At 40.1% G+C, this 57,933-nt stretch overlaps 1 protein-coding gene and 1 pseudogene across 2 annotated transcripts in view; one reads left to right on the top strand and one right to left on the bottom strand.

Moving 5' to 3' along the window:
• St8sia1 (ST8 alpha-N-acetyl-neuraminide alpha-2,8-sialyltransferase 1) overlaps window positions 1-1,321 on the bottom strand; it is a 137,834-nt gene extending 136,513 nt beyond the window's left edge. The window contains exon 1 of one of the 2 annotated variants that reach the window (XM_020185159.2): window positions 465-1,321. In XM_020185159.2, the coding sequence (XP_020040748.2) occupies window positions 465-700 (236 nt within the window). In that variant the 5' untranslated portion in view covers window positions 701-1,321. The remainder of the gene's footprint in view (window positions 1-464) is intronic. The other variant, XM_074075886.1, reaches the window with a different exon arrangement.
• A 43,617-nt stretch (window positions 1,322-44,938) lies between these two features.
• Window positions 44,939-56,972, top strand: LOC109700117 (suppressor of cytokine signaling 5-like; annotated as a pseudogene).
• Window positions 56,973-57,933: the final 961 nt, after the last annotated feature.

Raw genomic sequence — 57,933 nt, 5'->3', positions numbered from 1 at the left:
CGAGATTTGCCATCACTCCCTCACGGATGATTTGTGTCACCAAACGCTCACCTAGCGTCTCTTGCCTACTTATAGCTTTCTTTAGCTTCAAACGTCTGCAGAACCCAAGAAATAAATTCTCATTAAGTACAAGGGACTAAGTTATCCTGGATCGTCCTGCCCACCACTTATGGGCAAATTGCTAAATACAATTCAGGCTGGGGAAGGAAGGAGTAGTCTTCTCATGCGCAAAGCAGGTTCCTGCACTTCTCTTGGGGGGAAGAGGTGGGGAAGCGACCGCAAGTGGAGCTCCAGGGTGGAGATGGCATGAAGGGGAGTCGGACAAGAATGCTTGGATGAGAGGGAAGGCTCTGGGAGACGTCCTGGCCTGACAGACTCTGTCGCCTGTACGCGGGGAGGTTAGGACACTAGAGGGGAGATCCGGGTTGGTGAGGGGGGTATGTGGAAGGGGGACGCAGAAGTACCTGAAGAGTGTGGAGGCCGTCTGGTTCCTCCTCCACGCGGTGCCCTGTTGCAACACCCCCTGCACGATCTCCTTCTCGTTCGGCAGCCTGTAGACCGGGAAGATGTAGAGCCAACACAGGACCACCACGCACAGGGCACTGGCTCCCACGGGCAGGCGGGTGCGCGGGAACTTCCACGCCAGGACTGCCATGGCCCCTCTGGACGTATGTCGCCGGGCCTGCCCACAGGGGCTCATCGCCGTCCCGGCGTCCCAGGGCCGGGGGCCGAGCCTCAGTGCAACACCAGGCGAGGTGGCACCGGAGGGTCCCCGGAGTGCCGGCCCCCCATGCACACACACCTTCCTGTGTCTTGCTGGCACACGCACGCACGGGGCCCCAAAGGTCAGCACAAGGTTCTTTGCAGATGCAACTTTTCCTAGTCTTTCTTCCTAGAGGAGGTGGCTGGTGAGCAAGTCACGAGCTGGAGCCATGGTCGTTCCCCCTGCAGAAGGCGGGCGCGGGGGCTCGGGTAGCCCGGAGAACGGCGACTGCGGGTCGCAGCATCCCGCTGGCCTTGGCGAGGTCCCCGGTTCTGCTCGGCTGTGTCCCAGCCCTGGCCCGCGGTGAGCAGCCTGCCTAGAGATGCTCCCGTCCTTCGCCCTGCTCCGCCTCTCCCCGCCTCCCGCGCCGCCGGGCGCCCCCAGACGAGCGCTCCGCGCGGAGCCAAGTCCTTGGAAATTTCCACGGCGGCCCGGGACCGCTACCCGGCCCCCGGCTGCTCCGCCGGGCCCGCCGGGACTCCCGCTCCCCAGCCCTGGCGGAGCAGACCAGAAGTGGCTGTCATCTGGACGATCGGCGGCGCCGCCGCCGCCGCCGCCGCAGCCTTCCGCGGCGCCCGGAGCCGCAGCCGCGCCCGGGATTGGTGGAAACGCAGGTCCCCCGCCTCCCGCCGCCGCGACCCGGCCGAGCGCGCTAGCGCCCCTCGCTCCCGCCTGGCTCTCCTGCTAGAGCCAGACAGACAATAAAACCCAACGGCCCCTACAATATGTGCGTCTGATTACCCATCCCTGAGACGACAGAGGTGGGCGCGCACCCCGACCCTGTCACCCGCGCCTTTCTCTAGCTGGATGGTCGCGAGGAGCCAGGACGCCGGCGGAGATTAATTTCTTCCTGGGCCCCTAACCCCATTAAGCCGGTCCTGGAGCCGCAGCCCCAGCCGACACCCGTGCGCGCGTGCGCGGACACACAGACACACGCGCGCGCACTCACACCGATGTCCACGGGCGCGAGCGCGCGCGCACGGGGAGGTGCGTGCACAGCGGGGTCCTCGGCGTCGCCAGCGCCCTGCAGGGACCAGCGCCGCTGCATCCAGCCTTGCAGACAGCTGCTGCCCCAGCTCGCACACCTCGCGGCTGGGATAATGCCCCGGGGGCGCGCCCGCCTCCTGCACCTTTGAGATTAAAGGGCCGCTAATTCTTAGAGGTCCTGACTCCATCAAGTTTATCACAATCCTGACCTTGGGAAAGCGTCTCCCGCCTAGCCCCGGGAGCCTCTGTGAGCCATTTCTGCTCTCCGGGCGGAAGACACAAGCTAGGGTACCTCCTAGAGGTTGCCGGCTCTTAGGCTTAAGCATCTTGTCAAGTGCAAGGACAAAGGAGAAAGTCCGCAGCCTGGGAATCCAATCCGGTCAGCTTAGTCATCGCGGAACCCAGCTCTCAGGCCACAGTTTGCTCTGCTCATCAAGCTGCCGCGCCAAATCCGACTGCTTGGTGGCTCATGTGTTACTCTCCATGGAGAGGTGGAACTTCAGAAGTTGGTGCAAAGTTACTACCAGACACGAAGTCTGGGACAGAATGACTTAGCGTCATTCTCTTAACAGTACTAAGCCCTCTTACAACTACCTACACCTCCGCTGGCAGATATGCCCCTGAAATCTCCCTCCTGCCTAGAAACTAAGTAGACACAGGGGAAATCTTGACGTCCCCAAGCTACATCTTATTACAGTGCATCCTAGAGCAGTCTTTAAAATGAAGATAACCTAAAACCCTACAAAGTGACCCACTCCCCATCTTCCGTTCTGGAAAGGAGGGAGTGGGAGGGGCAGCTTTCCTAGTTTCTAGGGCTGCAGAGAAGTCATCTACCACTTTTGCCCATTAATTACATAAAACACACACCATCCCAATTTATCTTTTCTTCCCCAAGTCCAAAGGATAGTTGTAGAGTGAGTAACATACACTAATCAACAACCAAAATCAAGGCTTACAGCAGCTTTGAAGGAACTACAGAAATGTTTCCCCATTTGATACCATGTTTTCATGCAAATGCAGTGGGCTGTTGTCCCTTCTCTTGCTGACTCGCCCCACCTGTTAATACATTCTTACTTCCTGATTTTTCTTATCATGAAGACCAAGAAAAAAAAAATTGGCGGTATTGGGTTTGTACTCCTCCCAGCAGGTGCTCTACCACTTGACCCACTCCTCCAGCCCTTTTTGCTCTGGTTATTTTTGAGAAAGGGTCTTACCCAGGCCACCTGGACCATAGTCCTATTTTTTGTGCTTCCCTCTTAGGTGGGATAGCAGGCCCACACCACAGCATTCAGTTAATTGAGATGAGGTCTCCAGAACATTTTGGCCAGACTGGCCTCCAACTGAGATCCTCCTTATACCTTCCCCAGAGTAGATAATAGGCTGAGCCACATGTGCTGGCTTGAACACCAAATTTAATCAGGCCATTTCCTTCACCCTTCCCTGTCCCAAACAAGTCAGGTCTGTCACAGTATTGTGGTCTATGTACATGGACGTATTTTCCCCTCCTTCCATACAAATCCAGTCCATCATTCAAGGCCTAGTCAAGTGACTGCAAGTTTCTCTCCGGATAATGTTTTTCCAGACCATCCAAAACACAAGCTTGGTAGGGTAGGAACTCAATAAATATTTGTGGTATCTCCCCTATTTCCTTTGACCTCATACTCTGGATGCCTAGACAACTTACTGATTCTGATAACTGATCATGCTGCTGGAAATTACGAGCTGAGATAGGAGTCTCTGAGAAAGATTATCAGGAAGCAACGTTTATTGTGCTGGCACAGACCCAGCGGACTCATGTCCAAAGCCTGAGCCCCTAAAACAAAGGGGTCTCACCTCTATATACCCTTGCAAGCAGGTTACAGAGGCAAAAAGCAACACTCAACTCACAAATGGCTGCATGTGACTTCATTGGTTATTTCATTTTCCCGTGACTTCATTGGTTATTTCATTTTCCCAGTGCTGTGTGACCTTCATGTTTCAATTCTTTAAGTTTTCTCTCTCTGCTTTGCCATCCCCTCCCCCTGTCTCATTATCAGAACACAGCCTATCTGTTTTTCTTCTGGCCTCCCCTTTCTTGGTACATTATTCCCCCCTTTGATGCTCGGACCCACCCAGGGTCAAAGAGCACCATCTTGATTTAGGGGTTTGTGTTTTTATAACATCATTACATATGCGGCCGTTTTCCTTTCTATAATGGCCTCCATAATAGTCTTGATAGACCATAGCCTCAGAAGACATAGACATGGCAATATTAAGCATACTCCTAGGATTAGACCTATTGCCCCTATCAGATTTTTGAATCCACCTAAAGCAGAAAACCATCCTCCAAACAGGTCATTGGGATCCTATCCTCTCTAAGTCTGGACGGGGACATGGGCAAGCGTCTTCATTCTCTCTGTGATCTCTTTTATAACCTCTTTTTATCATTAATCTGTAAACAGCAGTTGTTTAGGTTACATTTTTTAACAGTTTTTAATCTGAGGTCCACCAGACTTCCAAGGTCAAGGCCTTTTTTATCTATCCTTATGTCAATTACATATCCCCATGTCCAATCAGATGGCTTAAGTACAGTGAAATTTACAGGGTTACAGGTGCCATGGGTGCAGTCATGGGCAGCTATCCCCTTATGACACAGCCTATACCTCCACATCCATCCTTATCTATGGCTGCACATGCATCAAAGAGCATTGACACTGGTTTATCAGGGCTAAACACCTGGGTGCAGCTGACAACGTTCCCAGGATTTTGGACACTCCTGATCTCTAACCATTGTTCCCTAGGGTAGTAAGTGGGGTTGAAGCAGATATGCTCTGACCCAATGACAGTGCCTGCACAAGAATAATAAGTATGGAATAGCAAAGTGACAATATTTCCTATCTGAGTAGTATGCATACATAGGTCACAGGAGGAGGGCTCTGAGGCCACGAAGGGAAACCACATCGGTAATAATAAACAGTAATGATGCATCCTTTCAAAAAGAGATAGAAGAGAGCAAATAAAAACCTTTCATTGTGAGTCCAGTCAGCGGGGGTGGTTTCTGCCAAACTTATGGCAAAGATTATGGTGAGAATTACAGCAACAGATATAAACAAGGGGTGACAATGCATCACAGTGAGATAACTGGTGTGAAAACAGTCTGGTTGTCCCACTGGAGAGTCAACTCCTCAAGCTTTTGCCATGCATTGACTAGTCAGCCTTTCAAGAGTGACTAAACTAGGTCTGTAATCCCGCCATTCTTGGTCCCCTGTTGTTTCCTGGGAAGTGGAGACCTGCCAAGGGAGGGTGCTCAGGTTCCAGAGGGTGATCCTACACGGTGAAGCTGGATCAGGGATGCACTCCCACTTGAGAGGAGTTGGCTTGACTCAACTGTGGTGGATCCAAGGAGAACTCTCTGCTACTTTAACTATGATGGGAGTAGATAAAATAACAACAAAAGGGCCCCTACAATTGGGTTTTAATGGTTGGATATTTTATTTTATTTTTTATCCAGACAGTATTTTAACTGAATAGAATTACCTTGGAAACAATGTACTGTTAGTATATATGTCCAAGAAAACTTGCTTAAAAAAGTTAAAACCACCATCTTTTTTTTTTTTCATTTTTCTTTTATTATTCATATGTGCATACAAGGATTGGTTCATTTCTCCCCACTGCCCCCACCCCCTCCCTTACCACCCACTCCGCCCCCTCCCTCTCCCCCCCTCAATACCCAGCAGAAACTATTTTGCCCTTATTTCTAATTTTGTTGTAGAGAGAGTATAAGCAGTAATAGGAAGGAACAAGAGTTTTTGCTGGTTGAGATAAGGATAGCTATACAGGGAGTTGACTTGCATTGATTTCCTGTGCGTGGGTGTTACCTTCTATGTTAATTCTTTTTGATCTACCCTTTTCTCTAGTTCCTGGTCCCCTTTTCCTATTGGCCTCAGTTGCTTTAAGGTATCTGCTTTAGTTTCTCTGCGTTAAGGGCAACAAATGCTAGCTAGTTTTTTAGGTGTCTTACCTATCCTCATCCCTCCCTTGTGTGCTCTCGCTTTTATCATGTGCTCAAAGTCCAATCCCCTTGTTGTGTTTGCCCTTGATCTAATGTCCACATATGAGGGAGAACATACGATTTTTGGTTTTTTGAGCCAGGCTAACCTCACTCAGAATGATGTTCTCCAATTCCATCCATTTACCAGCGAATGATAACATTTCGTTCTTCTTCATGGCTGCATAAAATTCCATTGTGTATAGATACCACATTTTCTTAATCCATTCGTCAGTTAAAACCACCATCTTTAAGTATCAAAGGACATGTTTGAGTCAATAAAAATAGTTATTTTGTCTCTATTTAAGTAGAAGACCCTGTCTAAAAATATGAGTTTATATCTGGAAGGGCTTTAATGTCAGATAGCCACACATGCATAAGAACCATTTCCTCAATCCTCTCAGTCTTGGTTATTTTTGAGAGTTCTGGCATCAGTGACTCCATTGGAACTTTGATGGCATTCCCCCACTTGTCTTCAAATTGCTTGTCTCTGAACAATCTCTTCTGAAGATCTGTCTTCCATCCAAGTACTAACAAGGCCCAACGCTGCTTAGCTTCTGAAAGCAGACGAGATTGGGCGTGTTCAGGGCGGTATGGCTGTAGATTGGTTGCTTTTTCCTGGATTTTGTTTGGTTGGTGGGGGGAGTGGTGTGAGCAGATCATGTGGGAGTCAGTGCCAACTAGACCCTTTTGGCCAAATTTATGCAACAAAGAGAGGCTTAGAAGGAGTGGTTCTTAGGCAGTGGGCTTCTAGACAAAGACAATACAAAACAAAATCTAACAAAAGCAGATGTCAAACAAGCTAACCTGGTTGACACATAAGTAGTTATTAAAGTCATTTTTTTTGTGGACTTGACTGTAAATGCCCCAGAAGGATCAGAACTGTAATGACAAAAACATAAAAGTCATGGTTAAAATTTTGATGGAAAATTTAGCAACTAACAGAACAGTATATCAGTACCACTAACCTTTTGTTACCATGTTTACCTAAATTTTGTATTTTAGAAGGCTTGATATACTTGAAAAACATAAATATATTTAATATATAGGAACCAGCAACAGCATCACAGCTCTATAGAAGTTATATATACATATTAGTTTAGTTGTTGCTATTGAAGTAAAACCTTAGATTTTTTTCATCAGTTTGGGGAAAGAACAGTTTTAGTAAACCCAAATAGCCCAGTCACAGACACATATAGGGTACCAACTGTATTAGAATCACCCAAGACAACAGTTGTTTAACCATGAGGTCATCTAGAAAGTTTTATATAAAGTATTAGAAAATAAAAGGCATGGAAGAGGCAGAGAGATGGCTCAAACACCAGTACAGGGTTTATTGTTTAGGTAGGAGTCCCGCAAGAGAGCTAGAGCCCACTGCCATACACGCTTGGCTACATATAGGGGGCTAGTGGAAAAGTACTAGGAAGGTCACTAAGAGATATTGTTGCTGGGCAACCAAGGAAGATAAGTTGAAGTTAGGTCACTCTCTGCCCAACTGTCCTTGGCATCTACCTGGGGAGATAAAGGTAAGCCATCTGCAAGGGGGAGGGGGTCCAGTCCTAATATCGCTGTCCTCATTGTTAACCCCAACATAAACCAACTTAAATGAACATGATTCAGTTACTGTAGTAATCAAAACCCTGACAAAAATCACCAGAGAACACAGGTACATATTTATGGGGACTAAGTGTGGAGTCAGGAAACATAGTGGCCAAGAATCATGGCTCAGATGTTGATAAGGGATCACATCTCAGATTGTTGACATTAACAGATGGCTCATGACATACAGCAGGATCCTATCAACCTGTCATCAATGGACCCCTTCCCCCAAAATAACAGGCCCAATCTGGTCATGCCAGGGTGAAAATTCCCTCTATCCAACATGTGCAAGGAGTAGGACTAACACCTCCATTCTGTTGAGTCCAATAAAAACTGGAGGTCTTGACTTTAAGTGTAGTGCTCCTTTTTGAGTTTTTCTTTTTTTTATCCTGTCTGGAGGGTGCACTTTGGCTTTACGTAAGTAAATCTGTCTTAACTCTCATATCAGTGCAGTAGTTCTCTCTGTGCTCAGCTGCTTCTTGTTTTTTGGTGTGTTTTAATAAACTCTTGTTGTCTTGCCAAATTGTGGATTAACCTGTTGCACCAAAAATTCCTGACAGTTATCTTGGTAAAACAAAAACCATTTTAAAACAATTTTTTTTGTAAATGTTATCAAGAACAATATAATATTTTAAAGATAGCCTTGTTGTTATGAGCTTAGAGAATTAAGTTTTATTTTAACATTAGTACATTAAATTTTGACCTTACAAAACCTTTAATGTAACTCTTAGATTTTAGTCAACTTAATCACTTACATAGCATATATAAGCTTCATCTTTTTATGACAACTTATTTTGTATCTTTGTGACAACTTAATACGTTCCCTCTGGGGGAGCTTGTCTTTATCCTTTTTTTTGAGACAATTTTGAGGACAAACCTTTTTATTTTTTTATATAATCTCTTTTTATCCAAAAGTATTTTTTACCTTTTATTTTTAAAAACTACATCCTTAATACTTTTTATATATTTTTATTATTTGTTGAAAATAACTCAAAAATCTTTTAACTTAGAGCCTTACATTTGTATGAAAAAAACAAGAAAGAAAGCAACCTTGAAATTATTTTTCTATAAAAGCACTTTATAGAAAGCCCATTTGTTAATAGACCCATGTACTATAAGACAGAATTAAATTCCAGATTGTATTTATGACAGAATGAACCATGTGAAGGACATTTCTTTAACAACCCAAACTCCAAGATTCCTGCTGCAGGCTGTGGCTCCCCTTTTCTTTCTTTCTTTCTTTTTTTTTTCCTTCTGGTCTAAGCTAGAGTGTTAACCCCTGAATGTCTACATTTTAGTGAGGTCTGATTGGAATAAGTTTGATAACCTATTTTCTTAAAAGTAGTGACAGAACAGAGTAATAATTTTTACATTGACTCTATAATAAGAACTGTTCTCAAGATATTTACATATTAATGTGTAAAAAGCCTAAACAGTTTATAACAGAGATCTTTAAAATAAGTACCTTGGTTGTTTTTTGCTACCTTGAGTATCATATTAACCTTATAGCAGCAGTTTAAGAACCATTTTGAAGATGCTTACACATACACACACACTGTGAGCACACATTAGATGGATGCTTAATCTGATCAGCCATTAGCAAGGGAAACATAAGCATCTCATGACTGTCTCAATAACAGACCAAGCTTACTGCACCATTCTTTTGGAACAGTTTTTTTGTTTAGTTTTTACCAGCAACAGTCAAAGTTTCCACCCTTTTAGGTTTATGCTCCCTAGAAGTAAAGGTGCTAGCAAGTTCAGTATTTCTGGCATATTTTAATAATCCTAAATTGTTTTCTATTTACTTTTAAGACATAAAAACTCAACTGAAGGAGTGTGTTAAACCTTTCATCCTTTTCTGTCTCCAAACATTTTATGACATTTTTTTCTCTTTTTCCTCTCCCTCTCCTTTCTCTCTCTCTTCACTTCATCCATGAAGACCTCATCCCAGTTTTGTTTCCATTTCTCCATTTCCCCCCTCCACATTCACAACCCTTCTGGAACATTCCTTTTCTTTCAAGTCAGACAAGATCTTATGTATCAGTGCAAGTCCATCCTTTATGTATTAATTTTTGTAAAAGCTCAGTTAGTGCTGAGCCTCAATCCTCCTTTAGGATGCCCATTTTGGGTGAAGATGTGCAAAGTGGGGCACCAAAGCTACCCATCAAGACTGAAAGACTCTGATTCCTCCTCAGCCTACCCAATAAATTGCTACCTGAACTTAAATAAACAACAGAGTCTGGTTTTTGAAGACCAGTTTTAGCCTCTTTGCTTTCCCCATTCTCCTGAGTATTAGCTGTTTTGTTTTTTTTTAATGATTACTGTGTAAACTTCATTAACCATAGTTTTATCTAGTGACCTTTACGGAGGCCATCCTACACCAAGAGCAAGCCAATCTATTTTACAAAGAAGCTTGACTTTGTTAGCAGTTAACTTAACTCCATAGTCTCCATTAAATCCCTTTTTAAAGTTATTAATCATACACTCCAAGAGAGTGTTTTTACTCTGATTTCCACCCATCTCCTCCAGTTACCAGATGGCAAGACAGACACAGAAGAGGAGGGGTTTTGGAAAAGCACTCACTTCATCCATCACCTGCTGCTCCCCTTGTGGGGACTTAGGCATCTCTTTGGCCCCAGCGAGTCCATATAAACCCTGGACCAGAGGCCCTGTTAGGGCTCACCCTTGACCTTATGAGTTCACCACAGAACCAAGGATCAGGACTCTTCACTCACTTTGCAGCTGGGCTGCGTCTCACATTTTCACATATTCTCACACGGCACGATACACAAACAGGCAGTTACTATCAGTCTGCGGGAGATGATCAAGCTCCCCTTCTTCCTCCCGAGGCAGGACCCCAGGTTCTTACTAGTACAAAGAGCAGTGCTCTTAAGTTGGCTCCTGTGCCTCAGTGGGTTCCTTTGTGCATTCAGACCCTCACCCTGACTCACTGAGGATGAATCCCCCTTTCGGATCAAGCTGTCTGTTGGCACCTGGTGGGATCTCCTCCCAGTGGTCCAGGGGATGCACCCTGGTGACAAGGGAGGTGATAAATCACCATCTTCTGTAGTCCCAGCAAGCCCCCAAGGAATGTTGTGGGAAATTATGAGCTAAGATACAAGTCTCTGAGGCAGATTAGCAGGAAGCAATGTTTATTGTGTCTGCACAGACCCAGCAGACTTGTGTCCAAAGGCTGAGCCCCCAAAACAAAGGGGTCTCACCTTATATACCCTTGCAGCTGGTTACAGAAGCAAAAAGCAAAGCTCAACCTACATATGACTGCATGTGACGTCATTGGCTATTTCATTTCCCTAGTGCTACATGACCTTCATGTTTCAATTCTGTAAGTTTTATCTCTCTGCTTTGCTATCCCCTCCCCCTGTCTCGTCATCAGAACACAGCCTGTCTGTTTCTCTTCTGGCCTCCTCTTTCTTGCTACAATCATACACTTAGGTGAACTGTGTTGAGTTGCATGCATTTTCTATAGGTAACTTTGCCTCAGCAACTGGGTACTGAGAGATTTCCTCTCACATATAAATGAAAACCCTGTGCTTCTGACCTAAACGAGGACTCCACATATTGTGTCTACATGATTGGAGGAAGAGAAGGAATTATATTTTGTATTTTCTTCATGTTTCTCCAGGTACCAACTCAGACTTGACTATGTGTATATTCAAAAGATAATTGTTGCTTGGTTGTAGGAAATGTACAGGCACAAATTTACTGGGGTCATTGATAATGCAACACTATTTAAGGAAAAGTATAAACTCCCAACTTTTAATATTTAGAATTAAATATTTTTGTTTATATGGCTTTGGGCAAATGGCTTAGGTAGGTATTCTTTTTATATTTCTGCCTGTGAGTGTGCTTAGAGGATACAAATAGGGTTTTCCCGGGGACTGAAAACATTTAAAACTCTAAGAATATTTACTAGAAAAGTATAAAGGCAGGGGTGTGGCAAAATTTCATCCACGTTATTTACTAGCTGTGTGTCTTGCTATATTACATAAACTCTGAGCTTCTGTTTTTGGCAGTACTGGGATTTGAATTCAGTGCCTCACACTTGCTAGACAGGTGCTCTACCACTTGAGCCACACCTCCAGGCACTTTTTGCTTTAGCTATATTTTAGATGTGGCCTTTTGTTTTTTCCTGGGGCTAGCCTCAGACACAATCCTCCTACCTGTGCTTAAGTAACCAAGATTACAGATGTATACTACCATCCCCAGTTTGTTTGTTGAGTCTCACAGGGTCTCTCTAGCTTACTACAGTCCTTCTATCTCTGTCTCCCCAGTAGCTGGGATGACAGAAGTGTGTACCACCACGATCAGCCCTAAACTCTGAGCGTTGCTTTTCCATCTTTAAAATAGTGATAATTACTTTATTATTATGGAACACACAACTAAATGGCAATCCACGGTGATGCATGGTTGCTATTTTACTAGTATTCCCAATCTTCTCTTGGAACAATGTAAAAGTGGGAGGAAGGATATTTAGTTTTAGCTACAAAGGACAATCACAATAGTACAAATGCTTCCTCAGTACTCTCACTATCTTATCTACCATAACCATCCACCATTTCCTAAAAGGTCCTACCACTGAAGGCTTTTGTCTCATAGAATGCTGCTGCTTGTCTTGGGAAGTAACCTATTAAACCATTAGATATGATGTGCAAAATGACCTTCTACAGTAGGCAAACTTGATGAGAGTTTTTGCAACATCAGAGCTGGAAGAGAAGCCACTCTAAGAGGCTTAGCTACTATTCACCTGAAGTCATGAAGAAGAGAGGAAAAGGAGCGCTCACTGAGACATAGGTGATGAGGGCAAAGAAGGTAGGGTGGGAAAAGACGATCAGAGGTAACAGACATAGTCGTTGACAAGCTAGATTGGGTGATAATGTGCAAAGACAAATTTTAATAGTCAGTTTCTTGTTTAAAGATTAATCAGAATTGTCAGTGATTTGAGATAATTTCTGAAAGGTTATTCTTTTCATATCTCTGCACAAGTTCAAGGAAAAGAGAGACAGAGACATAAAACTGTGCCTTTCACAACCAGTCATAATACAAAGTTATAGATTGGAAAGGCTAGGGGTGAAGTTTGTCGAAATGAATATATTTATTTACCTCCACTGTGGGAACCCTGCTGAAGGGACAGTAAAGGAGTAAATTCAGAAGCACAAAAACAAGAAGAAACGCAATTAAAGAAGTGATAACTGATCTCAGAATGGAGGAAGTGCAAATGATTGTGTGTATGCGTGTATGTGGGCACACATGGGGGTGGGGTAACATGGGGACAGGCTAATGTGTACTACAGAGCACTTGAAAAGCTCAAATGAAGGCACCCGGAGGTCTGGAGGTAATGAACTGAGCACAATAAAAGGATGGTCTGAAAGTCTTTAAAAGCAACAATGAAGCATGTAGACCTCTTCCAAACCTAGTTTAAAATAGGAGGTTAAGTCTCTAGAGACACTGACCAGCCCAGAGGAGACCATGGATTCTGAAACATGCAGGAGACCTTGGATCCATGGTCCCCTGCCTAATGCCATAAAGCCAGTAGTAGATAAGCTCTACCATACCAACAGAGCTTCATAGCCTTCTTGTAAAGCTGTATCCTTAAATATAAGTGAAGAATCAAGGATTCCTAGATACTTGAAGAGAAGCAAGTTAGGTGTGATGGTCTGAATTTGGTTTTAGACCTTTGGATATCAGGTGAGACCATCTATGCAAGGTGATGTTTGTGTCTAAAACTAATGGAATTTTTAGCATAATGTATGTTTAGAAATCATGGACCACGGTTAGTGACATGGGTGAAATTGTCTAATAGGGAGAAACACAGGGAGGACAGAAAGTGGCTAAGTGATTTAAATTCCAAACACCCAACATATAGGTGGCTGGACTGAAGAGAATAAGGGTATAAAAGTTAGAACAGGGTTGGCCCAAGAGGTAGAATGAAAACTCAGAGAGTATGGTGTCACAGAAGGCACTGAAGTATTGAAGACATGAACAATATTAACTCAAAATGGATCAAGGATCTTAATATCAGACCCCAAACTCTAAAGTTGGTACAGGAAAGAGTAGGAAATACTCTGGAATTAATAGGTATAGGCAAGAACTTTCTCAATGGAACCCCAGCAGCTCAGCAACTATTACATAGCATAGATAAATGGGACTTCATAAAACTAAAAAGCTTCTGCTCAACAAAAGAAATGTTCTCTAAACTGAAGAGAACACCCACAGAGTGGGAGAAAATATTTGCCAGCTACACATCAGACAAAGGACTGATAACCAGAATATATAGGGAACTTAAAAAACTAAATTCTCCCAAAACTAATGAACCAATAAAGAAATGGGCAAGTGAACTAAACAGAACTTTCTCAAAAGAAGAAATTCAAATGGCCAAAAAACACATGAAAAAATGCTCACCATCTCTAGCAATAAAGGAAATGCAAATTAAAACCACACTAAGATTCCACCTCACCCCTGTTAGAATAGCCATCATTAGCAACACCACTAACAACAGGTGTTGGCGAGGATGCGGGGAAAAAGGAACCCTCTAGTACAACCACTCTGGAAAAAAATTTGGAGGTTACTTAAAAAGCTAAACATTGATCTACCATATGATCCAGCAATACCACTCTTGGGGACATACCCAAAGGACTATGACACAGGTTACTCCAGAGGCACCTGCATACCCATGTTTATTGCAGCACTATTCACAATAGCCAAGTTTTGGAAACAGCTAAGATGTCCCACTACTGACGAATGGATTAAGAAAATGTGGTATTGATACACAATGGAATTTTATGCAGCCATGAAGAAGAACGAAATGTTATCATTCTCTGGTAAATGGATGGAATTGGAGAACATCATTCTGAGTGAGGTTAGCCTGGCCCAAAAGACCAAAAATTGTATATTCTCCCTCATATGCGGACATTAGATCAAGGGCAAACACAACAAGGGGATTGGACTATGAGCACATGATAAAAGCAAGAACACACAAGGGAGGTATGAGGATAGGTAAGACACCTAAAAAACCAGATACATTTGTTGCCCTCAACACAGAGAAACTAAAGCAGATAATTTAAAGCAACTGAGGCCAATAGGAGGAGGGGACCAGGAACTAGAGAAAAGGTTAGTTCAAAAAGAATTAACTTAGAAGGTAACACAGATGCACAGGAAATCAATGCAAGTCAACTCTGTATAGCTATCCTTATCTCAACTAGTAAAAACACTTGGTCCTTCCTATTATCACTTACACTCTCTTTTCAACAAAATTAGAGATAAGGGCAAAATAGTTTCTGCTGGGTAGTGAGGTGTAAGGGGGAGTAAGGGATTTAGCAGTGGGGAGGTAAGGGAGGTGGTGGGGGGAAGGGGGGAGAAATGACCCAAACATTGTACATACATATGAAAAAAATAAAAATTAAAAAATAAAAGAAAGCATTAAAATAAATAAATAAAAGGAAGAGAAGGGAAAAAAACAGGAAAAAAAAAAAGAAGACATGAACAATGATATAGTAAAAAAAAAAAAAAGGAAAAAAAAGATGCATTTCCCTTCATGAGACCCATGCTTTTAGGTGACTCAGATCAGAGCCTGGTTGGAATATCAAAGGACAATCTTGAGCATTGATATTTAATCCTTTCTAAACTAAAGCTTTAGCCAACTATACTTTGGAGAGGAAATGGCCATTTTTCTGTACATCAACAGTTCTGGGATTTTTACTAATCTCACTTTATTTATAGAAAGTATAGTTTTTAAATGGTGATACTGAGATTCGAACTTAGGGCCTCGTGCCTGCTAGCAGTTCTGGGATTTTTAAAAGGGGCTATTTTATATACATTAGAAATGGAAATGAGAGACCTAAGTCTAGCTTGGCATGAATTAACTCATTGAATCTCATGACAGCCCTGTGAGGCACTGCATACTGCTGCTCTTATTCTTCACAGGAGCAATTTGAGGCATGTGGATTAAACAATTACATCATTCTATTCTTTTCCAAGGTCTGCCTGGAAATATCTTAGGTAAACATTTTTTTTAAAATGGGTACGTTCCTTATGAAGAACCCTAAGCAACAAAACAGATAGGGCTGGAGGTACTGAGTTTCCCACATATATTCAGAGATCACTTAATAAGGCTTGTTAACTTTCTACACTGAAAACTGTATACTATTGATCCATTTTGTTTGTCTTCTTGACTTTGAGAAAATCCTAAGTCTCTAGGTTATGATCAGATACAAGATTATGAACTATAAGGCTCATTGGTGAATGCTATTCATCCTGTCAGCACGAAGTTCTGCCATATCTTTCTTTTCTTCCTTTAGTGTACAATCTTCATTGTTAGTCTACTTACTACCATTCCACTTCTGCTTGTGGTTTTCTTCTATCTCCTAGCATTCTCTTTGCCTGCAGTTCTTTAACTCATCCATCTTGGATATCTGGCATATTTATCTTTCTAAGGTATTGGGTTTTTTGTTTCTTATTTTTAGTGCTAGGGATTGAACCCAGGACCTTATGCATGCTAGGCAAGTGCTCTACCATTAGGCCACATCCCACCCCATAAGACAGTTTTAATCTCACCAGCCTGCCTTTAAACAAGCACTCCCAGTTGCTTACTCTAGGTCTGTGTACCTAGAATCCATAGGCTAGCAGCCAGGATTCCCCACTCGTTCTACTACCCATATTCTCACCTTATAGCCCCATACACAAGTTGTCTGTGTCCAAGCCATTGTGTACTGTGCCTCAGCTTTCTTGTGCTTGCATTATTCACATGAGCCCTTTTGTTTGCAATTCTGTCCCATTTTCTCTGCCTGACGAGACCTCACCTACCTTTAATATCCTATTCTTTTCAGGAAGGTTTATTTTTTCCCCAGAAGATTCCAGGCCCTGACCATCTCTCCCCTGTTGATTTCATGCCAAATTCTAGAAACCTCTTTTAACAGTGCATCACAAAATATTGCACCATGGTTTGAATTTTCATTTTGTAAAGGCCTACTATTCTGAAGGGTAGGCAATGATTCTTAATTTGTCAAAACTCAACCAATTTGTACCATGCGGAATGTAAGGACCTTTTTAATTTATGGCGCCAGGGGTGTGGTGGAGTCATCAATATACAGAAGGTGCTTTCCAGAGACATCTTGCCATAGTTTAGGCTGGCCACAGCTTTCCCACAAATGTGTCCTTCTACCCTAACTCTCCATTATCCCTGGACACCATCCTCTAAATCTATCAAGTTCTACTGTAAACAACACACTGTATTTCATGCCTTCACTCAGAAACTAGCAAGCTCCACCCTCCATAAGTTTAGTAACAATCAATGTCCATTGACATATTGCTTCATTATCTCTCCAAACCAACTGCCAAGCCTGTTCCAGTACCTCCTTATCCCACCTAACAGGTCTTTCCTATCACAAGGCCAAATGTCCAAAGGAGTTAGCACCACTTGACTGTACACACCAACTCCAGTGGCTAAGATCCAGGAAACTCTCAGCACAGGAAGAGCATGATTGGTTAGGACACAGCAAATGTTACCACTGTGCATTTGTGGTTTGGATAAAATCCAAGAATTATGTTAGCTGAAGCTATGAACTCAGGAGCAGGTTATTTTGAATAAACCATAAAACATTCCATAATTATCATTTTGAAGTTCTGGGAGTAAATTATCAGTGGTGTAGGTTGGGAAGATCCAGCCAGAATTCACCTTCTGAGACACTGTCCTGACCCCATCAACATGAGTCTGTATGTCACTCTGTGACCACATTTACCTGTGACCGAAAGGGCAGAGCAGTCCCTGACATGCAAGGCAGGCAGCCATGCAGCAGGTCAGCTCCGATCCGACCCAGGTGCCTTAACAGACTGTCATCTTGGTCCACAGAAGCGCATAATATCAGCCACAGTGCCAAATCCACAATGTATCCTCCAGGTCAATGATGGGTTTCCTCTAAAAACTCCAAAAGAATCAATACAATAAATACAACCAATGTCATGCAGCCTAATGGGACTTGGAAACCGCTGGCATTCAAGTGAGTCATCCAGAGGTAATAGCTGGAATCTCTTCTTGAAGTTCCCCAAGTATATTCTCTTTGTGAACACTGTAATGTGAGTTCAGTCCAGTTCTCCTAAGGAGAATACAAATCTGGAGGTTTTGCCTAGGCATGTGGCCTGTGACTCAGCTGAAAGTATTGTTCTCTTGCTCTGAGAAGTTCTCTTCAGAGATGAGGGGTGATGGTGCAGGAGACTAGACCCCAGACCCAAACTCCAGGGTTCCACACAGCAGGTCCAATCTCTCACCCCAATACACCAAATAAAGAAAGAGATTTGTGAAGGTCGAAGAAAGGAAATTTAATTAATGCTGTTAATTAACTCCCCTAGAAGAGGAACCCATGTTCCTCATACAGACGTTTCCTTTAGTTTTAGGTAAAGAATTGGGGGGTAGGGAAAGAGAGGTCTATCTAATTATTAAACAGTCCTGTCACAGGTGTCACAGGTGGTGGAACCTTGCTATAGTAAGAGTCATTTCTACTCTGCTGGTCCTTTCCTGGGGGGCAGTTTCCCTAGTAAAGATGTTCTCCATCAGTCCTGTCCTTCCTGGATTCCAAGTTGATTGCAAAGTGACTGCAGGAGAGAATGGCTCAAAGCGAAGGACACAGATACAAAATGGAGACAGAGATATCAAGCTTTTCTTTTGCTTTTCGTTAATTCATGGGCCCCCATAGGGAGTCAGTGCTTTTTCATAAAATAGCCTTTAAGTACCTGTTACAGTGATGCCTTTCCAGCAACCTGATCAGTTACATACTGCTAACAGTATCTCAGTGCTTGTGTTACTTTACTTCTGGATGTTCCCAAAGCAGCATTATAATATAATGTATTTGTAGGATTCAGTATTAACCTTGGGCTCAGGTGTCCCCTGGGGTTCTTGGAACATCCCCAAGGAAAAGGAGGAACTACTGCGTCACATTTCCTTTATCCATTTGTCCACTAGAAACACTTGCACCAATTCCACATCTTCAGCAACACTACAGTGAACACAGGAGAACAGACATCTTTATGAGATGGTGATTTCATCTTCTTTGGATCTGAGCACAAGAGAGGGATTACTGGATCATATGGTAGTTCTATTTTTAATTTTTATGAACTTCCATACCATACTGTTTTACATAATGATTGTACCAATCTACATTTCCACTATTTCCATATCCACTATATTTTTAAATTAAAGCTGAAATTTCTTGTCATTTTCCTGGGGTTTGGTACTACTTAATATTCATTATGAAAGTGAGTTTGGGGAAGTCTAAAAGTACTAAAGCTTCCTAATTAATAGAACCAATTAAAATAAGGCAAGGGATAAAAATGCTAACAATGCAATGCCCTCCTTTCACAGTCACTTTTATTCCAACTGTACTCTCTGATATGGGTAATACCACAGCAGGTCTTTGATTTGGGATTTTTGTTCTTTATTTTGCTTTACTTTTCACTTTCCAAACAGGTGATTCACCATAACCCTAGAAGTTACTATCTCAATATCAGCATAGCCCTGAGACCCACTATTGGTCTCGATATTTTCCTCCACTATACAGCAAGTAGCACATTGCATTGTTCAAGAATATCTAATAACTCCATCACCCAAGGCTAGTCAATCTAGACATAGCATATAACCTTAGGTACCCCAGTAGATTCAAGTCAATCTCTTTCCTTTCACCAACTTAACAAGTGTAATAAACTCAGTACCCTGCTCTCAAACATTCTTCTCATCAGTATCTTCAGATTTAAATGTATCCCATTCTAGCTGGGATGGCCCTTCAGGCAGGCAGTCGCTTGTGCTGAGTCATTTTTATCCTTCCCAGCAACTAATACTACACAAACTATGTGAACATATCTGTCTCATTTTTTTTTTCTGAATGCTTACCTCATGGGGTCTGATGTCCCCCTCCTTCACCTCCCAATGGTTTAATGTCAAGGAGATGCCTCCCAGGTTTATCATGGCACTATTCACAATATCTAAGAAATGGAGAGCTGGACACTGGTGGCTATGCCACCTCATGCTCCTAGCTACTCAGGAGGCAGAGATCAGGAGGATCACAGTTTGAAGTCAGCCCAGGCAAATAGTTCATAAGACCCTATCTGGAAAAAAAAAATCTATCACAAAGAAAAAGGACTGGTGGAGTGGCTCAAGGTGGAGGCCCTGAGTTCAAACTCCAGTACCACAAAAAAAAATGGAAGCAATCTACATGTTCATAAGTTGATGGATGGACAAAGTAAACATGGTACATACACGCAATGGAATACTATTTAGCCATAAAAGAGTGAAGTCCTGCTCTGCGTGACCACATGGATGAAACCGGTGGCCATTGCGCTAAGCAAACAAACCAGGCACAGAAGACAAACACGGAGTGATCTCATTCACCTGTGGAATCCACAAAAGTTGATCTCATAGAAGTTGAGAGTCGAATGGTGGTTAGCAGAGGCTAGGGAGAGCAGGGAGGAGGGAAGGATGGAAAAGGATGGTCAACAGGTATGAAGTTACAGTCACACGGAGCAAGAAGTTCTTTCTATTGCACAGTAGGATGACTATTAACAATGATATTTCAAAGAAAACTAGAAGAAAGGATTCTGAATGTTTTCATCACAAAGAAATGACAAATGTTTACAGAGATGTATTTGTTTATCCTGACTGGAGCACTATCTACAATACCTAGCGAAAAACATTGAATGCTAATCCATAAGTATGCAAATGTTGTGTTAATTAAATAAATTTAAGAGGTTAAAAATAAATAAAATACCACCAATAATACATATAAAGTGAAATAGGTATAAATCTAACAAGAAATATGCAATAAATATCAAATACTGATAAAAGAAACAAAAGAACACATGGAGTACACCCTGTGAGTAGATTATACTCATCAATCCTTTGAATGGCTAATCCTTCAAAAATTGATCTATAGATTTAATTGATCAAACAGAATCCCAGCAAGCTTTTGTCTAGATGTTGGCAGGCTTATTCTAAAACTTATATGGAAAGAGAAAGGAACCAAACAGCCAATGATTTTTAAAAAGAATGGCAAAGTTGGAAGAGCCACATTCCATTATCTCCAGGCTTAATAGAAAGCTACAGTAATGAAAGCTATGTGCACTGAAGAGATGGAGTATACAGCATGGTAACAAAGTGTAAGTGCACGAAAATATTCGCAAGGAGTTTTACAAAGACACGAGGCAAGCTTAATGGAGCAAAATAGCCTTTTCACAAATTGTGCTGAAACAATAAACCTTAACACACACTTCATACCCGATGCAAGAATTACCTCAAATGGCTCCTAAGACTATGAACACAACATATGAAACTTTTAGAAGAAGACATGGACACAATTTTTATGACCTCGAGCCAGACAAAAAGTCCCTAGATAGGACACCAAAATCCCAAAGCATTTTTTCAGTCTATAAAATAGATTTCATCAAATTTAAAATATTTAAATCTCTGAAAGACACTTTAAAAGAATGAAATGAACAGGCATAGACTGCAATAAAATATTTACAAACTGCATTACTCACAAAGGACTTGTATCAAGAACAAAAAAGTCTCCAAAGTCAGCAATAAGGAAATTAGCAACTCATTAAAAAATATGTAAAGGAACACAACAAGGGGATTGGACTATGAGCACATGATAAAAGCGAGAGCACACAAGGGAGGGGTGAGGATAGGTAAGACACCTAAAAAACTAGCTAGCATTTGTTGCCCTTAACGCAGAGAAACTAAAGCAGATACCTTAAAGCAACTGAGGCCAATAGGAAAAGGGGAACAGGTACTAGAGAAAAGGTTAGATCAAAAAGAATTAACCTAGAAGGTAACACACACGCACAGGAAATTAATGTGAGTCAATGCCCTGTATAGCTATCCTTATCTCAACCAGCAAAAACCCTTGTTCCTTCCTATTATTGCTTATACTCTCTCTACAACAAAATTAGAAATAAGGGCAAAATAGTTTCTGCTGGGTATTGGGGGAGGGGAGAGGGAGGGGGTGGGGGCAGGGGGGAGAAATGAACCAAGCCTTGTATGCACATATGAATAATAAAAGAAAAATGAAAAAAAATATGCAAAGGATCTCAACAAATATTTTAGCAAAAATAATGATATTGCTGAAAGCAGACACACAAATAAATGCAGAACATCACAAATCATTATGCACTATTATTTAAAACTATAGAGAGCTATCGCTAAATACATATTTAAATAGCTCAGTTAATTAGTTAAAAGCCATTAATAATGCCAAAAGCTGCAAACAAGCAAAGCAATGAAACTCTCTTCCATGACCTATGGGAAGACAAACGGTGCAGCCTCTGAGGATGGCAAGTTCTTATATAGCAAAACATTACTCACTATATGACCCAGCAGTCTCCTTCTCAGCTATTTATCCAAAAGAAAGAAAATGTATCCTCACACAAAACTCTGTACGCAGATGCTTATAGCAGCTTAATATATAATCACCAAATGTGGAAATAACCCAAATACCCTTTCACTGGTGAATGAGAAAAAAACTCTGGAACTTCCATGAAAAGGAATGTGTTTCAGCAACTTAAAGAAGAAAAACACCTAATGATTGATACCAAACAAGAAGGGATCTCAAATACATCATGCTAAGTGGGGAAAATCCATATATGCAAGAGGCTATACATACTGTGCAATTCCAAATACATGACATTATGGGAAATAAGAAGTAGAGGACATCAAATAGATTAGTGGTTACCAGAGGCTGGAACCATAAAGGCATTGATAATAGAAGGGTGTCATGAACAAAGGGTGATGAAACTGTTATGTATTTCAACCATGGCGATTATAAGATGATACATATTTCACAACTCAGAAATGTATGCAAAAGTTTATATTTTATTATATGTAAAAGAGAAATAGAAGTACATTTTAAAATAAACTGGAATCTAATCTTATTAGATGTTAGATCTGGTCTCCATGTACTTTTTATCTCCCCAGTGTGCCTTCTTAGACCTCACCATAATTCTACTATGGTGAGGGAAGGACAGCCAGCAGTCTCATCACAGAAAATTTAATTCTTCATGGATTGCTCACAAGTGCAAACTCTTGCCATACAAGCCCATAAAGAGAAATGATGAAAAGATTAAAAAATTTCATGTGGTAGAATAAAAATATAGTTGCAATTCTCTCCACCACATAGAAACTTAGTAAAACCACTGCAGGTTTCAACCTGCAGAAAATCAACCCCAAGAGAGTAGAAACAGAGAACAGAGAGGAAAGAAAAGTTCAAGGTCAGGTAAATGATCAAAATTCAGTGCAAAAAGTGAGGATACGTAGAAAAAAAAGATGCTGTAAGAGGGGATAGAGCGTGACAGAGAAACAGGGAACACGAGATTTTTCTTTCTTCTGCAGAATACATTTCCATACCTTCTTTTTGGTAAATTGAATTATGTTTCCCATACAATAAAACAAATTACTGAAAGTTTCCCTCATTGCAAAAATATTGTTGATTATTTTCCCTTAGTGCTAGCTTATAAAATACCTCTATCTCAGAAAATGAAATTGTCTAAATGTTCTTTTTATTAGTATCACTGATGCCAGTTCCCATATTCTTTAAAAGTAGGAAAACTACTTTCTCTATAGATATTAAGTTGAAAACAGCAGATAAAGATTATCATAAGGTTATCAAAAAGACTGTAGGATGCTTTAACAATTTTAACATATTGTAACAGTACAATATGGCATGAGTATCTTCTTGCCATGGGAAATAACCTCTTTCATTAAAATAGAACACTCAACGCTTCTAATCAAATTGTATTCATTCAAGTACCAGTGAAAACATATAGAAAGACAGATGGGCACGAGCACTGTCAGTTAAAGCTAAGAGGAGACACTCTACCAAGGGTTTTCGCTAAGTGCATGGTCTATTGAGATGAACTGAGACTAGTCTTGTGATATACACTATGTTTTGCAACCCAGAAACCCAAACAGAATGGCAAAATGTTTATGTGAATCTTGGATCAATAAATGTCCACTCCCTTCACCTTGCTAATGTGAACATTTCACATAACATTTACATAGGCGATTCTTTACCATCACTCGCTGTCTTTGCCCATCCCAGGAGCCAAAGACCACCTCATCTGGGAAACTGAGATTGGTCCCTTCTCGACTTACTTTGCATATCTCCCAGCCCAGTTTTCAATCAGCAGTGTCAAAGACAGAGACACTTTTTTAAAAGTTTCTCAAGGGGATTAGACTTTGAGCACATGATAAAAGCTAGAGCACACAAGGGAGGGGTGAGGATAGGTAAGACACCTAAAAAATTAGCTAGCATTTGCTGCCCTTAACACAGAGAAACTAAAGCAGATACCTTAAAAGCAACTGAGGCCAATAGGAGAAGGGGACCAGGAACTAGAGAAAAGGTTAGATCAAAAAGAATTAACCTAGAAGGTAACACCCACGCACAGGAAATCAATGTGAGTCAATGCCCTGTATAGCTATCCTTATCTCAACTAGCAAAACACTTGTTCCTTCCTATTATTGCTTATACTCTCTCTTCAACAAAATTAGAGATAAGGGAAGGGGTGGAGTGGGTGGTAAGGGAGCGGGTGGGGGCAGGGGGGAGAAATGACTCAAACTTTGTATGCTCATATGAATCATAAAACAATAAAAATAAATAAATAAAAGTTTCTACCTAGGTCTGATTTTCCATATGGCAGAATAGCATACACAGCCAGGTTGGCAATATCCAGAGGGTTTTTCAGCTGTGGGAAGTGGGAGGACGGTGCTGTTCGTATTCTGTGGGTGCAATCTAAGAAGGCTGCTGAATATTCTACAATACACAGATGTCCTTCCACAGCAAGCGCTGTCTATCCAAACAGAAACAGCCCCAAGGTTGGGAAGTCCCATTCTATGTCTATTTCAACATCTATATCATTACCTATCTTTATTGATTGTTAAATCAAATACCAGTCTGGGACTTCTGGGAGTTTTTGTAGTTTGGGATGTTTGGAACTTGCTGATAGCATCCTTGGCTGTGGATAAGAGACCGCAGGATCTGTCAGCAGACTTGGGGGAGGACTTGAATGGTGTCTTTGGTAACGCTGACTATTTGGGGTCAGTTTCTTATGCAGCAGAGCCCTGGTATACGTAGCCACATAAACTCTGAAGTGGGACAAATGATCTAGTTGGAAATGGAAGCTTCTACAGTTCAATAATTGCACTGTCTGCCCCCACAAGGGGAATAATAATATTCCTATGGCACTTATTAAAAATAATTACAAAAGGTGGGGAGGGGCAGAAATGAGCTTTAAACATGAAATACCAGCATAATTATACTTTCAAATACTCAGATAACTGGTTCTTCTTTACCTTGTATAACATTATGTTATGGAGGGTTGGGTCCCATAAAGGGGAAATTTAGTTTCTCTGACAAGGGCTTTCTCTCTGTGGTTTAGCTGTTTGCTTATGACCTTATCATCAGAGAGCCCTGATTCAGGGAGAGAGACCACATGCTGTTTTAATAGTTCGTGTGTGTGTGTGTGCGTGTGTGTGTGTATGTACACCACACTCTCCCACAACCCCTCCTGCAAATACCAAAGTCTGAGATGCTTAAGTGTCTGACATAAAATGGTATTGAATTTGCATTTATCCTATGCATATGTTTCTGTAGGCTTTAAATAATTTCTACCCTACTTGTAATGCCTAACACAAAGCAAATGCTATGCAAATAGTTGTCATACTATATTCTGTGGGAAATAATGATTAAAAAAAATGTCTGTCCCTGCTCATTTGTAGTATTTTCAATCCATGGTTGATTGAATGCACAGAAACAGCACCAATTGGATATAGAGGGCCGAATGTATGTGGCAACAAATTAGATAACCTTGGTGACATGGATGAATTCTTACACACACACACACACACATAAACTATTAAAACTTTTCTTCTCAACAAGAGAAGGAAATCTGAGTAAGCATATAGCATGTAAGAAGACTTAATTAGTGAAAAAACTCCCACCACTACAGATACACAAGTCAAGTACCCAGCCCATTCAGCGGTGAAAGAAAAGTGTTAGCAGGTTGTGGGAAAACTGGACCCCCGCAGGGGTCACTGGTAGGAACGTAAACTGTAACAGCAGTTGTGGAAAACAGTATGGAGAATCCTCAAAAGTTAAACTGAAAATAGAACTAACATAGGATACAGCAATCCTACTTCTGGGTACATATCCAAAGGAATTGAAATCTGGATCTGCAGAAAAGGTTAACATATCTACCATAAGAATGGAAAAAAAATCTTAAATCACCTTTCTTAGTACCTAATAAAACAAAGAGCAAGGAAAGGCCATAAAATATTTGAGTAGTGCACACTATAACTGCAAAGTACATTCTTTCAAATATATATGAACCATTTATTAAAAATTGATCATGATTTGGCTCCAAAACAACTTTCAGATAATTTCAAAAGTTTAAAGTCATATAGATGATAAGCTCTAGTCATAATTCATTTAACCTACAAGCAGTAACAAATATAACTGAGGAAAATTTCATGTTTGCAATAAAGAAATGTGTTTCCAAGTGAACTATGGTACAACTAATAAAACATAATGGAAATTGGTTACAAGAAATTAAAGCCCTGTTCTGAAAATGGAGAGGAAGGACTGCATAATAAGATAAGAAGAAGAAAGGAAAGGAAAGGTCACTTGAAAATAGAAGAAGTTGGTCATGAAAGTTGGTCATGGTGGAGTAAATTGCAAATATCTTTAGAAACAATAGAAGCAAACAAAAAAATAACAAGAATTGAGAATCTTTAGAAAACAAAACAGAGTAGATAAAATTTACTATCTAATTTTGATGTTTTAAATGAAAAACTCGATAAAATAGGGCTGTACAGACATTCTCTTAACACAGACACTTCACACCAGTATAACTGACTTACTACAGCAGAAGAATGAAACCACATCAAGGGAGAGAGAGATTTTTTAGCAAGGTTAGAACACAAGCTAAAGAAATATGGAAGGGAAACAAGATTTTAAAGACCAGAATAGGATATGTAAAGTGGAAAAAGAGACCCCCCCACCAACCCGCCAGCATTGGAAATGACAGAAATGTGAAAGTTACACAGCAGAAGGATTGGCAGTACCCAGTAAGTGGGACACAGGAAGAGAGCCGAGGTTCCAGATAACCACCTGGAAAGACCCTGGAACTCCACAGGAACCAAGGTTAAATGGTCTCCCTTAGAGATACACAGAACCAAAGTGAGATCCATGAGGGGGCCCTTGAAGCCTGGGAAAGATATGACAAGTTGCCAAATAAAATTTGGACAGACTTGTGAGGGGAAAACCAGGAAGAATCCAGTTAAATAGTCAAAGAATTATTGGATGAGTATCAAAATAACACAAAGGTTACTGCAAGTGGTTAATATGAGCAGTAGCCATGCCATATGGGGACATACCAAAAGATGTCTAGAACTAGGACTCTGAGCAGACAAGATGATGAAGATAGAGCAAGACCAAATGGATCCAAGCAGGACAACCATAGATCAAGTGTAGCTCATATTAGATGTTTGTTGGATAGAAAAATACCTTCTGGGTCAGACTGCCCAATTCTAAAAGGTGACAATGGATGAAGTTTGTTTCAACAATCAGTGCTTTTATGGAATCCACACTTAGGATTCATCGCTCTTACAATGGGAAGCCCCACAAAACAATTTCTAGGAGAGCACCCCATAAACCTATGAGCCTGGAAAAGGAAGAATTGAAAACAAAAATGCCCTCCATTTTGGATTTTCCTGTAGTAGAGATGGAAAGTGTTTGATTTAAAAAGCAGCTTCAACGTAAAGAATGAATCCAACAGGGCTTTTCTAAAAGGAGTAGGGGAAGACCAGAGGGAAAGAGAAATACTGGAGACACTTCTTCAACTAGAAAAAATGAAGTCATAGGAGTAAGAAATGTCACTCAAGGTCTGAAGCATTCAAAGGCAGAGGTCTCTGTCCCCCCTCCACACTAGGGAGCCAACAAGGAGAAGGTCAGCTGGGGAATCTGCTGAGCCTCACTCTCCAGGTGGAACAAAATGGAGGCTAAGTGGAAATCCTCCAGAGAACATTGTTTCCTTGGGAAACAAGATCCATAGGGCACTTCTTTAGCAAGAGGAAGTGGCTGTGGCACCAGTGAACAAGTAGGCTGTGCAGTTAGCTGAAATTAGACAGTAGAGCTAGGACAGAAGAGCCCCTGGAGAACTCCATTATGACCTCACTGTAACCTTAAAAAAGGCAGAGAAAAGGAAAAGCAGGATGGACCAGAATGAGGACACTAGGACCACTGGCAGGAATTTCAAACCCCTGGGGATCAAAGGGCACAACCAATCACAACGTTGCAGGCTCAGCCAATCAGAATTCTGCTTTCTGCATACCTAATTAACATAGAGATTGAGCTACACTCTGGGGTAAATGAATAGAAACCTTAGAGCACATGTGGACTCCTCCCTGCCTGGCTTGGGAGATTTGTCCTTCCTGTTAACAAAGGTCATGCCTATGCACTCCCCTTCCCCCTTCATCGTCCTTGGCCTGCATTCTTTGTGCTCATGAGAAAGAATTCGGGGTGAATCAGGAACCCTCAGTCCCTGAGTTAAAAGAGTTGTGACCCAGCCAGGGCAGCAGACTTCATCTCACAAGAAGACTCTGGTTTCCTTGATGGCACTAACTGAATTTGTTGGGTCACAAGAGAAAAGAAGAGGGTACTGCCACATGATGCCCACACTCAAAAAGAAGTTCTGAATATTCTTCTTAAGAACAAACTAGAGACCCAGAAAAGGCCTGGTGACTGGGACTACTGAGGCAGGCTGGACAATAGGGAAAGAAGCCGTTGGAATTCTCAGGCACTATGTGACTTTTCCCAGTGCATTTCAGGTTAGACACCCTCTCTCTCAACCCAGTTCTATCCTTCACAGCTGTAAATTTCTTTTCAACTGTAAAATCTTAGCAGTCCTGAGACCTTTTCAATTGTAAATCCCCTGCAGCTGTAAGATAGAAAGCCATGGAAAATTCTGCCCTCTGGTTACCTCTCAGGTAAAATCACACCTCATGTGTGTAATTAATGTGTAATTAAAATACCTGAGAGTTAGCATAGGTGCATGTGCAGAATGCTCCATGTTGTATGGCAAGACATTGTCAATCAAACCTGTCAATCACCCTAGTTCATCCTGCAAAATCTTGATATATATAAAATCCCTTTGAAACAAAGACCACCCTCTTCCATCCCACCTGGCAGGGACCACTGTCATTTCTTTGATTGCCTTACCCTTGAGGTAGGCTAGAAGTAGGGAAAATATATGACTTAATACTGCATTTCAGACAGACTAGTCTGGCCCAGGGACCACCCTCACTTGGCCCAGGAACAGCCCATGCCCCTCTGCATTCATTATTGGATGGGAATCACCTGATTCCTCCCTTCCCATAGGTCAGCATAAGTTTTGAAAGCACCTGGAAAAGAGTACCACTCTCTCCCTCTGCCTCCAGATTCCACCTGCACCCACCACACTCACTTTTGTATTTCTCTTTTAATAAACTCCATTTACACCCATGTGTCCTGCCACGGATTCTTCCTAGTGGGACACAAAGAATTTGGAGGTCTTCTGATCACAGACTGCACACTGCCTAATCCCCTCACCTTTAATAAACTTTTTTATCACTCCCACTACCTTCTCATGGCCTGCCTGGATTCTTTCCATGTGGAAAATCTGCCCACCAGAGTCTCCAGACACTGTTCATCCAGTAACACTACCATCACCATTGAAAAGTGTGAATTCTTGAGAGAGAGGTTAGTCTATGCAAGCAGGTTCTTGTCCCCCTCATACAGATATACAAAGTATTGTAAATTACCTCTGCTGAACTAACATTCACAGATCATGGAATCCTAACTGCTGGCAAGGACAGATGTCTTGACCTCCTAGTGGGTCTGAAATCCAGATTTTCTCCTCTCTTTCTCCTTTACTCCATAACCACAAAATTCCAGTCTTTGGAGCTTACCAAAAACTGGATTCTGGAAACATATATTATGTGTCCTGTAATTTAAAGATGAGTCTGTTCAAAACATGGCAGTGCCCTAACTCAGAAATGGTAGAGGTCATGATTCCCCAGCTCATGACCACCAACATTATCTGGGCACTTGGCATATATTCAAACTGAGTGATGGGGTCCAGCAATCTGTATTTCAGTAAGTCTATTAAGAAATGGTAATGCACACTAAAGTTTGAGAACCACTGCCCTCGCCCTTCTCAAGAAAATGAAATCCAAACTCTGGTGGTAGAGGCAAACATCAAATTAAAAGGCACTGTGACAAAGCCACACAGAGTCTACCCCAGCATTGGTTGAGATTCCTGGTGGAGACTGAACAGAAAATAAATTGGTAAATGTGAGTTTAGGAAGTTTAAGAAATTTGAGTTATAATTTCTTAGGATGTTCAATGATCAAGAAAATCTGATTAGGACTTTAACTTCTTTGAATTTATAACTCAGAAGCAAAAGAGCTTGGTTTAAGATTTAAAACCCTTTGAACTTTAGCTAATCTGTAATATTTTTTAATATGTTAAGATGACCGTTGCCCAGATACACAAAATAACAGGAAATAGAAGAACTGAACTCCATATTCCCCAAATTAATCAATGATCAAAATTTTCCACATTTGCTTCAACTATTCATTGTTTTGGTATCATAGTATTTAGTGCTATGTAAAATCTCTGGTATCCTTCCACTGAATACCATAGGTATTTATACTACCATATTTCACTAAAAAAATATAGACTTTAGGGGTTTGAGGTGTAGCTCAGTGGTAGAACACTTGCCTGGTATGCACAAGGTTTGATCCCCACTATGATAAAAGCAAAACTAAGTAACATACATGCATAACTAACTTAAATAATAATTGCTTAACCACAATTCTACTTTTATTTCTAACAAAATTAATAATTCTTTAGTATCATCCAATACCCATTTATAATAGCATTTACTCAATTGCCACACAAATATCTTTTGCAAACTGTATTAGTCTTCAGAGGAATGGAACCAATAGAAAGCACATATCTTATTCTAAGGGGGGTTTATGAGATTGGCTCACAGGACCATCTGCAAGCAGGAGAGCCAGGGAACCAGGAGCCACTCAGTCCCACAAGCTGGGAGCCTGAGAACAAGAGGGACCAGTGATGAAATCAGTCCAGGATGAAGGCCTGGAAGCTCCCTGGAGAGAGGCTGGTGTAGGTACACATTGAAAGGCTGAAGAAGTTGGAGTCTTATGTCTGCAGGCCATGGCAACAGCAAAAGACCACACCCATTCAAGAAGAGTGGAGCACAAGTGCCCAGCAAGCTCCTACTTCCACATGGGTGTGTGGGTGTGTGGTAGTGCGGGACTGAACTCAAGGCCTTGTGCTTGCTAAGCAGGCACTCTACCACTTGAACCATGCTGCCACACCTTCATGTGTTGTTTCTTTTTGAGATAGGGTCTCACTTTATGACCAGGTTGTCCTGAACTGTAATCCTCCTACTTATGCTTCCCCTTATAGCTAGGATAACAGGCACACACCATCATGCCCACCCATGCCTCCTGAGTGGCTAGGATTATAGAATTGAGTTATTGTTCCTGACTCAGGTTGAAGCTTTTTTTGGGCAGAATACTTTACAAATTCTGTGTACTTCATGAAGTCTGATGGCTTAACTGTTGATAATAAGACCAATGAATAAGTTTGGTTATTAAATTTCTTCTGACACAATTATTAATTTTTCTCCTGATGATTTTGAATTTCATTAATTATTGCTGCCTGAATCAATTATTATTTTAAATTGCAAAATTGTTCATTGATAGTGTTATAACCCTGCCTATATTTTTACCTAGAATTTTCTAAAACCAGTTGCTTTCATCAACAAAGTTTCTTTAGTTACCTTGAAATGCAGTACATACAGAAAAGGCTGGAGAAATATTTATTTCTCTCTTTGCTTACATGCACCAAATGTTTTTAAGGCATATATCCTTTTACTTAGCAATTATTCCTCTAGGAAATTTTCCTACTCGTATATAAGTGTAGGGAGGTATATGTACTAAAAATTTTATTGCATTTTTGTAATAGGAAAAACAAAATTCTGAAAATAACCAACATATTCCTCAATAAGAGAAATTAAATACATTATGACATATTTGTCCAGAAGAATACAATGTGGTTGTTTAAAAACAAAAGGTATAATTCTCTTAGAAAAATAAGAGCAAGGAACTTGCTTAAATTAATACAGGTTGAACATCCCTAATTCAAAAATTCCAAATCTGAAATGCTCCAAACTGTGAAGCTTTGTGAGTGCCAACACAGCACAACTGTGGACAATTCCACACTGTGAAATTTTGTTTTATGCATAAAATTATTTAAAATACTATAAAACTTCCTTCAGCTTCTATGCATAAGGTATATATAAAACATAAATGAATTTTGTGTTTAGACTTAAGTTCCATTCTTACAATATCTGAAAATGTATATGAATAGTCTAAAAATTAAAGTATGTAAATATGACCCAAAACCTGTAATCAGAACTACTTCTTTTTTGGCAGTACTGGGGTTTGAACACAGGGTCTTGCACTTGCTAGGCAGGTGCTCTACAGTTTGAGCCATGCCCCAGCAGAAACACTTCTCTTGCCAAGCATTTCATTAAAGGATGCTAAACCTGTAGAAGCTACCGACTGAAAGGACAACCGATTTCATAAATAAACTTTAGCTGCATTCCATTTAAAATTGGGGCTAACATACCAGCTACTATTTCATTTATTCTTTTATTTTTTAAAAATCCTAACCAACATAATAAGGCAAGAAAAAAATGATAGCTATAAGAATTAGAAGGAAAGAGACAAAATACCAATACTGATACAAGAGAATCTCATTAGATACAAGAGTTTCTTATGATTACTCAGTACAAGGTCATCATACAAAAATCAACAAAGCAGCAACAACCAACTATAAAACATACCAAGAAATACAATACCCTTAGTAACAGCAATAAAACTAGAATGTCAGCTGAGCACTGATGGTGCACACCTGTCATCCTAACCTATATGAGAGAATGTTATTGGGAGGATCATGGCTCCAAGCCAGTGCAGGTAAAAAAAAAATTTGCAAGACCCCATCTCAATGGAAAAGAGCTGGGCGTGATGGTGCATGCCTGTCGTCCCAGTGATGGCAAGAAGCATAAAATAGGAGAATCAAGGTCCAGACTGGCCTGGGCAAAAATGAGACCCTATCTCTAAACATAATCAGAATAAAAAAGGCTGGAGGCATGGCTCACATGGTAGAGCGCCTGCCTTACAAATATGAAGCTCCGAATTCAAACCCAAAAATGTCCAGGAACTAACCTAACAAAGAATATATAGAATTTACAAAGAACACTTTTAAACTCTATTAAGAACTTAAAACTTAAAAACAGGGAGATAATTGTGGTCATGATTGAACAACACAAGATTGTAGATACTTCTCTCCATAAAAAGATGCACACAAAGAAAAAAACCCTGTAAATTCTTCATGACTCCAGTGGATTATGAGAGAGAATACAAAGATATTCTCAAATTTTTATGAAGGAATAAATGCCAAAGGATAACTGGTATAATTTTGAAAAAAGAAATGTGAAGAGAACATACTGGCACAATTGGCTGTGCATGGCCACCATTTCCCCGTTCTTTGCTCTTTGCAGAGCTCTTATTTGTTCTCCTGTTGTGGGCAATGGCGAGGGAAACAAAGTCACTGAGACCACTTTGCAGTAAGCAGGAATTTTATTATGCTAGCAGACTCAGGGGAGATAATTTCTCAAAGCCCCGAGCCCCGATCAGTGTCAGGAGATGGGTTATATACCCCCCAGGTGGTTTATGTAACCAGGGGGTTTTGCAGTGTATGGTTCACAGGTGGTCAGAAAGACAAGTCGGTTACAGAGAAACCAGTTGGTTACAGAGTCTCTCCCCAGCTCCCCTATAGAACGTGGTCAGAGTCACGGAAACCTTGTAGAGCCTAGCTGGAGGTCTGTGACACTTTTGAGCTTGCAAAAAGCTGCTTGTAGTCCCCAGAGTAGGGAATTCAAGGCAAATTCTAGACACACAGCAAATCCCAGAAAAATAGCCACGTTGGCTCCAATATTCCATCCATGTGACTGACGAATTGCCAGGAGGAGCAAGCCAATCATACATGAATAGAAAATTGGGAAGAATATGATATTTTTTTTAAATTTGGGGGAGATTGGGGTTTTTAACTCAGGGCCTCATGTTTGTCAGGCAAGCATTCCACACTTAAGCCATCCCCCCCAGTACTTTTACTTATTTTTTGGGTAGGGTCTCACACTTTTGCCCAGGACTGGCCTCTGATCATAATATTCCTACCTATGCCTTCTTTGCAGCTGGGGTCATAACACAAACACCACAACCCCTGGCTTATTGATTGAGATGAGGGGTTCTCACAAACTTTTTGCCAGGACTGGCCTGGAACTGTGATCCTCCTGATTTCCATCTCCTGCATAGCTGGGGTTACAGGTGAGAGTGGGAAATTTGATAATATTGTTCTTTTTCATTAACCTACTCTTAAGACTTCTTATTCATAGCATAACAAATGTCCCTGCTATAAAAACAGTGGCCTGATGCTATATGTAGCAATATGGAAAGATTTAAAATACATTTTAGGTAGAAAAAACACACAATACTGTTCTATTTCCATAAAACAAAGATATGTATGTATGTATGTTTGTGTGTGAGTATATATATATGTATGTATATATAATTTATACTTATACCTTGAAAATTTTTTGAAGAGAGCAAAAGAACCTATGCACAATGTTTAATTCTGTTGTATGACATCCAGCTCTTGTTTTATAATACTTTTCTAATGTATGATGTTCCTGTCATGATCCTGTATTACTTCTACAAGGTGAGATGGAAAGGAGAAAATGGTGGTTTGTCAGCCAGGGGGGAAATAAAAGGTAGAACAGCTTACTGAGAAAGAAAAAGCAAGGACACAAAGCAAGGAGAAATGGAGCTAGGCATGACCCCAATGATGACTGAAGTTTCTGTTTCAGATATAGCCAAACTCTCCCAGTGCAATGTCTGGTGAAGAGAACAAAGTCCAGGTGGCATGGGCCCTCCATGCATCTGCTCCTAGCTAGCTGAAGGATGCTTGGCTCATCTCATAGAATGCACATCTGCATTGTTTGCCAGGAGATGGGTCTGGTGTCACAGAGGCAAGTTTTACGGTCATTAATTATACCAGATGGTGGCAGAAGGCTGAACAGACAACATAAATCTCTAGGAAAACAAACCCTAGAGATTGGTTCAGGAAAAGTCTCTATTTATAACACCATAGACACTTATGCCACAGCAGGTATTATAATTTGCAACTTGGTTGGATAGTCATAAATCACCCACAAATCTAAATAGGAAATTCCTATTCTTATAAAACATAAATCCCATAATGATAGTTTCTAGGATGACAAGAATTGCCTCTTTATTTGAGCAGAAATGTAACACACTACAATATGGTCAGAATGCAATGTTCATTAACCCCATGAATGCAGAAAAGGCAAATTGTTGAGAATATACTTGCTGTAGTGCCAGGAACCAGCAATCGATGGTAGAGTTGCTCTTTTGAGTAGAAAATGGTGCTAATATACCAGTAATGGGGTCAAAGTTATGTGTTCAATCCCCTAGTGGGCTAATTTTCTTTGTTTTCAGGTTATATTGTTCAATTTGTCCTTAAACAAGACCAAAAGTGAAGGGCAGAGGGTATTATTATAATCTATATTACTTGAAACCTACTCAAATGCTCTCTCTTGCAAGCATAAGTTGGTGACATCTTCATTAAAATGAAAGATAGTTGCTGTGTGAACAGAAGATGCTTGTCACGTATCAATGGGGGATAATGCTATCATTTCAATAAAGGTAAACTATTGTTTTACTTTTGATAGGAGATAAATACTTCTATAACATATGGGCCTAGTAACAACTTAACTCATGATACTTTTCATAGAAAACTTTCTCTTTTTTTAATTTTCCTAGGTCATTATTAAACATCAAAAGAATTTGCCACAGTAGCTCCTGGTGAGAAGCATACGCTAAAGATGTTTCAGAACCTGAGACTGTTAGTTCTCGCCACACCTTGTTACAATAATATTTTTAGCACTTGACATTTTCTTAGTGAGTAAAAATTAGCTATTGTGCTAGTATTTTTCACTATTAATTTTCACATTAATTGGGTCATCTTGAAAATCTTGGTCAATTTGTCAGGACTGCTACCTAATCAAGCTTTACAAGTATAAATATTTAAAAATTAACATAGAATCTTACAAAATTGAAAAGCTGATACTTGAGTTCTGGTTAACAATTTTGAGAGAAAAGTTACCATGGGAAAAATGGATACTTTCTTTAGTCTACAGATCCAGCCCTTGGATGTCCATCAGCTGTTGATGGGGAAAATGAAGCCTTAAGGAGGAAGCAGAGAAAGGGGGAATTAAGTTGAGTTTCCAGAGTAAGCTAGAAAGGTTCTTCCAGCTGAGTCATATTTCAGGTAAGAGTCTAACTGCTATAGTAACCCATGATCTCAATGGCTTAACCCACCAGGTGTTTATTTCCTGTCCAGACCCTCACAGGCTCTAAGCATCTCTGCACTTTACGTAGTTAGGTCAATGAACTGACCATTCTTAACCAGGAACATTCTCAGGTTATGCTTGCTTTCAGCAGTCTTGAAAAAATGAGCCATCTTCCCCCCAAAGGTGAATCTCAGAGTCACTTCTGCTTACTAAAAAAGCAATGAATCTCCCAAACTCAATGTTCCACTCCTATAATGCAACATATTCTGCATATGTGAAAACCTTTTTTTTTTAATTTTTTTTTTTATTATTCATATGTGCATACAATGCTTGGGTCATTTCTCCCCCCGCCCCCACCCCCTCCCTTACCACCCAATCCGCCTCCTCCTGCCTCCCCCACCCCCTCGATACCCAGCAGAAACTATTTTGCCCTTATCTCTAATTTTGTTGAAGAGAGAGTATAAGCAATAATAGGAAGGAACAAGTGTTTTTGCTAGTTGAGATAAGGATAGCTATACAGGGAGTTGACTCACATTAATTTCCTGTGCGTGTGTTACCTTCTAGGTTAATTCTTTTTGATCTAACCTTTTCTCTAGTTCCTGGTCCCCTTTTCCTATTGGCCTCAGTTGCTTTTAAGGTATCTGCTTTAGTTTCTCTGCATTAAGGGCAACAAATGCTAGCTCATTTTTGAGGTGTCTTACCTATCCTCACCCCTCCCTTGTGTGCTCTCGCTTTTATCATATGCTCAAAGTCCAATCCCATTGTTGTGTTTGCCCTTGATCTAATGTCCACATATGAGGGAGAACATACGATTTTTGGTCTTTTGGGCTAGACTAACCTCACTCAGAATGATGTTCTCTAATTCCATCCATTTACCAGCAAATGATAACATTTCATTCTTCATGGCTGCATAAAATTACATTGTGTATATATACCACATTTTCTTGATCCATTCATCAGTAGTGGGGCATCTTAGCTGTTTCCATAACTTGGCTATTGTGAATAGTGCCGCAATAAACATGGGTGTGCAGGTGCCTCTGAAGTAACCTGTGTCACAGTCTTTTGGGTATATCCCCAAGAGTGGTATTGCTGGATCAAATGGTAGATCAATGTGTGCCCTGGGTTGCCTTAATGGAACTTGGGAGACGAGGATAACTGGCACAGACCAATAGGAAACTCTGGCTACTGCTTTATGTCATGAATAGTAATGTCCTTTGTCTCTGACCAAGATCTTGTGGGTCCTCTGCCAGGAGCCATGAAACAGTAATGGCCTAATTTATTAGCTTGTGAGTAGGGTAAAATTCCATACATAGTTTTTCACTGGCGAAGGTTGGGGCTCAGCTTGAGACAAACTCCTTGGAAGCTCAGAAGCAGCAGCCCTTTCTGAGCTCAGGGGAGCACAGGAGCACAAGATGGTAGATTAGAGGCACCCAGCATTCGCCTGCTTCCCCACCAGACAGAAGCAGAGCAACTGGAGAGCAGCTGCTTAGCAGGGGTTCATAGTATAAGAAAGATATGGACCGAAGCCCTGACTTTATTTTTTTTTGCTATTTCCATTTTATTTGTATGTGTGTGTGTGTGTGTGTGTCTTTCTCTCCCCCGCTTTTTCTTCTTTTAATATTTACTTTTTGTGTTTCATATTTCTCTTTCCTTTTTGTTTTTACTTCTTATATTTCTTTTTTTAGCAGAACTGAGGATTGAACTCAGGGTTTCATACTTGCAATGCAGGAGCTCTACAACTTGAGTCATACCTCCAGTCTATCTTTCCCTGTTTATTTTAGATATGGGGTCTTGAGAACTAGTTTCTCAGATTGGCCACAAAACTTCATCCTCCCAATCTCAGCCTCTCAAGTAGCTAGGATTACAGGTTTGAGCCACCAGAACCTGGCAACTTCTTAAGATTTCTCTTTTTTCTTTTTAATTTTTCTTCTTCACTTCCTATGTTTTTCTTTTTTCCTTTTTGAAATCTTTTTCTTAACTTTTTTTTGTATGTTATTTCTGCTCCCTTCTCTTCTACTGATGTTGTGGTTCTGATTTGGTTTTTACTGTATTTCTTTCTCTGATTTGCTCTTTCTGTTGTTACTGCTGTTTTGTTTCTTCTTTCAATATGGTACTGGTGATTGGGACTAATATTTAGTGTATGTTGGGTGAGTGCTCTGCCACTGAGCTGCTCTCCCAGCTCTGCTGAGAGATATTGAATCTTACTCCAGAATCTTACTCCAAAGCTTTGGTGAAATTCTTTAACTAAAGTAATAGAGGAAGTTAAAGAAAAAACAAAAACAAAAACTTAATCGCTGGCAGAGTGGCTTAAGTGGTAGAGCACATGCCTAGAAAGCATGTAGGCCCTGATTTCAAATACCAGTACTGTAATAAAGAGGAGAAAATGTGTTTATAAAAATTAATTAATTAATTAATATGTATTTTAAAAAATAAAATTTAGAAAAACACAGCCAATGACCTGGCCCCAAGTAGGCATGACTAGGGGATGCCCTAAAGCCCTGCTCCTGGATATTTACTCCCATAGCAACAACAGAGAGAAATAACACAATGGTTGTGAATATACACATATGAGGGATCTCAATATAGGTTGCTCTAATACCCTGTCAGACTGCACATTGCTGACAAGACTGGAAGAGAAACCACAGAGTGTGCACCATATATGTTCTACTTTCTGCATCATGCCTACAAAAATATCAGAGAAACCCCACTCTTGAGAGACCTACAGAGAAAGTGGGTCCATCAGACTCCAACACTGTACACATTGTGACAGAAACATACTAATCAAAGGCAAAGAAGCCACAGGAAAACTACACTATAAAGTCTAATTGAAACTAAATTCAACACTACACAAAAAACTTAAATTCCAGGGCACATTATCAGGAGAAACTGTTCCCTAACATCATCACATAAAAATGAAAATATAATCATCCCAATAAATGTGCAAATCTCCACATAGAAACACAAAAAACATAAATTTAAGGCAACATTATACTTCCCAATGTTTATAACCCTTTAGTGGCGAATTCTGAAAATATCAAAATTGATGAAATTACAAGGAATTCAAAAGAATTATTTTTTAAAAAAGATCAATGAACCTCAAGAAGATTCAAATAAATGACTAAATGAGTAAATGGAGACAAGACAGGATATATAAAGCAATCGAGAGAGAGAGAGAGAGAGAAATTGGTGTTTTTGAAAAAGATTCAAACAGAGAAACTGGAAATGAAAAGCTCAATAACTCAAATAAAAAACAGTTGAAAAACTCACCAATAGGTAAGTAGAAGAAGAAGAATATCAGAGATTGAAAACAAGATTAATGAATTATCAGATTCAGAGAATAATAAAAATAATCAACAAAACATAAAATATCTCTGGGTTATCAGTAAAAATGCACCTTATGCATCTAGAAGAAATGAACAAATTTCTGGACACACATAATCTACAAAAACAGAACCAAGAGAGTATTTTAAAAACAAAACAGATCAGGAATAACAAGTAATGAGATTGAAGCAGTAATGCAAAGTTTCTCAATGAAGAAAAAATCCAAGACTACATGGATTTACCAGTGAATTATACCAGATTATTGATTGATTAACTGATTTATAGTACTTGTAATCAAATTCAGGACCTTGCACATTGAGTTACATCACCAGCCCTTTATACCAAATTTTTGGGAACTGATACCAATATATCACAAACTATTCCATAAAATAGAAAAGAAAGGAACATGTCCAAATTCATTTTATGAAACTAGTATTGCCCAGATACCAAAACCTGATTAGAACATAATTAAAAAGAAAACCATAAAACAATGCTTTAATCAACATAGATGCAAAACTCCTCTGCAAAATACTTGCAAAAATGCAACAGCACACTAAAGAGATCATACACCATGACAAAGTTGGCTTCATTCCATGGATGCAAAGTTTCACATATACAAATAATAAACATAATCCAGCACATGACAGAATCAAGGATAAGAATCACATGCTCATCTCAATAAATGTAAAAAGCCTTGGGAAAAATTCAACATATCTTCATGATAGAAGTTGACTAATTAGATGTAGAGGATTATACTTCAACATAATAAGGCTATATATGATAAACCCATAGCTAATATCATATTGAATAGGGAAAAACTGAAAGCATTTCCTCTAAAATAAGGACAAGGACAATGGTGTCCATTCTTCCCACTCTTACTCAGTATAGTAACTGGCATTTTAGCCAGAACAATTGGGCAAATTTATATGGAAACACAAGAGGCCACAAATAGCCAAGGCAATACTCAGTCAAAAAAACAATGCTGGAGGTGTCATGATACCCAACTTCAAACTATATTACAAAGCAATAACAATAAAAACAGCATGGAACTGGCACAAAAACAGACATGAAGACCAGTGGAACAGAATAGAGGATCCAGATATGAAGCCACACAACTATGAGCAACTTATCTTTGACAAAGGCACTAAAAATATACGATGGAGAAAAAGCAGCACCTTCAACAAAAACTGCTGGGCAAATTGGTTAGCAGTCTGCAAAAAACTGAAACTAGATCCATATGTATCACCCTATATCAATATTAACTCAAAATGGATCAAGGATCTTAATATCAGACCCCAAACTCTAAAGTTGGTATAGGAAAGAGTAGGAAATACTCTGGTATTAATAGGTATAGGCAAGAACTTTCTCAATGGAACCCCAGCAGCTCAGCAACTAAGAGATAGCATAGATAAATGGGACTTCATAAAACTAAAAAGCTTCTGCTCAACAAAAGAAATGATCTCCAAACTGAAGAGAACACCCACAGAGTGGGAGAAAATATTTGCCAGCTACACATCAGACAAAGAACTGATTACCAGAATATATAGAGAACTCAAAACACTAAAGTCTCCCAAAACTAATGAACCAATAAAGAAATGGGCAAGTGAACTAAACAGAACTTTCTCAAAAGAAGAAATTCAAATGGCCAAAACACACATGAAAAAATGCTCACCATCTCTAGCAATAAAGGAAATGCAAATTAAAACCACACTAAGATTCCACCTCACCCCTGTTAGAATAGCCATCATTAGCAACACCACTAACAACAGGTGTTGGTGAGGATGTGGGGAAAAAGGAATCCTCTTACACTGCTGGTGGGAATGTAAACTAGTACAACCACTCTGGAAAAAAATTTGGAGGTTATTTAAAAAGCTAAACATTGATCTACCATATGATCCAGCAATATCACTCTTGGGGATATACCCAAAAGACTGTGACACAGATTACTCCAAAGGCACCTGCACACCCATGTTTATTGCAGCACTTTTCACAATAGCCAAGTTATGGAAACAGCCAAGATGCCCCACTACTGATGAATGGATCAAGAAAATGTGGTATCTACACACAATGGAATTTTATGCAGCCATGAAGAAGAACGAAATGTTATCATTCGCTGGTAAATGGATGGAATTGGAGAACATCATTCTGAGTGAGGTTAGTCTAGCCCAAAAGACCAAAAATTGTATGTTCTCCCTCATATGTGGACATTAGATCAAGGGCAAACACAACAATGAGATTGGACTTTGAGCACATGATAAAAGCGAGAGCACACAAGGGAGGGGTGAGGATAGGTAAGACACCTCAAAAATGAGCTAGCATTTGTTGCCCTTAATGCAGAGAAACTAAAGCAGATACCTTAAAAGCAACCGAGGCCAATAGGAAAAGGGGACCAGGAACTAGAGAAAAGGTTAGATCAAAAAGAATTAACCTAGAAGGTAACACACACGCACAGGAAATTAATGTGAGTCAACTCCCTGTATAGCTATCCTTATCTCAACTAGCAAAAACCCGTGTTCCTTCCTATTATTGTTTATACTGTCTCTTCAACAAAATTTAAGATAAGTGTAAAATAGTTTCAGCCGGGTATCGAGGGGGTGTGGGGGAGAGGGAGGGGGTGGATGGGTGGTAAGGGAAGGTGTGGGGGCAGGAGGGAGAAATGACCCAAGCATTGTATGCACATATGAATAATAAAACAATAAAAAAAGAAAGAAAATGTAGTATTCATACACAATGGAATTTTATGCAGCCATGAAGAAGATATCATTCTGAGTGAGGTTAGCCTGGCCCAAAAGATCAAAAATTGTATGTTCTCTCTCATATGCAGACTTTAGATCAAGGGTAAACACAACAAGGGGATTGTACTTTGATCACATGATAAAGCGAGAGCACACAAGGGAGGTATGAGGATAGGTAAGACACCTAAAAAACTAGATAGCATTTGTTGCCCTCAACGCAGGGAAACTAAAGCAGATACCTTAAAAGCAACTGAGGCCAATAGGAGAAGGGGACCAGGAACTAGAGAAAAGGTAGTTCGAGAAGAATTAACTTAGAAGGTAACACACATGTACAGAAAAGCAATGCAAGTCAACTCCCTGTATAGCTATCCTTATCTCGACTAGCAAAAACCCTTGGTCCTTCCTATTATTGCTCATAGTCTCTCTTCAACAAAATTAGAGATAAAGGCAAAGTAGTTTCTGGCGAGTAGTGAGGGGTAAGTGGGGTAAGGAAGGGGGCGGGGGGAAGAGGGGAGAAATGACTCAAACATTGTTTGCATATATGAATAAAATGAAAATTAAAAAAAGAAGGAAATACAAAAGAAAAAGATAGGGAAGGAAGAAGTCAAACTATCTCTGTTTGCCAATGATGTGATTTTATAACTTAGACAACCCTAAAGACTCCATAGAAAGACTCTTAGAACTGATAAATCCATCAAAGTAGAAGGGAATACTATAAACTTACCAAAATCAGTAACTTTTATATACACTGATAATGAACTTGCTGAGAAAGGAATCAGGAAGAAGATCCCAACAATTCCATTCACAATAGCTGTCCCTTCCCGCAAAAAAACCCTAAACATGGAATAAACCTAACCAAGGATACAAAAGACCTCTGCAATGAAAATCACAAAACACTAAAGAAAGAAACTGAAAAGAGAAGACTTCCCATGTTCATGGAGAGTGAGAACTAGTATTGTGAAAATGACTTCACTACCAAAAATGATCTACAGACTCAATGTAATGTCCATCAAAATACCAATGATATTCTTTACAGAAATAGAAAAACCAATCCTAAAATTCTTATGGAAGCACGAAGATCTTGAATAGCTCAAGCAATCCTGAGCAAAAAGAGCAATTCACACATCACAATGCCTGATTTCAAGTTATACTACAGATTTATAGTAACACAAACAGGATGCTACTGGCATATACACTGACATGTGGACCAATGGAATAGATCGGAATACCCATAAATAAATCCACACAGCCACCACCATATGCTTCTTGCCAAAGGGGCCAAAAACACATTAGAGAAAAGATAACCTGTGCAACAAATGGTGCTGGGAAAACTGGATAGTCACATGTAGAAGATTTAAACTAGACCCCTATCTCACATGGTACAAAAAAAAAAATCAACTCAAATTGAATCAAAGACCTTAATGTAAGACCTGAAACTTTGAAACTACTACAGGAAAACATAGGCGAAACTCCTCAAGACATTGGCACAAGCAACAATTTCCTGAATAGACCTCTAATAACCCAGGAAACAAATGCAAGAACTGGCAAATGGGATTGCATCAAATTACAAAGCTTCTGCACAACTGTGAAGAGACAACCTACAGAATGGGAGAAAATCTTTGCCTGTTATTCATTTGACAAAGGATCAGTATCTACAGTATATGAAGAACTAAAAAAAAAAACCTAACAACAAAACAATAATCCAATTTTTTAAAATGGTAAAAAGGGAAAGTGGTCTGAATAGATACTTCTCAAAAGAAGAAGTAAAAATGGTTAATAGATAAATGAAATAATGCTTGATATCTTTTACTATGAAGGAAATCCACCTCAAAAGTAAATTGAGGGGGGCTGGGTGTGTGGCTTAGAAGTAGCATGTTTACCTACATGCTTGAGGCCTGGGTTCTATCCCCAGGACCACAAAAAGGAAAAAAAACCCTATATTGAGATTCCATCCCATCCGAATCAGGAGGCTGTTATCAATAATAATAATAATAATAATAATAATAAAATAACAAATGCAAGAATATGGAGAAAAATGAACACATACACTGCTGAGAGGGTGTAAATCAGTGTAACCACCATAGAAAGCAGTATGAGGGTTCCTTAAAAAACTAAAAGTAGAGTTACCATATAATCCAGCTATACTGCTCCTGGGTATTTATCTAAAAGAAATGACATCAGCATACCAAAGAGATACCCCCACACACCTGTTTTTTGTTTCACTATTCACAATAGCCAAAATATGGAATCATCCTAGTTGTGAATCAGCATAGGTACCCAACAACAGAAGAATGGACAAAGAAAATATAGCATATATACACAATGGAGTATTAGTCAGCCATAAAGAAAAATTAAGTTATGTCATTTGCAGAAAAATCGATGGACCTAGAGGATAACATGTTAAGAGAGATAAAATAAATCTACTCACAATGACAAATATCACATGTTCTTTTATATATGGACTAAAAAGTGACCTGATGTAGTAGAGGGACCATTAGGGAAGGGGGGAAGTACTGGGAGGGAGGGAGAGAGAGGTGAGAGTAGAAGGGAAGATCGACATGATCAAAACATGTTATATGCATGTACGGAAATGCTGCACTGAAGTCTATTGATTTGTACAATTAATATGTGTTAATAATCATAACAAAAATATAAAGAAAATTTTATGGCCACTAAATACACCCCCAGTGGATGTCTGAAACTGTGATAGTATCAAGCTTTCAATACACAGTAGGCTTTTTTCCTAGATGTACATACTTATGATAAAGTTTAATTTACAAATTAGTACAATAAGGGAAAGACAACTAATATCTAATGAAATAAGTAATTGAACACTTACATTGCATGGTCTCATTTTGCCTGAACTTCTTCAACTCTGCAATAGATTTTATACTTTTACATCTAAACCTATCCGGAATCTGTGTGGCCATCCCTTACTTATCGCACATGGTTTGGTGTCACCTGTTTGCAGGTAGCCCTCACTGAAGCCTTTGCTTAGAGTCGATGTTGTCAGCTGGAACAAGCCTCCTCTTCATGTTTTCCACCACAACTTACGTTTTCCATTTCAGCAAGCACTAACCATGTCCTGTGGTCAAAACTTTTGTGGTTTGATGGCAAAACTACCACTGATTTCTTTTTACACCACAGTTTCATGTAGAGATTTGTCTTATTGTAGACATCAGCATACAATTATTTTTCATTCTGAATTCAAAGACTTTCACTTATAGGAAGCACTTTGCAGCTTCTCTGGCATGTCTTATTACCAGCATCGTCACTCTTGGAATTTTGGGCCATTACTAAGTAAATCAAGGGTCACTTGAACAAAAGCCCAGTGATGGGATAACAGTCAACCTGATCATCAAGATGGCCAATGAGAGGTGACCAGCAGGTAGTGTGCACAGCGTGGATCCCCAGGGAAAGGACATGGAGTGAGCTTTTGACACTTTACTCAAGAAGGTGTATAATTTAAAGCTTGTGAATTATTTCCACTTCATACTTTTGGACTGTAGTTGGTGGTGATTAACAAAGCATGGGGAGTGAAACCACAACAGAGGGGAACTACTGCATATGACTTGCAATACTTTCTTCCATTCTATAGGTTCTTTTACTCTGTTAATTGTGTCCTTTGCATATCTGGTTATTTTTAATGCCTCACACCTGTACTTGGCCAGAAGCAGAGAAGAAAGAACCCACAGATCGGATCACATCCTCTTTCTTTTCTCTTCTTCACTTACCTGTCCCTACTCATTCTTTGCCATGGCATTTCATCATAGCCTGTATTCTCTCTATTCCTGTGGTCTCTAGTAAACTCTGAAATTCAGACTTTCATCCTTTTAGGATTTGGGAAAAATAGAAATCTTTTCTCTCTCAACAAACCTGGCCTCTCAAGAGCCCACTTTGACAAGAGTCTTTAATGCATTGTGAATTAGATGGCTGATTTTCTCCTTTGGAAGCACTAAACCCACTAACTCATTAGGGGCAGGGTCACAGGACACCATGATTAGAGAAAAGAATGATCATCACTTTGCTTATTCAAATGCAACTGTTTTACTCTCAGCCCTAAAACGTTGATGACATTTCCTTCTCACACATATTACCTTGTGGTTTAGGGGATATCTTACCTTTCACTGGAGGTCAAGGCTAACACCGCGGATGACATTCAAATTCAATATTACTTCCAGTAATTACTTTGACCCTTTTTCCCAGACAAGTATTGAGAAGGGTCCATTGTCTTAGAACCACAATGGCTATTTCATGTCTTTTTAAAAGTAGAGGGTTTTTTTTTTTTGTCTTACTAGAATTTTAATTTACTGTTCTCAGTATTACAATTAAAGGGCAAGTTGTCTTACTTACCACTACAATTTTTAATGGTATTTCTCAAAGAAAGAAAAAAACCCCTGTTCTTTGTGCTAAAACTCTAGCTGCTAAGATCAGAACAACCATAAATGAAAATCATTTCTTGTTAATGTACATTTTATAAGGTACACCACCAGCCTGTGGAATCTCAGTCCCAAAATGCAAGAAGACAAAAGAAAGCCTTTGGAATTTGGAAAGAAAGGTCTTGTCATTTAAAAAGGTTTGCTCTTAAGAATGGAAATATATTCAGTAACCAGGAAGTTCTCCTGTTTCACTCATATAATTTTTCCACTTCTGCATTTTTATGACCCCAACAACAGGGATATCAAAGCACCTCCACTTCTACAAGGAGGATCAGCAAGATGTCACTTTGTATTTAGCCAGTGGAAGGCAAAGGGTTTTCCCCACATCTGCTGAGCATCCACACAGCTGGTTTTTTAGCAGCTTCTCATGGTCCAGAGCAGAGTGGAAGCCAGTGTGCCTCCTTCTTCTGATAGCATTACCAATTTCCAAAGTGCCATTGACTCAGGGGAATTTCAGATGTCCTTAAAACCCAACTACCCTGTTTCATGTCCCTCCCATCAACTCCTAAACCAGCCATCTTCCTTGCAAACCTTTAGAATACACTAACTAATACCTTGACCTTATTGTCTTTGGGCATACAGTTGAGCCAGAAAATAAAAATAGTGGGTTGGACATAGCTGTAATCCCAGCTGTGCAGAGAAGAAGACAGGAGGATCTTGGTCCAAGGCCACCTCAGCCAAAAGTAAGAGACCCTATCTGAAAAATAAGCTAAAGCAAAGTGGCTGCAGGCATGACTCAAGTGGTAGAGTGCCTGCCTCCTGAGCACTGAGTTCAAACCCCAGAACCACAAAAAAAAAAAAATTAGAACAATTTAGGAAACATTTTAAAGCATATTGTTATGCAATAAGAGAAAATTCAGACCACGATCCAGAAAACCTCATAACAGAAGTGGTATGAAACTCTCTCTCCCTCCAGCAATTACACTGCAGCCTATGAGAAAGTATTTTCACCTGCTCGTGATTAGTTGTGCTGCACTAACACGCCTTTTCAGGTAAGCTGATCTATTCAAGCTGATTTGTTTATAACCCAGTGGTTTGATTTCATGGAATCATACTGACATGTATGATTGTGGTAGCATTTCAGGGAATTCAGGAGGACCTAAGGCCACACACAGTTATGACTGGATTGGGGTGAAGGACAGTAGTCCCTCAAATGTCCACAAGGATTGGTTCCAGGACTTCCCGAAGATTCCAACATTTGTGGACATTCAGTCCTTTAAATAAAGTGGCATAATGTTTGTATACACCAATACACATCCTCCTGCATACTCGATCTCTAGATTACCATAACACCTAATGCAATGTAGATGCTGTAGTCAAGTTGTTCTACTGTATTTCTTAAGGTACAGACACAATTTTTTTTTTTGTGGTACTGGGGCTTGAACTCAGGGCCTTCACATTGAGCCACTCCACCAGCCATTTTTGTGATGAGTTTTATGAGATAGGGGCTCATGAACTATTTGCCCAAGCTGTCTTTGAACCACTATCCTCCTGATCTCTGCCTCCTTAGTCACTGGGATTACAGGTGTGAGCCACCAGTGCCTGGCTGAGACCCAACTTTTTTAAATAGTTTCAATCTGAAGTTGGTCCAATCTGCCAATGAAGGACCCAATTAGGAAATTCCAACTGTCCATCTTAACTATGGTTCCCTTTCATTTTTCTTCAACAGTGCCTCTCTTTCAGTCATTCTCTCAGCTGAGCTGGGCATGGCCACCTATTTAGCATACTCTCAATCTTCATACGTTTTCTTCATAATGTAGGTTACAAATGAGAATCTCAGTAAGTTTTTTCGATGACTCTTGTTCCCATAGTTTTGTTATTCAGTCAGTGTGGAGAGCGTCTGTTGTGTAAAAGATTACTGACAAGCATTGGCAATTTTTCAAAAATACATCACTAAAGGGATATGACGAATATGACTAATGGGAGAATTACACCGAGCATTAAAAAAATTCCACAAAGCCAGGGGCCGCAATAACCAAGATCTGAACAATTAAATCACTTGAAATTATTTTGACAGGACAAAAAAATCTTGTTTCTAGGCAAATTACTTAGAAAGAGAAAGAGAAATCTTTCATAATCTCTCATCAAGAGCAGATCAGATTCTGGTGGGGTTGGGGGAAGGGCGAAAGGGTGAAGAGGAGGAGGTGGCCTGGTAAGGGGGTGGGGGCTGGCTGGCAGAGCGGATCCCCAGTTCCGTCGGGATGAAGTGAGGCTTCGTGGGGTTGGGCAGTCAGAGGGGACAGATGCACCTGCAGACGGGCTGACCCGCCATCTCAAGTGACTGCCCTTCCCAGGTGTGTCCTGCCTGGCGCCTAAGTGGGGAATATGTGGAATAACTTAAGATACAGGTGTCAGAATCTCTTCAGTCATGAGAGAGGACGCCTTAGTGAAAGTGTGGACATGAGCTCCAACAATGTTTGTCTGTCAAAGAGAAAGACCAGTCTGGGAGACTCATCTCCTGAGCAACAAAGCAGTCCCTTACTAGAAATGTTGCCTCACAACTGGGATTAAGCCCTTCAAATAATTCTTTTCTTTTTTTAAAATTTCTTTTATTCATATGTGCATACAATGTTTGGGTCATTTCTCCCCCCTTCCCTGGCCTCCTCCCTTACCCCCCATTCCTTTTCCCCCCCACCCCCTCACTACCAGGCAGAAACTATTTTGCCCTTATCTCTGATTTTGTTGAAGAGAGAGTATAAACAATAATAGGAAAGGGTTTTTGCTAGTTGAGATAAGGATAGCTATACAGGGAATTTACTCCCATTGCTTTCCTGTACATGTGTTACATTTAAAATTAATTCTTCTTGAACTAACCTTTACTCTAGTTCCTGGTCCCCTTCTCCTATTGACCTCTGTCACTAAAGTTTCTGCATTAGTTCCTTTGCATTGAGGACATCAAATGCTATCTTGTTTTTTTTGGGTGTCTTACCTATCCTCACACCTCCCTTGTGTGCTCTCGCTTTTATCATGTGCTCAAGGTCCAATCCCCTTGTTGTGTTTGCCCTTGAGCTAATGTCCACATATGAGGGAGAACATACGATTTTTGGTCTTTTGGGCCAGGCTAACCTCACTCAGAATGATGTTCTCCAATTCCATCCATTTACCAGCGAATGATAACATTTCGTTCTTCTTCATGGCTGCATAAAATTCCATTGTGTATAGATACCACATTTTCTTAATCCATTCGTCAGTGGTGGGGCATCTTGGCTTCTCCATAACTTGGCTATTGTGAATAGTGCCACAATAAACATGGGTGTGCAGGTGCCTCTGGAGTAACCTGTGTCACAGTCTTTTGGGTATATCCCCAAGAGTGGTATTGCTGGATCATATGGTAGATCAATGTTTAGATTTTTAAGAAGCCTCCATATTGTTTTCCAGAGTGGTTGTACTAGTTTACATTCCCACCAACAGTGTAAGAGGGTTCCTTTTTCCCCGAATCCTCGCCAACACCTGTTGTTGGTGGTGTTGCTAATGATGGCTATTCTAACAGGGGTGAGGTGGAATCTTAGTGTGGTTTTAATTTGCATTTCCTTTATTGCTAGAGATGGTGAGCATTTTTTCATGTGTGTTTTGGCCACTTGAATTTCTTCTTTTGAGACAGTTCTGTTTAGTTCACTTGCCCATTTCTTTATTGGTTCATTAGTTTTGGGAGACTTTAGTGTTTTGAGTTCCCTATATATTCTGGTTATCAGTCCTTTGTCTGATGTGTAGCTGGCAAATATTTTCTCCCACTCTGTGGGTGTTCTTTTCAGTTTAGAGACCATTTCTTTTGTTGAGCAGAAGCTTTTTAGTTTTATGAAGTCCCATTTATCTATGCTATCTCTTAGTTGCTGAGCTGCTGGGGTTCCATTGAGAAAGTTCTTGCCTATACCTATTAATACCAGAGTATTTCCTACTCTTTCCTGTATCAACTTTAGAGTTTGGGGTCTGATGTTAAGGTCCTTGATGCATTTTGAGTTAATACTAGTATAGGGTGATAAACATGGATCTAGTTTCAGTTTTTTGCAGACTGCTAACCAGTTTTCCCAATAGTCTTTGTTGAAGAGGCTGTCTTTTCTCCATTGTATATTTTTAGCACCTTTGTCAAAGATAAGTTGGTTATAGTTGTGTGGCTTCATATCTGGGTCCTCTATTCTGTTCCACTGGTCTTCATGTCTGTTTTTTGCCAGTGCGATGCTGTTTTTATTGTTATTGCTTTGTAATATAGTTTGAAGTCAGGTATCGTGATACCTCCAGCGTTCTTTTTTGCTGAGTATTGCCTTGGCTATTCATGGTCTCTTGTGTTTCCATATAAATTTAACAGTAGATTTTTCAATATCTTTAATGAATGTCTGGAATTTTGATGGGAATTGCATTAAATCTGTCTGGTTTAGGGATAAGTTTTGGGAGTATAGCCATTTTTACTATGTTGATTCTACCAATCCATGAGCATGGGAGATCACTCTACTTTCTATAGTCTTCCTCAGTCTCTTCCTTCAGAAGTTTATAGTTTTCCTTGTAGAGGTCACTCACATCCATTGTTAAGTTTACTCCTAGGTATTTGATTTTTTTTGAGATTATTGCAAATGGAATTGTTTTCATATATTCTTTCTCAGTTTGTTCATTATTAGTGTATAGAAATGCTAATGATTTTTCTATGTTGATTTTATATCCTGCTACCTTGCTATAGCTGTTGATGATGTCTAGGAGCTTTTGAGCAGCATTTTTTGGGCTTTTAAGGTATAGGATCATATTGCCTGCAAATAGGGATATTTTGACAGTTTCTTTACCTATTTGTATTCCTTTTATTCCCTCTTCTTGCCTAATTGCTCTGGCTAGGATTCCAGTACTATGTTGAATAGGAATGGGGATAGTGGGCATCCTTTCTCATTCCTGATTTTAGAGGGAATGGTTTCAGTTTTTCACTGTTAAGTGTAATGCTAGCTGTAGGTTTGTCATATATAGCTTTTATAATGTTGAGGTACTTTCCTTCTATTCCTAGTTATCTTAGCGCTTTTATCATGAAATGGTGTTGGATCTTATCAAAGGCTTTTTCTGCATCTATTGAGATGATCAAGTGGTTTTTGTCTTGCTTCTGTTAATATGCTGTATTACATTTATTGATTTGCATATGTTGAACCACCATGTAAGTAGGGATGAAGACTACTTGGTCGTGGTGAATGATCTTTTTGATGTGTTGTTGAATTCGGTTTGCCATTATTTTATTGAGGATTTTTGCATCAATGTTTATTAAGGAGATTGGCCTATAATTCTCCTTTTTGGAGGTGTCTTTGTCTGGTTTTGGGATAAGTGTAATACTGGCTTCATAAAATGTGTTAGGCAGTTTTCCTTCCCTTTCTATTTCATGGAACAGTTTAAGGAGGGTTGGTATCAGTTCTTCTTTAAAGGTCTGATAGAATTCAACAGAGAATCAATCAGGTCCTGGACTTTTCTTTTTGGGGAGACTCTTGATTGCTGCTTCAATTTCCTTTTGTGTTATAGATCTAGTCAGTTGATTAATGTCCTCTTGGTTCAGTTTTGGATGACTATAACTGTCTAGAAATCTGTCCATTTCTTCAAGATTTTCAAATTTATTTGAATATAGATTCTCAAAGTAGTCTCTGATGATTTCCTGGACTTCCATGGTGTTTGTTGTTATCTCCCCTTTTGCATTCCTGATTCTACTAGTTTGGGTTTTTTTTCTCCTCATTTTAGTCAGGTTTGCCAGAGGTGTATCAATCTTGTTTATTTTTTCAAAGAACCAACTTTTTGTTTCATTAATTCTTCATATGGTTTTTTTGGTTTCTAGTTCTTTGATTTCGGGTCTTATGTTTATTATTTCTCTCCTATTTGTTTTGGGATTTGCTTGTTCTTGTTTTTTTTAGGAGTTTGAGATGTATCATTAGGTCATTGATTTGAGATCTTTCATTCTTTTTAATATATGCACTCATGGATATAAACTTTCCTCTCAGGACTGCCTTTGCTGTGTCCCACAGGTTCTGGTAGGTTGTGCTTTCATTTTCATTGACTTCCAGGAACCTTTTAATTTCTTCTTTTATTTCATCAATGATTCATTGTTCATTAAGCAATGAGTTGTTCAGTTTCCAGCAGTTTGCATGTTTTTTGTCTTTATTTTTTTTGTTGAGTTCTAGTTTTAATGCATTGTGATCAGATAGAATGTGTGGTATAATTTCTATTTTCTTATATTTGCTGAGGCTTGCTTTGTGCCCTTGGATGTGATCTATTGTGGAGAAGGTTCTGTGGGCTGCTGAGAAGAATGCATATTGTGTAGAAGTTGGATGAAATGTTCTGTAGACATCAACTAGGTCCATTTGATCTATTGTATGGATTTCTTTACTGATTTTTTGCTTGGGTGACCTATCTATTGATGATAGTGGTGTGTTAAAGTTTCCCATTACCGCTGTTTTGTAGTCTACATATGTTTTTAGGTCCTTCAGAGTATGTTTGATGAAATTGGGTGCATTGACATTGGGTGCATATAGGTTGATAATTGTTATTTACTTTTGGCCTATTTCCCCTTTTATTAGTATGGAATGTCCTTCTTTATCTCATTTGATCAATGTAGGTTTGAAGTCTACTTTGTCAGAGATAAGTATTGCTACTCCTGCCTGTTTTGGGGGGCCATTGGCTTGGTAAATCTTCTTCCAGCTTTTTATCCTAAGCCTATGCTTATTTCTATCAATGAGATGGGTCTCCTGTAAGCAACAAATTGTTCGATCTTCCTTTTTAATCCATTTTGTCAAGCGGTGCCTTTTGATGGGTGAATTAAGTCCATTAACATTGTGTAAGTACTGATGGGTATGTGGTGATTCCTGTCATTTAGTTGTCTCAGTTGTTTGAAGGTTTGATTGTGTGTAGCTAAATCTATGTTACTCTCTATTCTCTTGCTTTTTCTTTTCCTGTAGTTTGGTACTGCCTGCCCTTTCATGGTTATGTTGGGTTTCACTTTCTGTGTGCAGAATCCCTTGAAGAATCTTTTGTAGTGGTGGCTTTGTTGTCATATATTGTTTTAGCTTCTGCTCATCATGGAAGACTTTTATTGCTCCATCTATTTTGAATGATAGTTTTGCTGGGTAGAGTATCCTAGGGTTGAAGTTACTTTCATTCAGTGCCCAAAAGACCTCACCCCAAGCTCTTCTTGCTTTTAATGTTTCTGTTGAGAAGTCTGCTGTGATTTTGATGGGTTTACCTTTGTATGTTATTTGTTTTTTCTCTCTTACAGCCTTGAATATTCTTTCTCTAGTCTCTGTACTTGTTGTTTTAATGATAATATGCCATAGGGTAGTTCTATTTTGGTCATGTCTGTTTGGTGTTTTGGAGGCTTCCTATACCTGTATGGGCATATTTTTCTCTATATTTGGGAAATTTTCTGTAATTATTTTGTTGAATATATTATGCATTCCCTTTGCTTGCACCTCTTCTCCTTCTTCGATGCCCATTATTCTCTGGTTTGGTCTTTTGATGGAGTCGGTGAGTTCTTGTATTTTCTTTTCACAGGTCTTGTGTTGTTTAACTAATAGTTCTTTGGTTTTTTCCTTTAATTACCATTTCATCTTCGAATTCTGAGATTCTGTCTTCTGCTTGTTCTAGTCTGCTGGATTGGCCCTCCATTTTGTTTTGCATTTCTGTTTTGTTCTTTTTTCTGAGGTTTTCCATATTCTGAGTCACTTCCTCCTTAATATTGTCTATTTTCATCCTGACTTCATTTATCTCTTTATTTATTGTGTTCTTTGTTTCACTTTGGTGTTTATACACTGCTTCTATAGTTTCTTTTATTTGTTCTTGTGCTTTCTCAAATTCTCTATTTTTTTGTCTTGGAATTTCTTGAGTGTCTCCTGTACATTTTGGTTGACCATGTCCACTACCATCTCTATAAAATTCTCATTTATTACTTGCAGGATTTCTTCTTTCCGAGTGTTCTTGTGGGCTTCATTGGATTCCTTGTAATAGTTTATCTTCATTTTATTGGAGTCTGGATCTGGGCATCTGTTTTCTTCATTTCCCTCTGGTTCCTGTACTGATTTATTATTGGGGGGAAAATGCTTTCCCTCTTTTTTCCATATTCCCATCATTCCCCTTGCTACTGTTACTGTCCCTGTACTGTGTGTAATTCAGTATTGTCTATGTTGTAATAGTAACAATGATGATATGTAGAATGGACAGGTGAGAGGAGAGGGAAAGCAAAGAAGGTAAAGAAAAAGGGGGAAATACAACAACAACAACAACAACAAAAGAACCAAAGAAATAAACAGGGAGAGATAGTGTACTAATCAACAGTGAGCTAAACAGGCATTAGTGAGACTGAGAGAGGATTAAAAAAAACAATTCCCAAGTTCAAATGCAGTACAGTTTCAGTCTTAATAGTTTTGGTGTTAGTCCTTCAGCATCTAGTCCTGGTGTTGGTGTTTGAGTAGTAGTTCTGTTGTTGCCTCATCAAAGGGAAAAAAAAAGGGAGTCTGGAGACAGCTTTGTGAATGTCTGTCTGAGGCTACAGCTCACCTGCCACCTACTGTCAGCCAGCTGCTGCTGCAGGCTTTATTTATGCAGATCTGAGGAGTAAGCTTTACACTCACCTAGTCCTGCAGGCTTTCTTTATTTACAGTTCTCCTGGACACATGTCCCTTTTGTTTTCTCCAGTACACAGCCCTACCTGCCTGTTGCAATTATATATTTTTTTATTTAAAGTTTGTATGGGGATGTGCTCCTCCCCTGCTCTCCAGTGGAGCATGCCACATGACAGCCTCTGTTACAAGCTTTCCCCACTCCAAGGTTTCTGAGCAGTGCCGCTGCTCCTGCCTTCTCTGCCCATTTGTTTATTTACAGTTCTCATGGGGTAGTGCTCCTCCCCCACTCTCCAGAGCTCAGGGTGCCTTGCCCTCCTTGCTATGTGTCTTTTTTTTTTTCAGCTTTTTCTTTATTATTCAGGTTTTTTTTCCTTTTTTCCCTGGGCAGGGGTCAGTCTGTCCAGGGGGCTATGCTGATTTGTCCCAGGGAGTCCCGCATGCCAATTATTTGCTCACCTGGTGGTCTTCCAAGCAGGATAGGAGCTGGCATCTAGCGGCATGGGAGCCTTCCTGGTTTCTCCATTTAACATGGTGTGGGGATGCTATGCACAGGCTGGGGGTGTGGAGGTGTCAGAGTTTTGCCTCTTCTTGGTCTTTCCTGCCAGGTGTATCTCCAGCTTCTCTCCAAGTGTTTACATTGGGAAGCATGCTTTCTGCTTCCTCCCTCTAGTCACCATCTTGGAATCTCCTTCAAAGAATTCTTCAAGGAGAAGCCAAAATTGTGTCACTGAAATCCCTGATTGCTGAGATAAGCAATGAGAAGGGTAGTGACTCCTGTGTGACCCCAGGAACAAGACTTTCAGGAAGAGATTCCTTCTCTCCATGTGGCCCATGGGGTGGGAAGAAAAAACATTCCTGTTCCACAAAGACCCAAAGTTCATGGGATACTGACAAAAAGTTTGGTAGAACTGGAAGTGGACTTGAAAGGTAAGAAAGATGCTGGAGTCAGCTCTGTGCATGACATGGCCAGTGTTTCCAGCAGGACGTGGGGAGTTGCTCTCTGAGACAGTGGCTGCAGGACACTGCAGACTTGTGTTTCCCCATGAGAGCTTACAGCAGGCAGTCAAAGCCACTCTCCTCCAATAGGACAAAAATGCATCTTTCTGAATTAAAGCTGGAGAAATGCCCTTTCCCTGCTGGCTTAGGCTGAGCCCCAAAATGGCATTTGATTAGACAGCATGTGAACCCACATTCAACATTTTTTGATACATTTGCTCCATCTTTGGTGTCTTCAGAAGATGAAGATAGGCTTCGAGAGAGAAGGCTCAGTATTGAAGAAGGGGTTGAGCCTCCTCCCAATGCACAAGTACATACATTTGAAGCTACTACACAGGCGAATCCCTTATATAAACTGGGTGGCTCCTGGAATAAAGGAAATAAATGGGGACAGTTCTGCAGTTCCACATATTAATTTTGACTCAGAAGAGGGCACAACCACCCTATGTCTGCAGTCACAGAGGCAGAAGCAGCAGGGTGCTTGAACAGCTGATACACAGATCGATTACATACAAACCCCTATTACTGGGGAGTGATGGACTGTTATGAGGCAGAAATCCTTCTCAAGGGAACCAGAAGGCAGGTTTTTGCTCAGGGACTCGGCACAAGAAGACCATCTCTTCTCCATGAGCTCTGGCCACTACAACAGATCCCTACACACCTGAATTCAGCAGTGGAATCACTTTAGTTTTGATACCCATGACCTGGGTGTGTTCCACTCCTGCACTGAACAGGACTTCTAAAACATTATAAAGACCCCAGTTCCTGCATATCTTTTGAACCATTGCTTGCCATATCACTGAATGGAACTCTTCCTTTCAGCCTGCAGTGTATCTGCCATGCAGTAATCTGCAGGTGCATGACATATGATGGGATGGATGGGCTCCCTCTGCCATCAAGGTTACAAGATTTTTTAAAAGAATATCATTATAAACAAAAAGGGATTGCTGGTTAGAGCGAGAAGCAGTCAAGGTCAAGTAAACACTCCTGTCCCAAAGGGCATCCACTAGGTGGATATCCACGAGGTCTGCTTTCATGTGTGCTGGGGACAGCACACCTGTAGGGAGCGCAGGATCAGTGCTAGGACTTTTCACACAGTATGGAAGCTTAGTTATTCACCTCTGTCAGGTAGGGTCTGCTGTTACTCAAACGTGGTGCCTGTTAAAACAACAGGATAGAGCTACAGGTGTTCAGGAAGGTTAGGAGAACACTTGCCAGGTTAGCTAACAGTTTTAATGGCTGTAGTAATTGAGCGAGGCAGCTGGCATTTGCTATGAAGAGTTCTATTTCTTACTGGACAACAAATTATTAGTATCAGGTGAGTATTTCAATAGTGTGGCTAATGTTTGAAATTTTTTCTAAGAATTTTTCTGTAAACTTACGAGAGTAGTGGTGTTTGTAGTTTCTGTAAATCAAGCTTCAGACATCCAAATAAATAAGTAAAAGACTACCTTTCTTTAAAAAAATCCAATTTTCTGGCCACATGGGCATGGTGCAGTTCACTTAAGTGTTGATGTAGTTTACAGTCAGTCTCCTTTTCTGTTCTGCAAAAGGTACTGTTAAATAAACCAGATTTCCTAAATAGTCATTCTTAAAGAAATTTCAGGCGTACAAAGTCAGAAATAGCATTTTATTTCAAGGCGCTTGGTAGGGCTGGGATGTAGCTTGGTGGTGCAGCACTTGCCTAATATGCGTGAGGCCCTGGGTTTGATCCCAGCACCAAAAAAGAAAAGACAAAAAAAAAAAACCAAACCTCTCCTCAAGGCCCTTGGTATTAACTTTTTAATGAGTACTTCAACTTTAAAATAGCTGCTGCAATTGTAGTCATGTGTGTGACTTTTTTTTTTAAGTTTACAGGTGCAGTCTAAACATTGTTTCCCTAAAGTTGGATCTTTTCCTGTGCCTACCATGAGCTTGTGAAATGAAGAAAATGAGACTAGAT

This window comes from Castor canadensis, chromosome 6, assembly GCF_047511655.1.
Source record: "Castor canadensis chromosome 6, mCasCan1.hap1v2, whole genome shotgun sequence".
Lineage (NCBI taxonomy): Eukaryota > Metazoa > Chordata > Mammalia > Rodentia > Castoridae > Castor > Castor canadensis.
Note: the sequence above shows the minus strand (reverse complement) of the source record. Positions and strands in the feature narration are given on the sequence as shown.